This window comes from Corvus kubaryi, unplaced genomic scaffold (assembly GCF_017639235.1).
Source record: "Corvus kubaryi isolate FWS band 111438036 unplaced genomic scaffold, C.kubaryi_AGA036_p1.0 37385, whole genome shotgun sequence".
NCBI lineage: Eukaryota > Metazoa > Chordata > Aves > Passeriformes > Corvidae > Corvus > Corvus kubaryi.
Window position 1 is genome coordinate 26,845,173 of NW_024581127.1, and position 72,089 is coordinate 26,917,261.

The 72,089-nt window shown below is 40.7% G+C and overlaps 1 long non-coding RNA gene across 2 annotated transcripts; it reads right to left on the reverse strand.

The window, feature by feature from the left end:
- Positions 1 to 3,954: 3,954 nt before the first annotated feature.
- LOC121668562 lies at positions 3,955 to 56,574 on the reverse strand. 2 transcript variants are annotated; one of them, XR_006017451.1, is made up of 5 exons: positions 55,504 to 56,574; positions 36,329 to 36,530; positions 35,215 to 35,343; positions 17,974 to 18,042; positions 3,955 to 4,155 (listed from the first exon to the last, which is right to left on the reverse strand). It is a non-coding gene; the product is annotated as an uncharacterized LOC121668562 (long non-coding RNA). The 2 variants fall into 2 exon arrangements; XR_006017452.1 differs by having other exon boundaries at positions 35,215 to 35,346.
- Between the last annotated feature and the right edge of the window lie 15,515 nt (positions 56,575 to 72,089).

A 72,089-nucleotide genomic window follows, 5' to 3' on the forward strand; every position in this document is an offset into this window, starting at 1 on the left:
CTGTTTTCTAGTTTTCCCAAGTTATTGCCAATGCCAAGAGAGGAAAAGGAAAGAAAATTTACTATGGAAATTTACACTGGGGTTTGTGGCTGAAGATAGCTCTTTACCTACCTCCTTTTCATCCCTGGCTTAGTGATATCGCAAGTATGAAACAAAAAGTGCTGTGCCATTAAGGTTTAAAGAAAACACCACCATGGAACTGACTGCTACCATAGATGTGGACAAAGCTTATTCTAATTTACAGGGTTTTCTCCGGGCAGTTATTGTACAGCAGGTGACCACTTCATAAAGTGCACAAGTCTGATAAATACGAATGTCAAGGAACTGTTTCATTAGGTGTCAAAAACGTTTGTCCTGTCATTGCCATATCAGGCTGTTTTGGCTCAGAGTAGGATGGAGAAACAAAGAGACACGGGCACTGTTCACAAAGCTACCCCCGTGGTGAGGGATCCTGTTTTGGCATCTCCACAGTAGGGTAGCCCACTGCACTGCAGAATGGACATGTTCCCTCTGCTCAGAGTTTACCTGAGTCAAAGGCTTCTTCTTTCTCAGAAGAGGTGCTGACTGAGGAGCTCACCACTTTTTCTGAAGTGGTGCTCTTTTGTGGTTAAAAAGTCACAAGAGCTGCTGGAACCTACTGGTGCTCTTTTCCAGGCAAGAGTCCTTACGGCAGGCTGGGAGTCTGTCTTGAATGTAAGTGTAAATGCATGTAACTGTAAATGGATACTTAAATACTGAAATAAAATTGGAAACCCTTCAATGCGGGTGGAAGATAAAGCATTAGCCCAAAAGACCCACGGACCACCATTGTTCACCCACAAAATGAGATATCAGATTTAAAATTTCCACCTTATTTGAGGTTAAAAATATCTAAACCCCTTCAAAATATCTTAAGTGAGGGCTTTAAAGAAAAAAAGTAGAGATACTTTGCGTGAGTCTTTTATTAGCTTCCTTCACAGAATAATTCTTCCAGAAATAGCAAAATATTTCTTCAGTCTGTGGTTGTTTTACCAAGCACTTGGTAAAACAGGTGTGGTGATGTGATGTTTTTATTGTGTTTTTATATGTTCTCTGTATATTCTTTGTACCCCAATGGTTCATCCCTACCTTCCTTACTTCTATTCCCAGTTGGTTTGCCCCAGACCCACGCTGCTCCCCCGGTGCTCCCAATAAGGTTATCCCCTCCCCTTGTTCTGGCTCTTTCCCTATCAATCACCCAAACCCCTCCTGTTGTTCCCGAAAGTTCGGTGTCCATCACCTGAGCCCTCCCTAATTACCCTTATATGGTCTCCGTCGATCCCCCCAAGATCCTGCCCCCTCAGATACCTCCCCTCTTGGAAATCCCCTAAATCTCAATGCCCCATTGGGGCATGTGACCCCTTTCCCTCCACCCCTCGAGGCTATTGGTTTATGTGAATGTCTATCCCTGTCCATATCCCTCCCCTAAAGATCTCTATTGGTCCCCTGTTAAGCCATCCCCATGGTAATGCCTCCCCTTATAAGGTGTTGCCCAGAACTGCTTTGGACTTGTCCTCTGTGAATACTCTCCAATAAAGTTGTGGGAAGTCGCCTCCCTACTTTTTATTTCTCCCTTCGTCGAGGGCTGCTGGCTGCTACAGTGTCTGGGGCCGGTGCTCCCCTGGGTAGAGCAGAGGCTTCAGAGGAGCAGCGTTAAAGCTCCGTGCCTCCAGCTGCTCCCCACTCCTGCCGCACACCGCAGGGGCTAGCCTGGGCAGCGGACAGCAGTGGTCACTGTGACACCCAGGTTTAGGTAAACCTAGAATTTTGGCATATTCCTGGTGTGAAGTTTTTTGGGAGAGTGTGGTGTTGTATTCCCCACTGATTCATTTATTAAATGCCTTTCACATTGTTGCCCCCACTTCCCCCTGCCCTTAGCCCTGGCCACTCCCTCAGGCTCTCCCTATTGGTTCCTGTACCCCAACTCTGCGCAGGGACTGCCCCTGAGCTCCTGACAAAACCCTCCTGCGCCCAGATCACGAGGTCTTTCTGCGTCTGGGGATCGTTGGGGTGAGATGTAAGATTAAAGATCCTCTAAAACCCTTACGAAGAGACCCTTCTTGCCTCCTTTGCCATCACTGTGTTGTAGAGCTGATAGCTGCCGGAGCAAAACTGTGGATGCGTCCAAAATGGACTACGGGAGGGTGAAATGGTGGCACTGCCCTAAGCAGCTCCGCTGAGCTCTCAGGGAAAGCTGAAGCTTGCTAAATTAAACCTAGCACTACAGTAGGAGAGGACTATGCCATGAAAGACTATGAGGAGTAAAATTTTCACCTTCTCTCTGTTTTCTGTCCCAGCAGTCCAACATGCACAGGGGATTCCTATGTAGTCCAAACTGGTGCTGAAGCAGAAAACGTGCAGATCAAGCACTTGAACTCCGGAGTTGAAAGATACCTCAAGATGAACAAGTAATGGCTGTATTTTATCTCAAGGAGACTTTCAGCCCAAAGAAAGAAAACTTGTGCTTAATTGTACATGAAATCTGCACTTTCTTAGCTTAGTACATGAGATTTCTAGATGTGGAAGAAAGGCAGCTAAGAAATTTCAGTTCCACAGACCAGTACCTCCTCATCAGTGAGATAGAATGCTTTTTCTTTTGTCTTGAAAATGTTTTTTTCCAGACTATCTCCCTCCTTTCTCTAAAAATTCAAATAATTTCTCACATGCTGGAAGCAGCAATGCTCCCCTGTTCCTTTTGCCTTATCAAGTTTCCAATTCCTAATTAAATATATATAAATTCTGAAAGTACATTTAACCATTGTCTTACCATCAGAACAAAAAAGCCTGCCTCTAAAGCAAGTTACGTGAAATCACTTGACTCAACAAGTTAACTAACTTTCTTTTGCCTAACTTAACATTTTAGTGTTTGGCAATGATCCGGGGCTTCTGGTTAAGGAAAAAGGTGCTGAGGGGACAGATTTTTGAAGGTGCTGAGCACCCACAGCACATGCTGATTTAAGCTGATGTTGCATATTCTGGGCTCCTGGATCATCCTCCCCTGTGACATCTTCAATTCACTTTATCTTGGTGTAACAGAATATTACTTTCACTTGTTTCTGTTTTCTTTCCTTGAACAATTTAATTCCACAGAACAGTGATGTTTATCTCTTGCTGAGCTGAGCTGAGCTGCAGAACAGAATTTTCATTTGAAAAATCAAGTACTTCTACACCTACTTCTCCAAACAGAGCCACTACAGGGTGTTGAGATTGCACCTGTGCTTTCCATTGCTGCTTTGATTTATTCCAGCTAAAAGAAAAAACTGAAACTGGAGGTTTTTATTTCAAGTGCTGGACTAGTCCTCCAAATGGGTGATTCAGACCTTGCCATTCATTCCTTGTGCATCTCTCACATATGAGCAATGTATCTCTAAAAGGGAGATGATGTGTTTCCCTTTCTTCTGTTCTTTCACACTTCCTCTTAACTAGTTGGGCAATAAAGTCTGTAGGAATCCTCAGCTGAGGTTTCCAGGCTCAAATGCTATAAGCTTACAGCTGGTTTTTTTCAAAATCATGTTTAAGGAGCTTAATGTTGAAAATGTTGTGTTTAACATCTGTGGGGACTAGTTAAAGAAACACCAACCCAAAGGCCCTGGCAGTGCAAAGGTGTCACAGGGCACTCAGTCTCATACTTCTCAGGCAGACCATCTCTACCAGGAGAACAAAAAGCATGTACAAAAGAAGGGTTAGACAGAAAGATTCTGATTAGCCAAAGAGACTAATTGTCCTTGAATGACTTGCTGCTCACTGCTGGCTAAATCATTGCCCCCTTGTTTGGAGAAGTGAAAGCTCTCAGGAAGAAAACAGTAAGAAGCTTTATCATAATCTACTCTTCTCCTATAAGTTTTATAGAAAGTCCATGACAGGACTTAGTTTTCATGTTACAAATGGGATGGAAAAATAAAAAAATCAATGAGAAGCTAAAAAAGCAAAAGATAATACCTTAGAAGTCATTGGGAGTGCCTCACTGAAAGCCACGGGTTAGAAGGAAACGCTGAATGTTCATGTCTTCCTGTGCTTCAAAGTAATTTTCTTTCCATTTGGCTTTAAAGAATGGCATTTTGGCTGGCTTTATGGCTCTAACATCAGGAGAAATGGGGTGCCTTTCACAATGATTCTGTGCTGAGATGCACCTGAAAGCTAGAGGGGAGCAAAGGGAGATGAAGTAAAGCCTTACCTGAGAAGAAAATCAAAATAGGAATTTTTTATGATGCTCTTTTTTTTCCTTTTATTGTTGATGACAGGGTATGGGGGGAAAAAAGTAGTTGGAGTAACTGATTTTTGAAGGAAAAAACAAATGACCAGATGAGCTTAGCACTACTAGCCATGGGAACACAAACACCTGGGAGAAAAATTATTCAACTTCATTGTTGCATCCTCCTGCAACATAGTCTCTTCCTATGGCATAACAAGAAGTCACAGACAGTAATTTTCAGATGATGGTTAACAAATAGGAACAATGTCAATATTGCTGCAGCATTTGACAACTCTCAGTACCATAAAATCTGTGTAAGAAGTGCTTGTCACTTAGATGTGACAATTTTAAATATCTATAATTTATAGTTTAATTAAAATTAATGTCTTAAGTGCAGGATCATAAGAGTCTGGAGATACACACTCAAAATCCCACTGGAATCCACAGAGACACATCCATGGCTTTATCAGACTAACTACACATTTCTCTTGTCCTGGGTAAATATATGTTTTTCACATAAGAGAAATTTGGCAGAGGTTTTCTATATGTAACTCAAACCTCTGTCTCTCTGGCTTACAATTTGCAAGTTCTTGAAATGCTTCTTAGTCATACATTGCTGAGAGATGTCCATTTGTCTGCCTACACTCTAAGAGTAAATGGGATCTTCAAACAAATAACAAAATTTAAAAACATGCCAAAACAACACAAACTAGTTGGTAATCAGATGCAAACTATTTTGGAATTATAAAAAAAGGCAAGTTTAAGGGGGTTGGTGCTGCTCAGAAAATTGTGGTGTGGGTCTGTCAGACACTCATCCTCAGGTTGCCTATGCCCCTCCTGGTCAGAGCATTTGCAGCCGAAGTTGCTGCATTTGTTTCATTGCTGAAACCAAAGAAAACAAACTTCACTGCTAACTAGCAAGTGTGGGAAGATGGATGCACTTCCTCATGGTCTGGGACTCTGCTCCAGGGGTGACTTCTTGGAGGCAAGGGTAAAAGAACACGTCAGGTTGCTACCTGAGAAAACTGAGAAACATTTGAAGTGTTTAGATTGACAGAGAGCAAAAGGCTAAAATTGGACATTGCCACTTTTTTTAATGTGCTTTTGTGTGTGCAATATCATCTTTCAGGAGTTCCTTGAGGTTGGGCTGCTCTGCATGCAACCTTGCAAAAGAAACACAGGAAGAGGGAGATCAGGCCACATCCCATCTCTCTCTACCTGATTTATGAGATTACAGAGGTGGCTCTAAGTCTCAAACCAACGTCTCATCTCCCTTGATGGCATTTTTTAAGACTGTAGGGAGAATTTAGGTGGTTGATACCTAATTCTGTATCACCACAGAGGTCTGGATGGGGGGGCTTGTCATTCATCTCTCTTCAGAAAGACCCTCCTGGGCACGTGTAAGGGTTCCAAGTGGGAGTTTGGGAACTCTGGTTAACCAAACAGATCCCTACAAGGTTAGGCAGTCCCATTGCAGTTTACAACTTGGTTTCATGTAGCCAATTTGGGCTGGGTTTAAACTGACGCAGTGGTCATTAGGGACTGAGGGAAATTAGAAGATACTGGACTCCTCAGCGTATAGAGAGTGCTAGGGATAGGCATGACAGATGCATGCACAGACTCTCAGACACTCATGAACATGACTGCATTCACAAAATACAGGCCAACTCACACCAGTTTACACCTTCATTTGCATATGACTGAGATGTGTGGCTGAGATTCTGGGATTGTTCGAACTTCAGACTCAAAGTGAAACCTGGGAGTGAACCAGCCTGGTTCATAACTAACTGAAGAGAAAGTTCATGCAGAAACCTGGGAAGGAGAACTGACAGGTTTCACACTTTCCTGTCTCTAGCACCAAAAACAAAACACAGTGAAAGGGAAATTATCAGATTATGGGACAGAAAAATATTCTTCAAACCCTAGTTCATGAACCTTTTGATGAACATGCTCAAAGGCATAAGTCTGAAGCACAAGCACAAATTCGTACATTTTTTCATTATTCCTGTCATCATCTTGCCAAATTTCCTGACAGCTTGGAAGAGCCCTCCACTTTTGTCTGGCCCAAGGATTCTCACCCTGGGGATTATAAGCAGTTTGCAAACGATTCTCATCACCCTGCCCTACTCTCAGGATTCATCTCTATGGATAAATCCTGTAGTAACAGGTGGGATCCATTTTGTTAGCTCATTCACCAGAGAAGTCACATGCTTAGACCCTGAAGGTCTGTCTCATAAATAGAGGGCTCAGTGCAGCCAGCAACAGGATACAGGCAGGCAGTACCAAACTGACTGATGCCAGTCGTGGAGTGAAGGCATCCTTACCCATTCCTTTCCACCCTGGTTCCCTGTAGGAATGTGACCCTTCTCCAACTCTCCATCTCTTACAGAATAACCTGAGAGATCTGCCATGCCCAGGTACTTCCTCAAAGGGTGACTGTCTCTGGAGCAGAAGCATATTAACCTGAGCTGGGATGTGTGCCCCAGAGTTGTCCATTTCAGTGGTGGGAGTGTACGTGTCCAGCAGAGGAGCAAGGGAGTAGTCAGATACTACAACCATTTACTTGTCCCCATGTAAATATGCTGCTCTTGGGAGTCAAAGCCTTTAACTAGCTAAACCTAATTTTCAAGCCCATCAGGGTGCCTTTAAGGTTGTCTGCATCTCATAAGTATTTTAACATTTTTATGAATCTCTGTTCCCTGTTTCTGATAGAGGATAATAACATTCCTCTCATTTACTGGGATGCTGGGGGAATAAATATTTATGAAAAAAAATTGTAGTGGTGAGATTCCATAGGATGCAGCATCCTTGTAAGTACGATAAATAGACTTCAAATATATCATGCAAAACAAAGGAGGTTTTAGCTTCTACACTCTCCAGCCTAGCACAAGGAACCAAAGTTTGTTTATCTCTCAGTGCTCTACAGCATTCTGTGAGATCAGGCAATTTTTAATTTTGTGTGCGTGCATGAGGTTTCTACAAATACCACAGAGCCAAATCTTATAATGATCTTTCATTCTGTCCTACTTCCAGTCCCAGCCAAAAGCAGGAAGTTTAGAGGAGCGGAAAAGCATACAAATCAAATGCAACTGAGCATTCGTGTGTTATTAAAAGACTTTTTTAGGCACCAGCATGGAGGATATGGTTGGGACAAGGATTTGATTTCACCCTTGCTGGCTCCCACGCCCCTAATTAGAACTGAACTCTTTATAGGTAAATAACATTTAAGTGGAACTATTTCTGACCACTGGGGTCCTGCACTCTGCTGTGCAGTGCCCTTTCATTAGGAATTAGCCGACATGATGCTGAATAAACACATTGTATGTTTTGCAAGAGCTCTGATGTGGTCTCTGTTAATTACTCTCTTTAACCTATTACAATCATGTGCTGCTTAGCCACACACACCACAGGACTGCTTGGGAAGGGGAAGATTATGGGGGATGCACACAGAAATTCTTAAAGGGACAGACAGCATAAAGACATGCCACAATGTCTGTTTGAACTGGTGTCAGATACAATAATGAGTGGGTAGGAATAAAAATAAATACACAGCACTTCAGGAACACTTCACATTCTCTAGGTGCTATTAGATCAAGTAATATGACCAGGACTTTCTCACCAACACCCTCTTGGCTCTGCTGAAGGGACCAGCCTGGCTTGCTTATTTGAGGGTTTTTCCGCAATGCCTTTGGCTGTGGTTTGTACTTGGAACCTCACTCTCTCCCCCTCACCCTCAAATTACACTTCCATTCATGACTGCCTATTCAAAGGATGCTTAGATGCATGCTTAATGCTTTGTTGCTAAGCTTTCCTCACAGGTGCCTAAGGGCTTTTATCCTTGGAACAATAAACTGAAAGTCCACCATTCCCCTCTTCCTCAGGTCCCTGTGCTGGAACTCCTAGCAGATTTGCAGGGAGGCAGACAGAAGTCACCACTGCAGGGGATCCTCACTGATCCAAAGATAATTGTGTGTCAGTAATCGGTGCTTTACTATCATTAGCAGCCACTTAAATACAGTCCTGCTTAGCCCTAAGTTAGGTTTATGACTGTGGAATTTGCTCTGTCTTATCAGCTTCACTGGAGCATGTGAATGATCTCAACCTCTGACTATTTAGGCACATAGTCAGAAGGGAAGAGTAGGCAGAAACCTGTGGTTTTTTGACATTCGTTGTAGTAGTCCAGTAAAACAACTCCTTTGTTTAGTCCTGGAGCTGTCTGTCTTCACTGGGTGTCTCCAGCAATGCAATTATGCAGTAATTACAGCAACACTGATTCCCTTCATCTAAACAGTCCCCAACTTTAGATATCCTTGCTTAAAAACTCAGTAGCCTTTCTGAATCTCAATTCCCACATTGATAAAGGAAGAGGCATTACTATTAACACAATTAATTATTAATATAACTATTAATATGTGCAAAGCCCTAAGGCTTCCAGATGAAAGGTGCTGGATAATTGTAAGGTGTTCTCCACACAGCCATGGGCCGTTAGCAACCAACTCAAATCAAAAAAGATTATCAAATACACGCACTTAAAGAGATTGGTCTGATCAAGTAAAGCATTGCCATGGGATATTCGTCTCCCACTTCTACAGACGTTCTGAAGCATTAATCTCCAATAAGTATCACAAGGGATCTGAGGCGTTTCTCTTAAAAGTGGGAGGTATTACCTTGTCACAATGTCTGAGGGCTGTGAGTGACACTGTTATGCCAAATCTCTTGCTGAAATTGTAAAGTTTCATGCAATGAATGTCTGCAATACAGAGTTGATATTGTAGAACTCCTTCCCATCAGCCAGCCAGAAACTCTGTGGAAATGCTGACACTTTCAAATCCTTTTTTTTCTTGAATATTTCATGTGGGGGCTGGTGGGCCTGCTAGACAAGGAACAAAGGGAGTCCTATGGTGGGACAAGTCCTAGGTTTCTTTCCAGCTTAGGGTGACTGAAAAAGCTTCCCCCAGAATGCTCTGTTCTGTTATGTTAATATACTCCACTTCTGCTTCCCTGGTTGGTTCCATTGGCCACTACACCCCTTGTTACCTTATACACCCTCAGAGTTTCCCTAGTGGTTCCCTTACCCTGGCCCCACCTTTATATTGCCCCTTGCCCTCAGATCATTGGTCTCTGATGCTTTCTCCACTCCGCTGTGTAACCCTGGGCCCCCCATTGTTCATAGGCTAGTTTCTCTGGAACCTTGCACGAGTGTGGTTGCATTAAATCTCTCCCGTAGAACCCCATGCGAAGACCCTTCCTGCTCCTTCATTGTCGGACTGTTTTGCCAGCTGTCTGGTGTGTGTGTGTGTGTGTGTGTGTGTGTGTGCAGGTGTGGTGGCTGCACCGAGCAGCTTCCTCCTGGAGACGCCTTTTGGGAAGGTTGCGGCACTTTACCATCCACCTCTGCTGCGGCAATTTCAGTCTTCGTACAGTCCTGTATCTGCTGGGGCTAAGTTGCTATGAATCAGTCAAGGCTATAAAGAGATGTACATAGAGTGCCCTTTGTTGGAAGTATGTCCCAAATGGCTTTCCATTCCTGTTCTCAAGAGGTAGCCCAGATTCAAGCCTACTTAGACTATAGGTCCTCTTATAATCAGTGGAGACAGATAGGCATTTCCAAAGGGCAAGATAGCTCACACCTATGATGACTTGCCCTCCGTAGGTACTTAAATTCCCTGAACTGTCTTCTCCTACTGTACGCTGGGATCGCCAAGCTCCAAATCAAGTCAGTCGAGGTGCTTAAAGGAAGCGTTTCAGTAATGTGATCATGATGGGTTGGGATAAATTTAGCACCCACTCCCCAAGCTGTCATATGTTCAGACAGACTGCAGCAAAGAAAACTTGGAAGAGATTCCACCAGGGTTTCCTTGTCAGCAAGAGCAGTGCCAGGACCCAGTATGACACTGCCTTGCAGCTGACTCAGCCTGTTGTGACATAAAGACTAAAATTGGTATTAGATATAAACCTGCTCTCCAGAATTTCCACCACTTTCCTTCTGCAGTGGATTAACCTTGGCTAAGGGTCTCACTGCCCTGGCATGGGCCCTTCCCCAGGCTGCAGCCCTTCAGGGCTTTGGGAAAACAGAGACAGTGTACAGATTATTGAGAAATTTATTACAGATTATTGAGAAACAACTCAATGCAATTTATTACAGATTATCGAGAAACAACCCTCAGACTCCTAGAAGGAAGTATGGTTTTGGAAAGAGATCAGAATGGTCTTGTTGGGAGTTGTATTCTATAACAAGTGGCTTGCACTACCCTTGTAAGTAGGGTTGGAAGGCTGCATGCATGCATTTCTGCTTTTCGGACTGGTGGAGCTAATTGACTGCCCACAGCTCTAGCCTAGACAGCCAGACAGCTGGAACCACTAAGGACTCTTCTGCCTAAATGAGTTAAGTAAATGAATTAAGCAATCAGACACAAAGGAGTGGGTGTGCAACAATTGCCTATCATTTGAAATGCAAGGCACGAGTAATTGATTGTGCAGTTATTGTGCCACACAACATACATACACATTCCTTGCTCTTGTTTGCAGTGTGGAAAAAAATAACTGCAAGACACAGATAACAATTTATCTTCTCCTGTGTGGTAACAACATCAATAGTCATTATTCTAAACTCTTCCTTCAGAATATGCTGGGCACTTCAACAAAAAAAGCAATTCCTTGCCTGAAGGACTGACAGCCTGTGCTGGATTCTGCTTCAGTTAAATTACACCTAGCTTCTAGTACTGGCTGGATAGACAATGGGTCAAGAGCAGCCCTGAGCAGAGGGAATTGGGGGTGCTGATTGCCAAGAAGTTCAATGTCATCTGACAATGTGAAGTTGCAGCCCTGAAAGACAACAATGTCCTGGGCTGCATCAAAAGAAGTGTGGCTAGCAGGTCGAGAGAGGTCTCATGAGAACTCATCTGAAGTACTACCTCCATCTCTGGAATCGCCAGCATAAGAAGGATGTTGGACCTGCTGGAGCGAGTCAAGAGGAGGGTCACAAAGATGGTCACAGGGCAGGAGCACCTCTCCTATACAGACAGGAGAGTGTTGAGAGGGTTGGGGCTTTTCAGCCTGGAGAGGAGAATGCTCCAGGGACACCTGAGAGCAGCCTTCCAGTACCTAAAGGGGTCTTATAAGAGACCTGGAGAGGGACTTGTTATAGAAAGGTATGTAATGATAGAACAAGGGGTAATGGCTTTAAACTTAGAGAGGGTAGGGTTAGATACAAGGAAGAAATTCTTCACTGTTGGGGTTGTGGGACATCAGCACAGTTTCCCCAGAGAAGTTATGGATGCACAATCTCCAGAAGTGTTCGAGGCCAGATTGGATGGGGCTTTGAGCAACCTGATCTAATGAAAACTATCCCTTTGAAGTGAGGGGGGTTGGAATGAGACAATCTTTGAGTCTCCTTCCAATCCAAACTATTCTATAATTCATCACTGGGATTTAATGTAACAAAGAAGTCAGATAAAAAAGAGAGAACGGAAGTGAAAACAAGAGAAGCAGAAGGAGTACTTGGTTATTCTCTGCATGCTACCTGGTTGTTTTTATAGGCTATGTCTTAAATATATTGATGCTGGCAGGTGAGGAAGCACAGCAAAGGAAAAAGGAGGTGACAATTATGGTTGTGGCAATTTGGCCATTGGGATTTGATGACTGGCATTATTGACAGAGGAGATTGCAAGGGTCCCTGTGGAAAGAGACAATGGAATTCACTGAATAAATAAGACATGCTGAGAAAAAGTTATGAGGCCATATATCTTGGTTTACACACAAGAACATCCAACTCAGCTCTCCTTAGAAGCTTTCCACCAGCTTTATTGAAGCTAGATGGAGACAAGGATATTTGTGCAGAGGTCAAGTTCTTTCTCATATATCATTTTTGTTTAAAAGTGGTTTCTTTCTGGAAAACAGTACCTTAGGCTTCCAGTAAACAGCATTCTCTTAATACACAGAAACACTAATTCAATACCTAGTTTGAGAGAAAAACAGATAAGTGGGCACTGAAATTATGTCAATTTGCGCATAAAGCCATCATTTTTTAAGGACAGCAGACCCTTATTCAAATGCCAGAAAATTGCATCCTCTTATTCTTGCATTGCCTCAGAAGAAAATAATTAAGAAGGATTGAGCAAACACCCAAACAGCTCTGACAGGTCACGTTTCTGTCACTGAAATACTTAGATTTTGGGTTCTCCCATCCAAATGCCATTTCATCAAAGCAGTCTTCAACCCTCAAAACTTAAAACATGAACAGAAATGTTGGACAAGGAATAAGTAGATTATTTTTATTCCTTATTTGTTGGACTCTAAGACCCAGACAATGATACTTAGTCATGACCAGCAGATCAGTTTATGATAAAGGTGGAGACTGGATCCCGCTGAGGGGAACTCCATTTCAGTCGCACTGTTTTCTTTCTTCTACCCACCTGCATCATGAGTGCCTCCATGTATTGACACACAGACATTGGAAATAGCAAGGGGAAATGACCTGGCTGTTACGGCAGAGAATTTAGGTGCAAATTGGTGTGTGTATGGAAAAGAACAGGACAGTAATTTTATGTGGGATGAGAATGCATTTCTGCTCTGTGGGACTTGTCTAGACAGGTGGGATGGGAGGGATTTGATGGTAGCAATTTGATTTTAGATAGGAAACATCCAAGTCCTTATGTGAAGGTTGAGAACTTCAGCTCAAAGATTTAAGGAGCCTGGGGCTTAGGTTTGGTTATGGATTTCCTTCATTCGCATTTTCTTAAACTCTTTGATACTGGGCCAAACTTAAACATGAACTCAAACATCCTTTGCTTTGCTAAGATTTCTTACGTATATATGTGTTTTTCTTATGTTCTTATGTATGTTCACATATAGCTGTGGGACTTGTAACCTCATAGATGTAAATGCCTGTGGGATGGGGAGGCCTCTGCCACAGCTGACGATCCAGCATGATTTGTCATCCACCACTGGGAGACAGTCTGAGATGGGACTGGAGCTGTGCTTGTTTTCTGTAGTGCGGGAAGAAACTGCCCTGACCTCAAGTAAACAGAAAGGAAAATCACCTATTTCTTATGACAAGGAGAGAAACTGAGTTTTCAAGCCCAAATTTGGAGTAAAAATATGCCCACTTTGCCAGAAATCAGAGGTAAATCATTGCAATGTCCTGTCTCCCAGAAATACACACATACTGATAACTCAGGGTGTCCTCTGGCCAGTTCAGCCTGCACAGTTGGAACCTTTGTTTTTAGTTTTCGGCCAAAAGTGGAGTAAATATTTGCAAGAGAATATTTTCCTAACAGGGACACTCTCATTTGCTGGAAAAGAGCTCTGGCATCATCCTCTTTTATTGTACAGTCCTGTAAGCCCAGGGCAGGCAGGGACAGAGAAATAAATCAAGTGCTCTGAACCTGCATGTTCAGCCTTTACAGTAAACCCTGTAAGAGTGGTTCAAACAGGAGAGTGCTGATAAGGTGACCTGACTTCACAGAATTTTGGAGAGCAGTTCTTTGAACTTTGGAAGCTTCATTTGTAAAAGATAAGATTGAGGGTCCTAAAAAAGGCAGGAAAGAGTTGACAAACTGTTGTCACCTGGGGTGACACCCGATAATTTTCCTTTCCGGTTCTAAGAACAGGGCATTTTAGAAACACAAGTGGACAATAACCTTTTGGCTGAGTCTATTTGACTTTGATTCCAGTCAAATTCACATTTTAGGCTTTACTTAAGTAACTTTGATGTACTTTAAAGATTAGGTCCCGATAGTAAAAGAACCTGTACTGTTGTCTTTGTTCAGGTGCTATTAAAAAAGGGAAAAACATCTAACAGCTTTGGTCACCAGCTTTGTCATTTGCTGGATACAAGCATTATTACTTTTTTGTCAGTATTCATATCTTACTTGCAGCCCCTGTATCAGGATCCTCTGTGATAAGTAGTGTTTATTAATGAAAGACAGTGCAGCCTGGATTCAGCAGACCTAACTTGAGACATTTACCTGAGAAATCTAATTTAGGACCACAATCAATTGATGCTTCTCCTATAAACAATGGGACACTATGTAGGATGCTTCAGACATTTGTCAGCCACTTGCCCTCTGGAAGTGATTCTCTGCCTTGGCTATACATAAATAGTGCAGGCACCTGAATTGCTGAAAGATAGGTAAGATAAATCTGAGCTTTCCTTCTCATAGAAGGGAGTAGAGTAAAAAAACAAAAGAGAAAAAGAGTAGAAGACAAAATTTTTTAACCCACTGTCTATACAAAGACACAAAGAGTGTGAGCTACACAGCTTAGGTTATCTGCCCAAGGCCAGACAGCAGGAGACAGGCCCAGGTGTTGATCATGATACTATGAAAACAGCATTTTACCTATAAAAAAAAGCTTACACCTCTGGCAGTGACTTGAAGATTTTCCCTGATATAAACAAAGACACTTGAACTGGAAAATGCTTTAAAAAAGTAAGTATTCATTCAATTTATTTATTTCCACTTTCAGAAAAAGATTGAAAATTACTAAATCTTATTACTTTTCACTTTTTCCATGAAAGTTCTCAGGAATATTTTTTTATGTCCATAGGATATCAAGGATATCACATAAAAGCTAATGCTGAAGTTTGTTTCTCATCTATTGCATGTGATAGTTTTGGCCATACAAACAAAGCAACAAGACTCCAAAAACCAGTCATGTCTCTGGAATGGAGCTGGAGTTGTGTGGTCTATGCCTGCCCTAAAATATGACAAAACCCAAAAATCTTCAAAATTTCCATAATTATTTATTTCCTTTAAAAAATAATTTTCATTTACTTAAGCTTTGAAGTGAAAAACTGTTGCAAAGAACAGAAAGAAACGTTCCATTTGGACATTGAAAATTTGGGGTGTATCAACATTTTTTCTTTAACTGTTCTAGATTCCTTAGAACAACCCAATATCACAAGTTTTACTTCTGAATTTTTTTTCCTTTTTCTGGGGTATAAGTATGCACAAATAAAAACTGATTAGAGCAGATCAGAGCAAAAGTCTTGTCTGATTCAGTACACAGTCCCACGACAAGGTCTATTTTTCATTTAAAAATGCCAAGTAGATTGAACAAGAGAACTGAACAGCCAGAGACACAGTTGGCACAAGTAGCCTGTGCACAGCAAATGGATTGAAATATTCATGAATAATATATGCAACAAACAGTTCCAAAGCTGTAAACAAAGGCACAACAAATAGAGATAGAATGAAACTAATGTAATTAATTATTTGCTATAAATACTTTGGCTGGTTCTTACGGATAAAATTTCTGCTGCTATGAAGAGAACGAAAATTTCTGAACTATAGACAACAGAATCCAATTCAGTATTTGACAGGAAGAGTTTGAAATTGTATCATAATAAGAAAGAGGAGTTCACAGATTAGCAAAAAAATAAGAAAATTTATTGCATGAGCAATGGAGTATGAAAAGGATTTTGCCGGAGTACCCTATCTATCTTTGATGTCCACTTTAAAAAACATACTTAAAAAAAGCTTATTGAGAGTAAAGAGAAGAGACAGCAAAATCATGTGAAAATTACATAAAATGTACTGCTGTGAGGCACTGAAAGAGCTGCACTTGCTTAGCTGCTTCCTCAAACAGAAAACAGTGAAGCCTGAAAGTGGAAAGCTTAACCAACAGGAGACACTCTTAAGAGAAAAGGCAGGTCATTTATTTCTTGATTTTTTTATATTCAGTGTGTGCACTAGTGAAACACAAATTGGTTAACAGTGCAGAGTTGTGTGAGAAACCATGCCAGATGTTGCAGATATTTGTGAGGAAGATAGTGTTTGTTTGCTTAATAAAGTCTAAATAGTCTTCTCCTTGGGGATCCAGCAGTCAGGGTGCCTAGGAGCCTGGCAGAAAGAGAATTTTATGTGGACAAACTCATTGTTTCTGCCTGGGAGAAGGCTTGTTATAGATTTTTGCTCCAGAGAGTTCACTGTCCTGCTGTACTGGAGTTTCTTCTACTTCTAAATAGGCTTCAGCCATAGGTGAGTTTGCAGTAAACAGGCAGCTGTTCACAGGAAACTTTGTTCTATGTTGACATCAAAAATACTCTTTGGGCCAGTGACCTAGAGAGCAAAGAGCCCTCAAAGTGGCAAAACTGCCAGATCACTCCACCACAGTCCATTAGAAAAGGCCATGTGCACACAGACTATTCACCATCTCCAATGGTGTGTTTGTCCTTGGAAGGCCAAACATATCTATTACCCAAATAAACACAGTCCTTTAAAAACAAAAACAGTCAAGGCCAGGCTACTCAGTACTCCATTAAACTACTCAGGAAAAGCACTCAGTTCCTAGAAGCTTTGAAGCTTCTTACCCATCCCACCTTCCCACCATTGCACCTCTCTGATAGGACTTGCCTTTGCCTTTCCCACATCACATAAGATGCCCTCAGGACGAGGCTGACAGGGGCACTTTGGAAAGGAAAGTAATTAAAGTCATTTGTTCATTGGAAGGAGGAGAGAAGACAGAGGAGATAAAACAGATGAGAAGAGGGATGGCTCTCTGGGTCACAGTTTAGTTTGTCAGTGAATTAGGGAAGGGGAAATGAGAATTCACTTTCCAGATCCAATCCACATTCAGGTATTTCCTACAAAGAAGAACTTGAGCAGCTAAAGCCGCTCTAAGGTCACATTAGCTGAGGCTTAACCATGTGCTGAGAATGATCACCAGATTATGACCATCAAGGGAGACCTGCAGGAAACACTTTGTGAGTTTTCTGGGGATCAAGAAATCCCTGGCTTATGAGGTTCTGAGGATGCCCTTCTCAAATCTCTGTTCAAATAGCTCCTTGGGTTTTCACAGCAAAACCTCAGACTAGGAACCTGTAGGCTCTAGACGCTTCCACGTTTGGTTGGTAACAGTGCAGCTGCCTTGAGGATTTGAATTTTAGACTTGGGTATTAAAAGTGGGAGGTAGGAGGCAGTTGATTTTTGTAGAGCTCCAACATTATCTATTGCAATGCCTCATTAAAGTATTGCATTAAAGAGTTTCAGCTTTTCATTCTTATCATCTTATTGAATTGTCTTTCCATTCCATCACTTCATGGTTGGAGCTAACAGTCTGTTCTCTTATATTCCCTAATCCCACTAATTGTCTATTTTGCTCAACTGCAATTGTTCACAATGCTTCACCTTGAATACAAAACCACCTGGATATATTTCTTCTTCTTCTTTGCTTTCAGTATCGTTTTATTGCCCCCTTTTTCACTCTTTTCTGTAAAATCTCCTTCTACATTGACCTTCTAGGTGACAAAAGCAATTTAAAAGGCAACTACAGCTGAAGCTAGTATGTTCAAAGTGTTTTGCTTGCAGTAGGAGTACACCAATAACATTCTCTTCCTACACATGTTCATCTACACTAGTAAGGAGTTATTCCTTAGCTGTGACGTATCTGAAATCATAATGAAGTCACCTTGCACAAGACAAGTGGAGCTGAACAGAAGGTTTTCCATTTTTTGTGAAACCTCAAAGTTCTGATACTTGTGGCTATACAAAATAAAGATTAAAAAAATTAAAATTTTCAATATATGTTGCAAAACAAAAGTTACATTTAAAATTTAATGCTGAAGTGTCGTACTTCCTTTTGGATGTGTCCAATCACCTCTGTTCGCACTATTACAACACTGCACAACTTTATCCTCTGTCTGGGTTTCACCTCTGTTTGCTTTCCAGAGCAGCAGGACTCCATGTTGCTCAGCAAAAAGTCAGACAGGCAGAAGAAAGGACCCCAGCATATAATGGAATATTTAAATTTTCCTGTCCTACCTCTTTGTTTCTTTCTTCCATCTTCTCTGAATGCTCAACCCAAAGGTTCTTCTCTGATATCTCCAGAACCTATCATGTAGAGGAGAAATAGCCATCTTATTCGTCTGCCCAGTAGGCAGGGAAAAGAGCAGATCTGGTTTCTTCTGAAAAGAAAAGTTACTTCTCTCAACTAAAGTGAGCCATCTATCATGTGGATGTCTACATCTGAGTGATTTCCCTAAGATACTTTTATAAATACTGGGAAGAAACTGGCAATTACAGAGTGTGAGGTTCATCTTTTTTAGACATTTATCTGAATCACCTACTAATATCTGTATTTCCCTGCTGGCTGTGAAGGGGATTAATAATGGTAGTTCAGATGGACTCTTATATTGCAAATATTTACAGTGAGACAACATGGAATTGTTCAGTACAGTAAGTCTTTCCTACTTGAACAAGAAAATATTAAGTCATAAATAGCAAAAGTTAAATTCTGAATCTGTGTTAGATACAGAATCTGTGTAGTTGCTTTTTACTTCTAGGACTGTAGATTTCAGTTATGCCCTCTCTGAGTTATAGATCTACAAAATTTGAGACAAGTTTTAGATCCCCTTACTGTATGCAATAGCTATTGACCATTTTCACTGGTTTGGCCACTCTGAAGAGATTGAAGTTGACTGCAGAAGCCAAACCCTAGCACGGTTTGCTGAGAATTCACTCATAGGTTTAAAAAAAAATAAAATAAAAAGTACACTACAGGTGAAGATGAACTTCTCTGGGTGATTTGGATAAATTTTAAATACTTGGACCTCTCAGTCTCCTTAGTGATTTGCAAATGAAACCACTCTGATTATGGCTCTGAAAATACATCAAATTTGAATTTTACATTTTGAAAAATGGCACATTAAAATTATTCTAAAAAATTTCATTCTCTCAAGCATTATTTAAGAGAAATAAGTTGAATATTAGGGGGCATAATATAGGATGGCACAGCCTGAAGGATTACTGTGTTTCTATCTAGGGGAAATACATGTATACTAATATCTAGATCAAGATATTAATGAAACATGCTAAGTACTCAGTGAGTTGTTATTGTCATGATCTTCTTGAAAAATCTGTTGGGGACCTTCCTTGCCACTTCAAAAAGAAGCGAGGTGCAGGTGATAACTATTAACCTGATCACTCTCACAGTGAGAATATTGGTTAACCTCAGTCATTTGCTTCCAAGATGATAATTACATTGTCTCTTTTCATCTTAAAGTCACCTTGAACTCCCACTTTTTCAGGATGAGGCCTGCAAGTATCTCTTGAGGAACAAACCAAATGAGAATCAAGTTTAGTTAAGAAGCCTTGGGCTCCAGGTTGCAAAATTTCCTCTCCAAAATCCAGAATTGTTTAGAACTCAATGAACAATGTCATTAACATCATGTCTTAAGGAAATAATTATGTACATGCATTGCAGTTCCTTACCAGTAGCGTACCTGTGCAGCAGGCTTCAGGCTTTACAGTCAGCAGGTATAATTAAAGGCAGCACTGCATCACTAAGAGGCAGGATAGATTACCAAGGACCTGAGTTTTAGCCCAGACTGTCCCACTGATCTGCTGTCCTGACTGAGTCACCTCATCCCTCTTATCTTCCCCTTTTTGTGTCTTCAGACTGTGAATGCTAAGGCAGAAAAGGACTAGGGAACCTGCTGGGAGAATCTACCTACATTTTGGGTTGCTGATTGACTTGTACTTTTTTTGGGAATGGGCCAGAAGCAGTCTGTAGCATGAAACAATTTTTCTGGTAGCAGCAGTCTTCTCTCTGGCTGTTCCAGGATGCTGTAGCTTCTACCTGATGTGCCAGGGACACCTCTGAGCATGGGAGGGCTACAGGGCTATGGGGCATGGCTACAAAAGCCACTAAACTCATGTATAACTTGTGTAAGGCTAATATATGTATACATATGTATATGTACATAGATATATACTTTTAAAAAAATATATATATAAAAATAAATATATCTATCTGAAGTACAATATATGGTTCTATTCAGCTATTTGTTAACAAAAATGTGTAAACATAATTAAGTAACTTATAACCTCTTAAGTTTAGCATTCTGACATTGAAACAACTCAGGAACTATTTTGGAGGTACTGAAGTAAAATTAAAAAGTAGAAATTACTCTTTTCACTTGTGTAGCATTTTGCTTTCATCAAAATCAATGGATTCCCATGACTTTTTATTTTTTGAAGAGTTGAGAACATTTTGTTCAATTCTGGCCTTGAAACCTTTTATACTCTGGCAATTTTTTCCTAGAAGCATGAGATCCCTTTTGCCTGGCTTCTCTGTGCAGATAAGCCCCTAGACAAATATTAGCTAATTATTTTTGCCTAACTCTTGTTCCATCACAAGCGTTGGAAGGGCAAAGGACACTTTTTCCTCCAGCACAATGGATCTGGCAGGACATCATTATCCCGGATAGAAATATCAAGTGAACTTGTAGCATTACAAAGCAAATTCACTGTCAACACGTTCTGTTAAGCTGACAAGAGAAATTCTGTGCAGCTACACTGCTCTGACGGTATTAGTCTGTTTAATCTTTTTTGATGGTTGCCTGCAAACATCAGCAGAAAAGGAGAGAGGTCAGCTTGGATCTACAGGAGGAAAGAGAGCTCAAATGCAATCTGTGGCTGTTGAAATGGGTTGTTCTTTGGTTACTTGAAACAAACATTTAAATCTCTGGATAACAAGATTTACCCTATTTGATAAACACAGGCAGCAGCTTCACCACAGGTGTATTTTTCTCTCCTCTTATTTAACACTCAGTAAAAATGTTGTACACACACACGTGTATGGGCACATGCTCAATTTTGTGCATTTTGAAAGCATGTTTGGCTCACAGGCCACACAAGCTTCTGAGGGAGTTGATTCTTCTTAACTCTCTCTTTTTTTCCTCTTTCCTTCCCTTTTTGATCATGGTTACAGGAGCAGATAGTGACAAATGATACATAAAAGGACAAAGTTGGAGAATTTTTTTTTATTGTCCAGAGCAAGTTAACTTTCTTTCTAACCTCAGCTAACTTAATCTGAATTAAAAATGCTCCTCTTAAAAAGGTTTCCACATAAAAATTAGGCAGGATGCTTTTAAAATAGGGCAAGTTGGTCCAAGTGATGATCTATGGGATACCTTGTCTCCTGCCCATGACCTGGGGTAGTGCCCTGGTGCTCCCCAGCACAGACTGGCTCAGTGCATCACTTCTGTCTGCTTCCACAACCAACACGATGTGTCTGCAAAGTGCAAACACTGGGCAGCCCTGAGATGAACAGATGCAGTTTTGCAAGTTGTCAAAATGATGTGAAGGACCCTTGCAAGGAAGAAAGACACAACACTGCCTTTTGTGAGAACATGATCGAGCCTCAAAAAGATCCAGTGCACGAACCATAAACTACTGTTAAATATTATGGAAGAACTGGCATCTCCTTTACTGGAAAAGTTTAGAGTTAGGTCTGGTAATGGAACTATACTCTGATCATTACAGAGGCTTATAATGCTCTAACACTGTTCCTAACCCTGGTAAAGACCAATTGCTATGCTTTTCACACAGTCTTATTTCATTAATAAGTACAGATGCTGCAAACTTGGCTCAGGTAACGGCAGGCAGATTAACGAAAGTACTGCCACACCTCCTGCAGCTTTAAGACCAATGGGAATTGCATTTTGGAGCTGATCTGAACAGAATGTTTAGCCTTCTGTATCGCAAAGAGCATTAGAGAAAGCCAGATTTAACAGGCTAAATGGAGAGGGCAAAAAAAGCATTTTGCTATGTGCAATGGCTTTCCTCATTACAGCATAAAAAATAAATTTTGGAAGACAATTTACTGCCTAAATTAAAAGTCTTTATGCCTCCCTGGTAAGTAAATCTTAAAGGATGCAATACATTCTCCTCATCCAGTGTAGACTGAGAAAATGAGGCAAAGTTGTCACTTACTCAGTGGAGAATTTTTTATCCATTTTTTTATCATCTTGATGTATGGAGTCTTACTTGAAAGACAAAACAGTAGCATGAATAGTCACAAAGAATTTTGACACCCTTTAGAATTGAATTCCTTGAGAAAACAATGCTGGAATTTATGAATTAAGAATTGTGGGGACTGTATGGCTGTAAAACCTAAAGCACTGGGGAGTCTGTTTAGCCACGTGTGTTAACATCCTTCTTGGAAAAACAAGAGAGAAAGAATTTCAGGGCACAGAGTAGCTATGTAACTCCTGTAACACAGGAGTAGCTATGAAATCAAGACCAATATCTACTTAAATCTAATAATCCTGTATGACACACTGAGAGAGAGTCAGTTTGATTTTGTTGAGTTTGAAAGAAATGTACAGTCCTTACAATGTACGGTGTTAGTAGATCCTAATGGCAGAAGAAGACAGAGACCCTCCCTGTGTGTGGTTCGTGGCTTGCCCAGCTGGGAATCTAAGAGTGAGCACTGCTAAACCTCTCACCAGCCAGGACAGAGAGGAATTGCAACCAAAACAAGCTCCAAAGTTTGCCTGGTGGGTTTAGGCTGCAGAACCCCAAGTGGGAGCACACCTGGCAAGGACTTGTGAGGAATGTCAACTTCATTGCCCTCTGTGGGTGCAATTATGCAGGCACTGCAGTGTGGATTTGAGTCTAATCTCAAATTTTAACTCTTCTCCTGATCTGTTTGGGTATGTAAGCACACACTCCATGTGGATACAAGCCAAGGTCTAGAGTGCAGTAGAGCAAAAGCCAAGAGGAGAAACTTGGCAGGACTAAACATAGAGGGCAACAGTGCACCAGGAGACCTTGTCCTTGGCTCTCCTCAAGAGCCATAGTGAAGGCTCTGAGCCTAGGCTGGAGGGTCAGAATCGGTAGGTGGGAAGACTGGCCAGCAGTGAATTTCACCTATCTAGTGGACACACTGTTTTCTCTTATACTGCAAAAATGTGTGGTCTTGTTGATACAAGCCCTAAGTGCAACATTTAGTGTGGGTTTACCCAGGGCAGATCATGCCTGGCTGACCTGATTGCCTCCAGGGATGAAATGTCTTCTTGCTTTGAAGATGAGAGAGTATTGGATAAAGTATACTTGATTTCACTAAGACTTCTGACTCATCTCCACAGCCCTCTCATCTGGAACCTGAGGATTTATACTCCACCAGAGAGCTGCCTGGACTGTTGATCTCAAAGGCTACCAATCAAGACATTGATTGGTAGCCATCAACCAGCTGTTGGCCAGTAACAAACAGTATCAGTGACCTGAATAATAAAATAGAATAAATCCTCAGCAATTTTGAAGATGCTAGGAAATTAGGAGAGGTTGACACTCTGAAAGGCAGAGCCTCACTCAAGCTAGTCCTTGATAAACCTGAAGACAAGGATAACAAAAAATGGTGTGAATATCAATGAGGTGTGATGTTCTGCACTTGGCTGGGCCAACCCCAGGCATCCAAACACTGGCTGCTGGGGAGAAGCGTGGTGAAAAGGGCAAGTAGACACCAGCTGAATAGAAACGGATAGGAAGCTCTCCCTGTATATAAGACAAACCAGATCCTGAGCACCAATAGGAGGAGTGTGTCCAGCAGATCAAATTGCAATCCCCCTCTGCACATCTGGAATTCTATGTCCCACTGTGGATGCTCCCACTCCCAAGTTAGGAGAGATATGCAGAAACTGGAGCTGACCCAGCATAGAGCTACCAAAATGTCCAGAAGATAGATGACTTTGCATTCAAGAAGCTGGCAGGGAGACCATGAAGAGAATGATGAGCAATAGTCACAAGATGTGGCTGGGAAGGTTCAGTTTGGACATAAGGAAAAGCTTTACTTGGAGGGTGACAGTGGAGGAGGTACCCAGAGATGCTGCAAAATCACCATCCATGGGGATTTTCACAACTTGCCTAGACAAAGCCACAGCTGACAGCAGGTGTTGGCAGTAGTCCTGTATGAGGGAGGCTGGTCCCAATTAGTTCCAATCAGTGTCTCTGTAATTCTGTAAAACCTATCATAATTTCTCATTCATTTCATTCAGCAATAATTACTAATAAAGAAAACCCACTGATTGGTGAGTTTACTTTGCTATTTATAGAAAATATAATTACCATATTTGTTTAGCTTTCTATTGTCTAATGATTGTTTAAGCCATTTATTTTGCTGTTCTGCATACTTCCAGTTCAACTGATATGTGTATATGGCTATATTTAGCAAAGGCTGTGGCTGTATTACAGCCTCATCTACTTGACACGGTTATGTTTCACATGAGGCTCCCATCTTGGTCTTGATGACTCATTGTCATTGAAGATATTTCTGTTCAAATTACTTAAGCCATTTCACATGGTTACATTATGAGCTTTCATGTCTTCTCATAAACCATCATGCACAGCTTTTGTTTTCATATGTATTACAAGTCACACACAGAGTCCCCCTTTGAACAGAAATCTTGTTAGCAGGGAGCAAAACAGGCTACAGAAATATAAAACAGAAGAAATAGAAAGGCAAAGAAACAAACCCACACAATGTCAGTCTGCTGCTATTTCGTGGTGTTTGAGCTCTCTCTCCACAAGGCCTTGTGCCACTGACAATGCTGATGGGAGGTAACTGCTACGCTTCTCCCCTGTGCTCACTTTCCCTCATCATAGGATGAGGTTTCATGTAGAATCTGTTACAAGCATAAAACAGTTGGTGTTCTCTGGGAGGCAAAGAGTGAAAGTCTTTATAAAATGTGAGGCATTGACTTGAGTGCTGAAGCACTTATTAATGACCTGATTCAGATCTGAAGAATCTCTCCAACAAAGGAGGCTCTTCTGCCAGTGAAGCACAATTTGAGACTCATAGCTTGTATACACAGGGAAAATTACCAGCATAATTATGCCAGTATAATTATACTAGTTTAGCTACGCCAGTAAAATCTCCCTCTATGGACACTGCTGTCCCTCTAAAAAAAAGTACTTCTTTTCTATGAAGCTCATCTCAACATAATTTAAATCAGGACATTTATCTTTAGATAGAAGAGAATGGGAAGTTTGCCTGGCAGGATATAGTGGGACAGCTATACCAGTACAGTTACCCGTTTCTATATAGACAGCTTTCAGTTGTTCACAGGAGTGTGAGATTGTGTCTTCCTGATGAAAGCCGTGGGTTTAAGTGTTTTCACATTGCTTCATCTACTGAAGTCAGAATAAATAATTATAAAAGAGAATCAGCTCAGTAACAGGATCTGATAAGCATATATCTCTGCTCAGCAAATTGCTGTGCTTGCTTCATTAGGACTAACCACCCTGCAGACAAAGAAGCCAAGTCACAGCTTCTAAGGATACAGCGCCAGATGGAAGTTCTTATTCAAAAAATATCTCAGGAGATGTCTTGGCATCTGTTACTGAGGAATGTTACGGGTAAAACCTTAAGAACCAGCCCAAAAATGGGGCAAAGAGATGCTGGTGAATCTTTCATGAGGGACTCACAAAGAAATTCTAGAAGTTCATGGGTTTTAGCTGAGCTGTTGCATCTCAAAAATATGCATTATACAGACCCATAGCCTGATGAAAATCCTTTTACCTGGATCTTCATGAGAAAAGCCTTCAAAGTATTGCCATTAAAGCTTTGGCTCAACTCTTCCCCATAGTTAGTCACAGAGATTCACAGCTGTTTAAAATCAATCATGTTAAGAATTTTATTAGGATTTGGAGATCACTCCTGCAATGCATGAAAGAAATAAGCAGGAAGGACACGGTACCATTGGGCTTTCCCTTGCTGCTTTTGCAGAAACCACGCCAATACAAGACTGAAGGTCTCAGAACATCTACCATTCCCTGATTTCATCACTACCGTAAGTGGAACAACTTTGGGCAGGGACTTATGAAAAATGTCAACTCTATTTGCCATTTGTGTGCACCTGTGCAGGCACCATAGTGTAGATTCGAGGCTAATCTCAAGTTCTGTCTTCTCTGGATAGCACACACTCAGGTATGGACTTCAGCCAAGGTCTAGAGTGCAGTGGAGCAGGAGCCAAGAAGAAGAGCCTGGCAGGACTGAGCAGAGCAGGCAGCAGAGCATCAGGAGACACGTTTCCTCAGGTCTTCTCAAGGGCCCCAGTGAGGGCCCTAAGCCTGGGATGCAGCAGGGATAACATCCATCAAAGCAGCAGGGAAAGGAGTAGCCCATGGGATGGAGAATACTTAAAGTTGCTCTTAGATTAATCCTTTGCGTAAGACACAGCCTGTGAGAAATGAAACAATGAAATCCAAGGCACTGAAAGTGCTACCAAAAACTATCTCCAGCTTTTGTGAAGTAGTATGCTTGGTTTACAGATAAGAGGTTTGCTGGACCTTGCTCAAAGGTCTGGCTGACTAAGAAGGAAACTCTCAGATTAACTGGTCTGAATTTAATATCACACTTTCTTCAGCATTAACAATGTCCCCACGGCACTGACCCACAGCACTGACCATCTGTTTCCCAGAAGATGCCCATGGATGTCAACTCTCAGGACATGCTAAATTCCTTACGGGATGAGGCATCCCTACTCCCTTAGGGTAATTCATGATCCAAAACTGTGTTCAGGATTGCTCAGCCACTAGATGTCCCTGAGTCTACAGGGCAAAGAAGAGAGGATGAGCTCCGGGCCACATCCAAAGAAAAAGCTGGAGAAGAAGCAGCATGGAAGCCTCCGTATTTGTGTGCCAGTTCTCTGCCTGGGTGGAGGTAGCAATGCAATGATTTTCGCTTGCTGACAGACTGCGTAGTTGTGAGTATACCTCAAGGAACATGCTCCTTGCATGTCCTGGCTTGAATTACTGATCTCCAACTTGGGAATATTCACAGAAAAATGGGAAGAAAAATCCTTTTCTCTTAAATCTCTGAAGAGGCAAATCTGACTTCAGTTTCTCCAAAAGAAACTTTTCTAAACTAACCAGCCTCACCATCCTAGCAGACTAACCCAGAGTGGAAGGAAATTCTACAGCAAAAGCTCTTATCTACTCTTTCCGTTGGATAGGTCATAAAAGGACAGCAAATGTTCCCTCAAATTTTTTGCCTGTGTTATTTCTGCCTCACTTCTGTACTCACATGCACTCTTCTAACAATATTCTTGTGTTCAGGACATGTATTTAGCTCATCAGCACTTTGGAGCATGTAAGGTCAAGAGCCATAAAAATAGGTTGTGCAAATCTGATGGGGTCTGCAACAAATACCAGGCTCTGACCTGACTGCAGAGGTAGAAATCAATAGATGAGGAATGTGTTTGAGTGGCTGCAGGAATCTTTTATCTTTTGCCTGGCAAACAACCACTTTGGCTTGTGAATACAGGACGTGTACCATCACACAAGTCCTGGGGACATACAAACACACAAACCTAGAGGGAAAAAATAAAAAGTCTTCTTTTTATTCCTGTGAAACACAAACACTGTGTGATGGACCCAACTCCGCAGAGCTAGGCTGGCAAACTGTGCTAGTGCAGAGACTGAACAGCTACAGCACCCAGGCACAACTATGGATGTCAGCTTGGAAATGCCCTTTCGAAGAGCTTAATTTTTAGAAGACAAAAGACAGATGTGTCAAACTGGGCAACTATGGAAGGAAAGCTACATAAATCACACTTTTGACAAGCTTACCCATGAGATCTCTACCTCAATCCCATTTTACTTTCCTAATCCCAGCTCACTTATAAGCAAGTAAGGCAGAAGCCAGTGGGTCTGATCTGAAAACAATGATGCACTGCATCTGCAAACAGGAGTTCTCTGGTGGCATTAGGACCAACACAATATTTCATAGAAAGCTTTACATCTTTGTAAGAAAAGCTGGTATATAAAGAGCTGGTACATTAAAGGATACTTCTAATAGTATATCTTATTACTCATCACTGACTCAGTTTGATAATGTAAAGTCAGTGAGAGAAGTTGCCAGCATTCCTTTGTGTTATAATCATTAAAGAGCAACCGCCAGCGTTCCCACACTTTCAACTTCTGCAAAATTATTGCTCTTTGCCCTTTACCACAGCTGTGTTTGCATAACCAAGTGGTGTACAGCTTGTCAACACCTCTTTATGTTTTACCTTCCTCCCTTCAGGGCTTTGTTTATGTGTCATCAGAGCAAATCCACTTCTGAGGAATAGAACCTCCTTTCCATAGTATACAAAAGGGATCGATAATTGCCATATTAATTCTCAAGCATGAGCTCTGAAGGAATGAAAAAGACCTGTACAATGAAATCCAATTTTAGGAGAAATGGTTTGGCTAATTGCCTCACACCCTGCAGTGCGGGGGTTCCTTTTTGGTTATGTTCAATGTCAAGTGAAACCACCCAGTATGCAGGCAAGCAGAAAGAAGGTACCAGTGCTTAACCTCTGGCCAGGGTCATTGCGAGTCCAACACCAGTTACATCACCTCTGGTAGCACGTGTTGCAGTGCCCATGGGCTCAGGTCACAGCATGTAGGAATGTGCCAGAAGATCTGCTTGTCCGAAGATTTGGGCCGTGTCTGTCTTTGGTAGAATTTGGGTGCTTAGAGCCATGTTCATCACCTCCTTTGCACCCAAGTCCTTGTACTCTTCTTTCCTGTTGACATCTGTCAAAAACTCCCTGCTCTCTGCCTTGCTTACATCCTCTGAATCACTTCACTTCTCCCCAAGTAGGTGCAGAGGTTACAATGAATTTAGGGCATCTATGAAAACAGCCTCTAGGTCCAAAAGGATGGCCTGTTCCAGTATTCAGGACCGTGTGATATTGAAGGTGGTGAAAAATCTATTCAGCCTCTTGTGCTCAGAGTTGTGCTCAACATTTTCTCTTACGAGGAGCAGTCAGGTTTGCTTTACTAAGCATCTAAATTGTTGCAGCTCCGAGGCAGACAATGAGGCTCTGACATGCTACCTCAGAGAGGCTGGGTTTATTAGATGTGCTCAGACTATGCCTAATACTGACAGCATCAAAACAACATTTGCTATTATGACTCCTGCATACATCAGGACGTTAAAGACCAGACTCCAGAGCCTGTCCAGGCATATACCTTTGCCTGCTGTCTCCCAGAACCTAGCCAGATGTCCACTCAGTGTCTTTCAGAAATGAATCACACCTATAAATGTTCAGTAAACTCTCTGTATTGGCAATGAAGAGCAATATGCTCCTCTGTTGAGTACCTAAATTGCCTACTGTCCATTTGGGGAATCCTAGGTGCCCAGCTTAGGTGGCATGAGTCGCCCTGATGGATCAGGTAACTGCTGCCATTATCATACTTAATTTAATGTCCATGCTAAAGTGGTTTGAACATGGATTTTTGTCCCTTATTCAAATTGTAGCAGCTTGTCCAAGCACTGAAGCTTCTGCATTCAGTTCTTGGTAAGTAAATATGTGAAAGCTGGGATGGTTTCCTTGAACCTCAAACTCTGAAATCCCTTTCAGGGAAAACTTCCCTCAACAGCTAAACTACAGCTGCTGTAGTTTACCTGCTTCAACAGCAGGCAGACATTTTCTGGTCTTGATTTCTAAATGCTATTCCACCTCCTCTCTAAATTTCCTTTTTTGATGTTACATAGGATATTTGCATAAAACTGAGGAACTCAGCCAAATACTTCTCCTACCACTTCAAAGCTACTGACCTCCAAGAAGCTGGACTGGTGTAAATGAGGGAAGAATCTGACGCAATAGGGTAGTTCAGTGTAATTATATATCCACTGTCCAATACCACCAGGTAGCTGCAGTTGTGTCTGGCCAAGCCCAAGGTAAGTTTGGAGTCAGCACCACTGTCAGACATCTTCTGGATCACAGCTGATTCATGCCCTTCTAGTTAGAAACACAGCCAGGACTTGCTTTCATCTGTCTACAGCGGACTCCAGTAGGTATTTCCTAAAGATGGAGTTTAGACAATATTTTAATACAAAGGAAGTCACACTATGTTTCTTACACTTTTGCATCCAAGCTGTGGGGAATCCTACTTACTGTTTGATTTATGATATTACCAAAGGTTGTAGTCAAGCTGGGAGGTAAAGTAAATGCAGAAAACACGGGATTTACAGAACAAAACTGCCCAAAAGCGGCGGTTATGTTCTGTAAATTAGGAAAACCCCTCTGTTCAGTAATCAGGAGAATAGGCAAGTGAGTGAAGCATTTGTGTTTCTCCACATTCCTTAAAACTGGTCATCCTGGTTGATGTCTCGACGTTGTCACATGAGCAGCATTTTGAGTTTTTGAAACAGGAGAGGCTAGTTGGACTAACCCTCATTTTAGTAAATGCCCAGATCACTGCACCATAGGTAGCCCTGACATGTGGGCTGAGTCTGAAATGCTGAGTACTTCAGGTATTTTGTGGAAGAAACCAAATTGAATGCAAAATTCCTTTAGCTGGGCAACAATGACAGCATTTCACAGGACTGTACCGTTTGGGTGTACAGCATTCCTTGGGCGCCATTGCTGTGCCCCCAACAATCGGTTGTTAATTCTGATCTGTGAGCATAATCAGATTGATCTTAACTTATCTGACTCATACTATATTAGTGCTCAATTCATCAGTGCATTTCAATATGCATAATAATACTAATAATAGATCCAGACTTAAATTTGAAATAGATCTTAGTTTATGATACAGACTGCATGGCAGAAGACCAAATGTGAAAACAGGGACTGAATAAGCCAGCCTTGACAAAAATTAAAATCCAAATTTTGAAATCACGTATTCAGGAATAGCAGGTTTGGGGATAGGGATATTACTGACTCACATTCTGATACAGAACATACATTCTGATCTGCATTTATTTTAAATTAAATTGAAATAAAATTCTATGCATGAGGAAGTGGACCAAGCCTGTAAGTTTGGTGCTGTGGACTAATCCATAAGGCTTGGTTCTCTGTGATTTTTTTAAGCTACAATAAACATTGTAGACTCCAAAATCTTCTCATGGACTGTGAGCCTGGAAACTCAGAATTGTGGCCAATTTTTCACTGTGCCTGAGATTGCTTGGATTGATCTCTGAAGCTTTGGGTCAGAGACATTTTTGGCCAATAGCTCTTTACCACGGTTGCAGATCTGACCACACCGTATATCGGTGCTTGAATGTGTTCAAATTTCATAAATAAACTGCAGTTAGGACGAACTCATATTCTTTGGCAGTTAATAGATGTTAAATTACTGCAACCTGCTGTTTTGCTGTTAATGGTTGATTCCAATAAATAGATGAACCTATTAATTAACTTCAAATAAATTATTTCACTTTTCCATAGCTTCTTTGTATTTTACCAGGCTCCCTACATCCTGTTATTTCAGGATGTGGCCTTGATGTGCTACAGCATATATAATTCATAGAGGCACCATCAGGTGTACTACAGCAAAATAAGAATCTGGGGAAAGCAGAGCTTCCACTTTGATGACATGTAATTATTTCAGATAGCAAACTGCTGCAGGCAAAGTCTGATATACTTCCATTAACCATGGGCAGGCATACCCCTTCTTGAGGGAAGTCTAGTGGCTGGAGGAGTGGACTAACTTTGGCTTTGAGCTCTCTCCTGACAGTGAACTCATACAACCCTTTTGAATTTACTCTGATAATTGTAAATGAATGGCAGAGAATTACTAAGTCATCTTTCAGGGACCATTAGCAGGCTTGACTCATTGACATCAGTATTGCCTGTAAGGTTTTAGAATATCACAAGCTGTTTAAGGAACATATAACAGCAATAGGGATGTGAGGGAGCAGAAGGAGTAGCACTGCTCCACAAGGATGAGCTGGGAGCTGACATTGGCACAGGTTGTGCTCTCATCCACAGCTCTTGCTGCTCATAGTAACAGACTATCCTGAAGTCTCAAAATTAGATACGTTCTTTGTCAATCTGAATTTCTACCTGTTGGCAGCCGATGGCCATTTTTTCTCATGACAAAAATTGCCTCTTCTTGAAGTTTCTTTTTGAACTTTTTGTTGTTCTCATCCCTGGTTTGTTTTGTGTTTTGCTGTTGCTTTTGTTTTGGGGTAGGGTTTTTGTGCGTTTGTGGTTTTTTAAATTAAGAACAATGGTATCAGTTCCTTCTTATCACTACTCAAAATGCCTTATCTGCTCTGTGGCATTTGCTCATTTTACAGCCACATCACAGCAGTTACACCTAATTAGCCCATGATTGACTAGCGCACACTATTTTGTTCTCTGTCCTTTTCAATAGATGCAAACACAGTGTATAATGGAAATTGTTGTGATTATTCACTAAGCACATGACCTTGAAGCTCATGTAGTTACATACATCCATTTCTATTAGCTCACTCCTCAAAATTCTTCCTTGCCTTCCATATTCTGATCCTCTGCTGTATTGATGATGCCTCTCAGCTTTGTGTCAACAGCTAATTTAATTTACGTGTTCTTCCTGTTTATGTAAAGGTCACTAATGAAAAATTTGGCAATGTGTGTCAAGAGGAATCCCTGATGTTTTGTATTAGTACCCTCTTCTCACAGGGTCAGTTGATAAATTCGTAGAAAAATTGAGGTTAGGAGAGACTTCTAGAGGTCCATTAGTCCCTTGTTCAAAGCAGCACTGATATCAAAGCTAGATCAGGTTGCTCAACCCATTAAATCCCTTTTCGAGATGTCAACAGTTGTTCAATTTCTGTCTAATTTCTTGGGAAATCCTGAATCTTTAAAGTTCCCTTTTTTTTTTTTGGTCATCTTTTCTATATTAAAACCAGTTCTCATTTGGCAGTATATTTAGATGTTTACCAAAATACAACAATCATAGGTCCGTGCTGCTTAATTTCTCTGGAAGTGAAATATTTTTATTGACTTCCCTTTTGCTACTAATTCTGAATATCTAAAATGGGGCTTTGGCCTGTCCAGTGATATGGAGGTTTCTTTCATATCTTCATTTTCTCTAGGCATTATAAAAATTCAAGAAATGGAAAGATGGGTCTTTGAGATCTCAAACTACTCTAATTGCTTCCCTCAATCCAGTCATGTGACACAAAACTGCAATTTCCATTTCTATATTATTAATTATTCTCTCTCCTTCCTACAAATGCTACAGTCATACAACCTGTCCTTAAATGAAATTTCCTGTTGCCACACAGAAGACGAGGTTTCCCATTCTTGAGATTCTTTGTAAGTCAGCTGGAACCTACTAGGAACCTAACACCCATGTACAAGTGTTATCCAAATACATAATTTCTCAAACTTCCCTGAAGTTCAATGTTTTGGCAGAATATCAAGTACCTATTTCAGGATTACAGGATCATTTCGGAGAAAATATCCACACTGGAAAAAAGAACAAAAAAGAGCCTTTCTGACCACTATCCAACAGAGTCAATGGATAATAAAGTTTGTAGTTTGGACTGTGCTTCCTGCTGACCACTGAAGCATTTGCCAGTGCATCAGGCCAGTTCTTCCACTAGTGTAAACCTCCACAGCAGATGAAATTCATGCCTATCAGCAGCCAAGCAAAAGTGCCACTAAATGCAGGCCAAACTGTAATTGCTGTGTACTGCTAGTGAGAATTCAGACAGCTTGAAAGAACAGAAATGAGACCAGAAGACTTTCATCTTTATGTCACTGATGCAACTAAATGTAGAATAGATCAGTGATGATCAAAGTCTTTTGAAGATGCTTCATAAGAAACTGGTGGTGCAAGTTGCACTGTTTTGCTTGAAGATACGAGGGCAAAGTTACAGTGGCAGAACCTGGTCAGATTTAATCCTACTTGGTGACATCAGGAGTAGGGTTTTTTTAAGATAAAGATCATAAACTACGTGCAAAGTAGGAGTAATAATGTGTATTAAATGGAATGAGAACATGACTTTCTCCTCTTAGATGTGTAGCCCAAATTTTTAAGAAATGTAGTTTGAACTTGACATCAAACGTAGATTTTATGGGTCATTCATGAAACTCACGTTTACTAGTATTATCCTTATTGATGTTAGAATTCTGCTTTTGGTGGTCCAATGCCAGCCTTTTGGATGTCCATTTTTCTAAGAGCTGCAGAGTGGATCACAATCCCTTGGAGCCACCGGAGCCACCAGAGCCAGCAGAGGTGGTTAAAGCCCAAATTCCACTGCAATACCAATTTAGAAGGAGCTGAGAACTGAGAGAAACAGGAATTTTGACTCTGCCATAGGGCTGGGGCAGAGCAGAAATATCTCCCAGCACAGAAGTAGGAGGTAAGCTCGTTCCTACTTGCTGAATCATCTGCTTGCTTAATGCCAAAACCAGGCAGGCAGACAAAGCACTACAAAAATGGTAGAAAGTAATATGGAAAAAAACTACTACAAATGTGATGAAAATTACTGGAAACTGGGTGCAATCACAGACATGGAGGCAATGGAGCATTTGATCAGACAGTATTTTTGCCCAAATAGCAATCACCCAGGAAACAGAATTAGCTTACTGTTTTCTACGCAGCTAGAGGTGCCTATGCACCAGCACGCACAAAACGGGATCCATGAATGCCTTTAGCCATCAGGCAGGAGTGAAAGAGCATTCGAACACTGGGTCTTGGGGTAAGAAAACAGGTACAACGTCAAACTATGTCAAACATTTCTTCAATAGATATTTTGTTCTAAATCAAAGCATACTGCCAACTAATAAGGTAAACACAATATAGTTCAGTTAGGAAGTAGGTTAAAGCAGCTGTTCATTTACTTTCTCAGTGTCAGGAACAGGAACTCGGCAAGTTCCTTGAACTCGGCATTCTCTTTTCTTTCAGCTTTATATACATGCCTTCACAATCTCCTGCTACTTTTTTTTTCCCTACATACTGCAGGCAATAACTATGAAACTCTTTAATTTAACAGTATGTTCTTTGTCCTGCAATTGTTCCTGTTTTGCAACCGCATAGATTATATGTACGGGCCTGTAGGAATAGTCAAACAGTTAATAAGGGTAGGGTTTGGCATGCTTCACTATGTACAAATTCTACAATCAAGTCCTGACAGGAAAGCTCTGTATCTTCTGTGGTTCCCAGTCCTGACTAAAATATGCAAAATATCACTACTGGGAATGATACCTATTTCCCAGAAGGCTGCAATACCAGTTTTTTCTTATCAATGCATCATTGAAGCGTATTTTGTTTACAGTTTACACCATTTATTTTCCCAGGCATATTAGGTTTTCAGGAGTAATCCATGGCTCATTGTGCCTGTCAAACGTACAGAGGTGCTATTTCAAATTTCATTACACCCTTAATGCAGTATAAATGAAAGAACTAAAGAGAGACCTGTACCAGATAACTGCATTAACCCCTGAGGTTAAATGTCCATCCACATGATTCCTTGGATCTTAATGGTTTTCTCATAGGTCCCTTTACCTGGGGGTAGTGTACATCCTTCAAGCAGGCAGAAATGCACTGTGCAACAGGTGCCACAGCACAGGGGTACCACAGTCAGGATGAGAAGGTGTGCTCTGCAGAGCAACTGTACAAACTCAATTGCTGATCCTGCTGATGAGACGAGAACAAGAGTGAAATCCAGCATGTTCCTCTAGAGGTATGTCAAGAGCAGCAGGAATACAAGAAGAGGAACACAGTAAACAAAAACCACTTTATTTGTATCTAGTAAAGTAAACAGTCATCAGTGTGAACACATATAGAGCCCAGATCTGGAAGGTAATAAAGTAATATCTTTGCATAATTCCTTTTTAGCCAAGAAAGGTATTTAAAACCCTTAATGTGGGCCTCAGCCTTGAACTTGGAGACTTACTGAAGCAGAATCTGAAGACAAAATTCAAATATGAATTTTCTTCTCTTTAAAAATTGCCTTTTAGAGGTAGAACCTCAAAAGACTTGGAATTCTTACTCTGACCTCAAAAGACTTTAAAAAAATAGTTGCTTACTTAAACCACTGGAATGCACAGGAGCAAGTTTTCTCATGAGGTTCATGGTCAGCATAAAACCAGAAAGGAAGAAAAACCAGTCAAACATTTTAGACTGCTACAAGGCAGAGATTTAAGTTTTAAAGAAATATGAAAAAATGATTGTTTGGCTATGCTGTTGCTCATATTTCAGATGAGAACCCAGTTCCAAATTCAGCAAGACTAGGTCCCATCTCATTGTCTGCCAAGGTCTATCCAACCTGCTAACCAGGGTGAACGTGGCCTTTCAAAGGAGAAAAGTGCTTTCCTATGATTCAGTGGCCTCTAATTCTGGCCGAGCTTGGAGAAACACCCTCACTGATTTTCTCTACTAGCATTTAGTTAGCTTTGGAGCTCATTATGTTTCCTGGCCAGTTTTCCATGTATATAGGGCCATCTGCCCTGAAAATCATAAGCACCAAGGAGCACTCTTCATTCTGCTCTCAGTAAAAGCTCTCTAAAATAAACACTCTAAGGAGAAGCAGTGAGAAAAGAGGAGCAGCCTAGAGAAAACAGAAAAAGAGACTAACATAAAAGTTAAAATAGGTGGGAACAAGAGAGAGACACCTCACCACAGAGTTCATGAACCATCAGAAGTGATTGTGCAATGCTGTTCTGAAGTCCAGCCAAGGAGAAGGATCAAAGTTCTCTTCTTTATAGCAGCAATTGGAGACCCAAGCTCTCCCAGTTTCCTTTTGCTTTAGGGACAAGTCCTGCCCACCATGGAAGTCTTCTCCAGGAGCTAACCAAGTCAGCACACTCTTGGCAGTTTTTCTGTACGAGGGATGAAGAGGACAATTCAGGGTGTTCTGTATGTATATGTTGTATTCAGCAGGTCCTCTGCCTGTGAAATACAAGAGGGTGGACAGGAGTAACCAGCTCACCTCTCTCCCTGTGATTTGAGTGTGTGTGTCTGATACGGGACTTGCACAGATGCCATGTGCTCCTGAATCTTTGCCACCTGTTGGGAGACCAAGTCTCCACCCCTGTGCTAAGCCTTCTCCCCTTTGGGCTTGGCAAAGGACATGTATTTCTCTTGTAACGAGTCTCCAAGAACGCAGAAAAGCAGCATCTATGTGCAGGGCCATATCTCCCAACTTCCCTAGACCTGCTCCCTAATTAAGCCTGCTTCACTCCTATGCCCCAGGTAGTCTAGGGTCATTAAGCCAGAGCTAGCTACTGTTCTTGCCAAAAATGCGTTCCTTTGCTCCAGGGGCCATAGACAGTAGCAGAAAGTTACGCCTCCTGGCTAACAGTGTTTTATTCAGTATGGACTATTGTTCTAGCTAGTGGTGTTTAAAGACTTAGCTTTCCTCTCACCAAAACTTGTTTTCCTCTGGATAGATCTGTTACATAAATGAGCATATTTGGCCATAGCACCACAAGAGACAGATATTTTTACTTTTCATTCACATCATTACTAGAGATGAGCACTTTTCCCATTGTGCACAAGGATTGTAATGATACTCAGAATCAGGCTAACAAAATCATCCATGATTCCTTTAAAAACAATGTCTCTATGGTATATCTATATCTATACCTGTATCTATATGCATTTACTGGCCCCTCAAAGGTCCTAAGAATAGGAAGTAAGCAAGTACTGCCCTTAGTGTTTTCCATCTAGAAGGCGAATCAAAAGGAACTCACCAAATTACAGATATAAACAGTAGACCTTATCTACTTATATTGTTTGGCTACCTTCCAAATTCTTAAACATAACAATCCCAACAGTTAGAAATACTGTTATCTGTAAAGTGCCATGAACATTTATGGTGCTATATAAATGCATATTATTAATTAGTAACTACAATACTTAATGCCAACATTTTAAACATTTACATGAGCGGCCTCATGAATGACTGCACTGATCATTTTCCCCCAGCTCACAGTAAAATCAGCAAAACCAGTGAACCACAGCCAAAGACCTTTCTGGACATGACACAGTCTAGGGGACAGCTTTCCCTCTCCCCACATCCCTCCCTATTCTGTACTCCTTCAACCATCTGTCTTTGAGTCCTTGATGCTCCTGTTGCTCAAAATCTGGCCCCAGTCACAGGCCACAAGAGCCTGGTTACCAGGTGTGCTGAGCCCTGAGATGTGACTCAGTTCCAGCGCCCACAGTTTCTCCCTGAAGGAAGTTGTGATCAGTGGTGTAGGCAGTGATCAGAAACCTATTTATGCAAATTATTGTTTATTTAGTACTAAGAACAAAGTGTCAGAGACAAAAGGATTTCAGAACAAGTGGGCTTAAAAATCTTTCTGTCCCCCAAAGCTACTGTGCAAAGTAGAACTCTTAATTTCTTGAAACTTGCTCTTTCTCCAGCTAGTACTTCTCACAGCAGTCAGTCTCCTAAGAGAGTGTTTACTTTGAGCCATATACTTAGACCCTCATCCTTAGCATTCAGAGTAAAGCACTCCCATCTGAAGCTGTATCAGTGATAATCAACAATCTGTTGTATTCACGTGTTAATGCATTAGTGGAATTTGATCTTGCCTGGCGGAGTCAATAGTGAAATGCTGAATTCATGAGAATACTTTGTTGACTGACAAATTTACAGTGTGAAAAATGTTGCACAAGGCTACAGAGCACAAATTCATCTGCTAGATCGTGGACTATTTTCTTTTCTACCATTTGCCTTCACTTGAGCTGTATTGTCCCACAGCCTCTATATCTTCATCTATTTTATAAACTGACCAGCAGCAAATCATCCACCAAATTCTCACCCAAGACCAAATTCTAGGTAGGAGATCCTACACTAAGCAGGACAAAGAGGAAGACCATGCTAAGACATCTTCCTTGCAAACTGAGGTTCAAAATGGTCTCTGTTACCCAAGTGATTCTGTTTTGCCTAGAGGCATAGAGCACGGGTTTGCCCTGAGTACTGACTCTCCATTTTTCCAGGCTCTTCATCCTGTTCACACCACAGCTTTCCTTATTACACACAAATCCAGCCCCTCACTGAACAGAGCTTTTTCACAAAGAGCCCTTTCAAACTCTGCAGCAGCCCACTAGGGAGGTCTTCATGGTAAGACAGGTAGTCTAGCAAAGCCCCAGAGAAAAATGTTAACTACTATCAAGGAATTTGGCCACAGGATCAATAAATGGTGGAAGAGGGAAACTTGAAAAGATCAGAGGTGTGTAATGAAGAAAGAAAAGAGAGTCCTGAGAGGACCAGAGGGCTCCAACCTAGAGCCAGGCTCAAAGGTCTTTTCCAGCCTAGTTAATTTTGTGATTCTGTGATTCTATGGTTCTGTGATCCTGTGTGATTTTGGCATAGCCTTTGCCTGCTGACTGTACCAACCCTACAGCCTGTCTGTGCAGCATAAGGAGGCTATGAAGACCCTTTCCTTCTGTTCCCACCAAGCTTTGTGTCCTTGGTTCCTCTCCACCACCTCCTCCTTGACATCATTCCTCTTGGGCTGTTTGTTTCCCCCTCATGCCTGAGGCCCCAAATTTTCCACATCATTCAAGGGCCGTTTGTATCAGGCCCTTGACAGGCACTGCCTGTTTAAGTGGAGAAGAAACGGGAGGGAAAGTAAAAGATGCATAATAAATCACAATGAACTCACAGGATTTTGATTGTGCAAGTAAGAGGAGTGTTCAGTCAACAGAGCCTGTAAAGTTATGATATCATGGCAAATTGAAGAGAGTGGATACATCTTTCCCTATTCCCAGTGTAACCCGGATTTGTCCTGGAACAAAATGTCTCCCTAACATTGTCAGCTCAAGGTAATATTTGTACAGTCATGAAGTGTCATGCAGATTGCATGATGGAGTTGCGTAAGACAACTTTAATGGAGTCAGCTTTTTCTGAGATGTAATACATATATGTCAGGTTAATTTTAGCTAGATGAAAGGTAGATTTTTAAGAGCTCCTTCCTCCTGTGATGGTAAATGTTAACACTTAGCAGACTGATCATTAATAAGATATAATTATATATAATAATGGGGTTATATAAATACTGCAAGTAAAAAGCTGGGGAAACCCAGGGCAATGGCAAGTAGGAGTCCCAGAGATTTAGGCTGGTGTAGAGACAAGGATATAGTGACAAGCAAAGTGCAGTGCACTGAGAAGACCCTGGGGGAAAAGGACATTTGTCTAATTTCAAGATATTCTCTGCAGATATTATTGCCTCTTTTTTTTCTGCCTAAAAATATACTTTGTTCCATGTAACAGGATTTGTGAAAAGACAGTAGAAACAATAGGCAAAATTTTGACAGTAAACTTTGAGGAGAACCATGAGAAAGTAAAAAGGAGCTTCTTCCAGGAGGAAACAGATAAAAATAGGATGCTCAAATAGTCAGAAAAGGCACTGAGTTCTGGACAACTGTGACCTGCACAGTGTAACCACGAGACAGAATGGATAAGGAGTCATTTTGCCAGGATCTCTTATGGTGTGTTTAGATGGCATAATATGATTCCAACACATTTCTCAGATGCCTGAGCATATTTATCCTGGCCACTGTATGCTAATCACCTACATATTTACTATAGGCCCTCTGCCCAAACTATAGATACAGCAATTCCAGCCTACACTTCTCCTGAAAGCAGACAAGGTCCTTTTAAAATAATGTTGACACACATAGTGCCTAACTCCAACCATAGTCAGCAAAATGTTCTAGAGACTAGTCAGCAAATATTCTGGAGACAGTATTCAGAAAATAAAAAAAAAAAACCCTTGGGTTAGTATTCAAAATTCAGCCTAGGCTTTGGAAAGAAGGCAAAGAAAACAAAGGAAACAAAGGAATAAATTAAGAAACAAGGAAAGACTAGAAAGACAAAAAAAGGGGGAAAAAGGGAAAAAAAAAAGAAAAACAATAGAAAAGGAAAAAGAAATCTTCAGGTGGAGAAAAGGAAGTGTTCTAATCCTTTTCTGTCTCCAGGATTAATAATTTCAAAGTCAGTCTCAAATTTATGGAAGCTTTGAAAGCTCATTACTTTTTTTGTCAGCCAGTGGCCTCCAGTTTTGACTATACTGATCTGACAAGGGCGTGAAATTCTTGTTTGGAGGTCCCCCAAATTCTTGACTTTCAGGGTCATTATGGCAATAATGTAATTTATGGCAATAAAGTAACTCAGGGCTGTATCCTTTTTAATCCCCAGTGCAGTTTAATCTCTTATGCAGTTAACCATATACCTCAGAGATATTATACCTCAAAAATAAATCCTGGAGGATTTGCACCCAGAGATATCTGGCACAAAATTAGATGTGGAGCAGCACAGGAGGAGAGGCTAAGAGGAACAAGAACAAATTGAGTGGGAGAAGGGGGTCAGAGGCAAGACACCTACCCAGCATGGGGGTAGGAGGAGGGAGATTATCTGGTGCAGAGCCAGTTCTTGTTCTGTTACACACCTATTATGCATGGTGCTGCTGACCTAAAGAGGATCTTTTGGTTTGAATGTTTTTATTTATCTGTTACAGGTAGGCCAAAATTCTACATGTGGAAATTTCTCCTGTGGCCAGTGCCACATCAGACTGATGGTTTGAGGAGAGTAGGTGCATCTTTAGATAGGTGTAAAGCTCTGTACAGCCTTTCCACCCCTTCTTCACTGGGACAGCCCTGTTGGCAGTAGTCTGGTTGGCTGTAACCCTGTAACCTACCCCTCAATTTCTCCCAAGGAAGTGTTATTCCTACTGTGTAGTACTCTTTTTTTTTGTTAGCTTACTCAGCTCCAGAATTTCTTCCTTGCCTAGACCCTTTGTCTGTGAACTCTCACTCCTCTGCCCCTAATCAAAATGTCATCTCAATAAATGTTTACCTTCCATATACAGGGAAAATTATGTCTTGGTTACTGGTGAAATATTTCAGTATGTAAACAGTGTTCTCAAAACAAATTGTCTTCCAAAAGCATAAATATGTGCTCTTTTCTTCCAACTCTGTCTGCTAGAATATCCACCCAGCAAAATACCTTGTTACTGTGTAAAAAATTGTTATCATACAAATAAACACATTTCTTTGTGGGCAATAGCAAATGTTCCTGTCTTACGTGTCTGTACACAAGGAGAGGATTTTAGCTTTCATTTCTACCATTTATGTTCTTTTACTCTTTCTACTGTTTAACAGATTGATCTATCATCTATCTATCAATCATCTATCTATCTATCTATCTATGTGTCCTCTTTTAGCTTTAAAAGAAACCAGGTTTATGGTAAATTCCCTGACACCTGTACCATCTAGGGAGCTTCTCCATCCCCTGAAATATGTCTTTAGGCATGTCCTAAAGGATTTTAGTCCCTGCTTCTTTCAACAACACACCTTCTTTGGAAAACTAAGTGCTTGACATACTTCTAACCCAGTACTTGTTTTCACACCATGGTTAAAAGTGTTGCAATTTGGAGCTTATTATTTTTCCTACACATGATATGCAAATATATACTGCAACGAAGATAAACACTTACTTTTCACCGCAACACCCCCTGTTTTAATGCCAGTCTTTTCAGCAACGCCACTGCTCATGTACCAGTGCCAAGTGTAAATTTAGTTAATGAATGGACTGCCTTAGGCAGACACCCCTGGAGTGCTCTGCTGCAGTGAAGTCTATGAGGAATGCCTGGGGATAGTCTGCCCTGAGCCCAATTCACACATTTTCCTGCCTCTGAACTTTTTAGAGATATATTGCATTCTCCATCAGGTTCAGGCTACCAAATCACCATCTGCTCACTATAAAAGTCATAGTGGACTCAGATTTCATTTGGTTGGCAAATTCAAAACAGCCTTGTTGGGTTAATTCTGAGTCTTTCATTAGTCTCTGTCAAAGTTTTATTATGACTTCTGTGTATCTTGGTTTCTCACAAAGAGTTCCACTGAAGCTTCCTCCCAGACAGTTCTTCAGCATTAGATTAAAGTCACAATCTGTTCTACAATTAAATTTTCCTTTGTCAGTCAAATGCTAAAAACTCTTTTTTCTCTGAGTTCCAATTTTGGCATTTGAATTCTATACACTTAAAATTTTTATAGTGCAATTTCATACCTATAGTCCTCCACTTGAATTATCTGAAAGCATTTAAATGTAGCAAGGATACCCTAGTCTGTTTTCATTTACTTCATTTTCTTTGAGCCTTTGCTTGCAGATAGAAAGTTAAGTATTATCCAAACTTCTCTAATCATCTTCTGTCTTTCCAAAGAGTTTCCATTTCAGTTGAAAAATACTTGGTTATGCCATTAGGATTATTTCTCTCTCTATGCTTGTCCTCCTCGTAGTATTTGCTGTCCAGCCATCTTTGCTTCTTCATCTGACCCAATTCAAATTGCTTCCTCATCAGAGGTGATTTATTTCTACAGAGTTTCTCCCCATGACTCCCTGTGTATGGGATCACAAAGCACTTTAAAGATGAAATTCCCAATAAGGCAACAGTCACTTAAACCTGACACACATGGTTTTGAAGTTTGTTCATTAATGTTCACTAATCCCCCATTAGCTCATGTCAAGAGAATATCTAGAGAACAAGGGTCAACCTCTGCAATATCACATTGTGATTATTGCATTTGGGACTTAAATGGGATTTTTTTAATATCTGAATTGTGACATGGTAAAAGAGGCCGCCTTTGGGTAGCAGTTTTAGAAAGTAATTATGAGGCTGGCTGTCAATGAGATAAAAATAGTTGCAGACAGCTCTTTTATATGCAGGAAAAAGTCAATTTACGACGTGAACAAACAGATTAAACATCATAATCTTGCACAGGCCATGAGCAGGAGCACTGCTGTTTTATCACAACAAAAACAGGGAAGAAGAGGCCTTAGGAGTCAACTGCTCCAAAACTGCTTTGGGCGATGCATTTGAAGCCAAAGTTACATGATGTCCCATTCCTGAATGGTGGTATTTTTCTGTATTTGTTTATTTAAACAAATAATTGCCAAATTTGAGCCCTGCCAGAGAACAGCATGCAAAAGAACCCTCCCAAACCTGGCTCCACAGGGCAGGATAGATTTTGATCTATCACCATATCCCAACAGTCAGTGATGTTCCTGTAACACACTCCCTTCCTTCTCTCTGTTTGATGTTTTCCAAGGTGGTCATAGCATTTGGATCCTTTTTGGAATCACAGGGTGTTTAATGTACCAACCACGGGAATACATTTTGTTATGAATTTCCCTGCCCATTTATAGAATATATATACTGTCTGTTCTTGTAGTGTTAACAGGCTTCCTCAATAAATTAAAAAATAAATGTAGAAAAACAAAGCATTATCCTTCAATGACTTAATAAGATTTTGCATCATCATCACCATTATTATTATTATTAAAGTATCTCAGCAACAGAATAATAAAATTACACTGATGTGAGCAATTCACACAGCTTTGATTAAGGATGTGTCAGCACTTTCCTACATGAATCCTTCTTTTTGGTGGAATGAGAAGGAGTGGGAAAGAGATAAAAATCGCCTGCTGTAATTCTTTGTGGGCTGCTCTATAGCAGATGATGTTTTAACAGAGGAGCCGCTTTTTATTAATCTAGCTTTACAGAATAAATTAACCTGAAACATTTATGATCCTTATTTTTAGGACTGTCTTTACATTTAATTTGCAGGCCCCAGTGACTGCCTGACAGGTCAGTTAGTTTGGGGGCTGCAAGTCTGAGGGCATGTTTACTGATGGCCTGTATGAAGTCATGGAAACCAGCATGATTTAGAGGTGGGATCAGGGTTTGCCCACAGCCATGTTCACTCATATCCATCTAAATCCAGGACAGAGTAAATCCTTCAGGGCAAAGTCTGTCACTTTAAACCACTGGTGCTCTAATACAGGCATAACAAAAACCTGTATAGGTGGAAAGTAAAGTCTGAAGTGGGTTCTGAGTTACACCATCCGTCTTCAGCTGCCTGACTTATCTGCCCTGATGTCTAAGAAGTAGACATTGGCTCTAGTAAAATAGCTCAGACACCCAGACTTCCCAACACAAGCAAGAACGAGATCAGACACCTCCTGAGGGCAATTCAGGGCTCCTGAATGGAGCTAAGCCAAGAGTTTTCTTGAGATCCTGGGTAGGAAATGGTTCCAGTGAGGGGAGGAGGATGCCTTAATCCAGGCCAAAAAAAAAAGCAGCAAAAGTTCTAGAGCATTGATGCTTCTTCTGAGAGTAGTGAAGAAAAAAACCCAATTAAAAAAAACAAAACAAAAAAACAAACCCCAAAACAATAACAAAATGTCCTGAAGAAGAGACTCCATCCACTTTTCATATGGTAGTCTGATGGTTAAAGTACACTCCTAGGAATGGAGGGTCCAAGACCCGCTTCAACTTGGGGGGCTTCAGGCCTTCTTCTCCCACCTCTCCAAGGCATGGTCTGATCACCAGCCTCCAAAGCAAGCTGATGGCTTGCACATCTCCTGTCCACATGGTGCAGATGGCCCATCCAAAATGGCAACATGAAGCAAGCAAACAAGAAATAGTGTGATTTTGCAGCCATGTGGGTGAATTGTGGAATCCTTGGAAGTGTTCAAGGTGAGGCTGGATAGGGTTTTGAACGACCTGGTCTAGTGAAGATGTCCCTGCCCATGGCAGTGGGGTAGGAAGTAGATGATCGTTATGGTTCCTCCCAACCCAAACCATCCTAGGATTCTATGAAGTGTGCTATTGGGAGAAGAAAAACCTGATTTGGGCTTATTATGTTCTGACCCTACTTTCTACTGGGTAGTCTGTCAATAAAACCCATGTATAATCTGGGTTGTGAGTTAGTTAATCTTGCTGATTGGCAAACCTAGTTAAAGGTTCATGGAGTAAAATATATTGCAAGGCAAGTAAGGGTGCCAGTGGTTTGTCTGTTAGCATTTAGCATTTATATTAACTCCTAGTGGTAACAGATGAAGAGCCTGTGTCTATGCCAGTAAAATAAACAGTCCCACGGAGTGTTGCTGGACACCAGAAGTCCATCATCTCTACCATTTGATTATTGAACAGCTTGTGGCACATTTCTGGCCTGTGACAAATAAAACATTCCTAGATTTAGAACAGCCCACTGCCTACTTCCAACAGGCAGCCTGGATGCAACCACCCCCTCTCTCAGAACGGAAAAGAGTTTAATAACAGGGGATCCATGCCAGCATATTGTAGTAGGCAGGATTTTAGTGCTAGAGGTGTTTCCAGCAGGACTTTTTCAGTGTGCAAGACACTGTACAAACAATTAATAGGTTGTCTCTGAATAGGCAGAGACTCTGTTCTTAAACAGGCTCCAGTTCAGCTGTGTTCTAATAGTTCTCAATTTACAGATGGCTCTTCAAAATAAATTTCACGTGCTGGATTGCAGCAATTTTCTGTGCCTATGAAACAGTCATGCAGTAAAAAGAGCTCATGAAAAAACGGATCACTGTAATGTGTCCTTTTAAAAGGAAAAGGGTGGAAATTCAAGATGAACAGATATTGCCTTGGAAGAACACAATTGCAGCGGCTGCCCCACATGCAGTGCTGCCAGTAAGGATGGACAGCTTAAAACCACAGTCTGAATTACTCTTCTGTACTGAGTGGTGTGTTATTACATAGGCAACAGAGCTTGTGGGCAACACAGAGGAATCATGGAAGTATTCTAAGCAGTGGTTTTCACAATTTATGGCTGTGACAGATACAAAGCTAATGAACAACATAGGGAAAGTGACCTTAACTCTTTCATAGATACTGATCCAAGACTTTTTTGGCAGAGAAAGGAGTCTTTTCCCTAAGCCTCTATGAAGATTTGAGGTAAAAAATTTCTTAGGGGTAACAACAAAAAAGTACTTATTTTTACCTTGCATATAAGAAGGAAAATATTAACACATACTTAAAGTCCAGGAGTGGAGTCTCAGTAAGGAACAGAAGGCAGTTGTTTCGAAAATCCGTGTACCTACACTTTGACAGGTAAATACACATCCTGATTTTCAGGAGGGTTTTCGCTGGCCTGCAGGGCCAAAATCTGATTTACAGAGCAGATGATTTGGTCCATCACAGCTTCCCAGATGACTCTGGGGATCTAAAGGGATCCCATGGCTCAGAGTCTACAGGCAGAGTCACGCAGCTTATCAGTGAAAAATCATAGTACAGATCCTTCTAAAGAGGGCCATTGAAGACATAAATAATTGGATATACAAGTGGAAGGACAGACGAGAAGGAGCACAGTGCTTGGGAGCTGGCAAGGAAAGCTTTGTGAGATATGCAGGGACTGCCACAGTGTTGGGTTACCTGACCCAGAGATGTCTCATCTCTGACAAAAAAATCCAGTTTTTTATGAACCCAACCACATGTTGCATTTCAAGAGAGTAAAATACACAACTGCTGTATTCCTCCAAGCTGCATATAATGTGAAAAGAAAACACACAACAATACAGGTGTTTTTTCCATTGGCTGGTAATATTAGTCTCAGCTGAGTAACTAGCAGGTCAACTTCTCACTTTTAGCATCCATTAGTAGCTTCATTGTAGTATTTTCATCTGAAAAGCAATTGTTTTCAGCAACAGACATTGGTCTGGTCTCTTTAATATCAGTAGCAAGCATAGAAAGAGTTCATAGATTTAAAACTGCCTCTCTGAATGCGGCAAACCATACCTAGGATACCTCCCTAAATAAAAAAGATGAATGTCCTGAAGCATATGATAGACTCATTTCCCATGCTGAGAAGATGCAATCTTCACTCGAAGAGGAAGAGGATTTTGTTTTCTTTGTTTTTGTTCCAAGTGACATAGTAACATCTACCTGAAAGCAGGCAGTAATTGCGACTGATACATATCAGGGTAAGTAACATTATACAACAGGATTTGACGCAGCACAGAGGAAACTCAGTCATTTTGTTAAGAGCTGGGTGGTTACCAAAAATGCATACAATAATTTAGGGGCAGGATTCTTGTCTGGCCCTATGTCCTTCCAGATAACTGTGTTACAGAACAGTTAGTTGCACCCAGAATTGTGCAGACTGTGGACTTTTTAATTCTTTTTAATTCAAAGGCTGAACTTTAATGTTTTGCACAGTTGTCTCACATCAACCCCAAATGTATTTGCCTGTGTAATTGCTTAATAAAATCAAATAACTAAGTATCACTGGGAGGAGGGGTGTTGTAAGACTAAGACATCTTGTTCTACTTGAAACAAAACCTTTTACTTCGTTTTACTAATATTTTACTTACATTTTATTTCATGTTCTTAGTTTTACATTTTTTTCCAATTTTCTAATTTTCATTTGTTTTAAACTGAAAAATCCAAATGTTTCAATCACCTCTAAATCTCTTTGTTTTCTTGCTCAGCTGAAACTAATCCACAGATTTAATTTTAATTTTAAAATAAATTCTGTAACTCTACAGCAAGGTATGTTTTTGGGGGACAGATTCACAAGCCATCCTATGCAGTCCCATCCATGGTCCTGAGGGCTTTGGAGATGGCAAAGCCTTGCAGGGTGTGAGACAGCTGAGGGATGGGAAGGACTTGGAGCAGCTGGTGCCCAGTCCATGAAGCAGCAACCCCCAGGTCCCATCACAGTGTGCTGCAGCCCTCAGGATTGCTCTCCCTGCAGCGAGAGCAGCTTGCCAGACTCATCCCTGTTGTGGTGTTTGGGCAGATTCCTGTTTCTGAGGAAAGAGCTTGATGGTACAAGTCTCTTCCTTCTCCTGACCATTGCTTTTATAAATGCCTGCATTTCGCAATGAATTCTGAATTATCTTCTAAAATTATACATGGCATCTCTTACCTGGCACTGATGTCAGCATAGCACACGTTTACCACAGGAACCTGAAGAACACTCTGAACTCCGACAAGGGGAAAATCATCTTATTTCAGTGTTAATGTCAAACCTGCAGCAGTTATGTGGTTTCTACAGGTGCCTGCCAGATGAAACAGCTGCCTCCCTCTCTCCTGCAAGCTTGGATGCAACTCCCCAAGATTCACCAGGATCTAATCACCTGGGGCCATCCAAGGAGGATCCAAATATCCCAAGGCTTTCTTTGCAGTCCATCACTCAGCCCACCTACTGGCTGAAACTCCCTGGAGACAGAGGAGGCAAGCCCAGACCTTCCTGTGCTTCTTCCTCCTGTCACTCCTCCTGAACCAGCAAGAAAATATTCTTTAAAAACTCAAATATGTTTCAATGCTCAGCTACAACAAAATCACCCCTGTTGTCACAAGCCTGGGGCAGGCTTCAAAGAGGACTTCAGTAGTCCCCACACAGAAATGGCATCCTTTGAAATAAAAACATAAAAAACACCTTAGGTAGTAATTTTGATATTTTACAACCATTTCAGTCATCTGTTCTGCATCATTTTTTTATGTCAATTAGCTAGAAGTAGATAGTCCTGACAGACGGTGATGGTTCCTGAAACAAACTGGTCCCTCGAGTATTTCATGCATAGTTCTGTGGTTCTGTCTGACTTCTGGTACATTCAAAACACTTAAATGAATGAGGAAAATGCTGTTTCGACATTTGCTTTTAACATATTTCTTTGAAACAATAAATTTTTTTAAGGGTGGGGACAGACCCCTTTGTTCTCTGTTTACACAGCACCTCTTTCAGTGTTTCTACACACATGAGGTGGCTCCACTTACTACTGGTCTCATTTACTATTTGAGTTTGTGTTTGATGATGATCTTTTAGTGCATTTAACATGCCTTGATATGGACTACACTGTTCTATTATCATTTACTACTCCATCCATGCAGTAATAGCATATCATCTCATTTAAACAGGACTATCTCAACCAAAAGGTGCCAAAATTTTAATGCAGAAATAGGGGATTAACCACATAAGGGAGAAAACAAGGTTTAAAACACCAAAAGATCATTATAGATAATTTTAGGACTGCCAGAAGTGAAGAACTTTCTTCACTTGAACACTTTCATGTTGTGCAGTCACTCGTGTAGAAACAAAGAATATGTACCTAAATATAGTGAATAAACTTTGAGTAGGTTCCCAGTTGTGAAAGCTGACAAACACCTCCAGATCCTTACATTCACAAGTTACATGTTTTTATTCTTCACCAGAACCAACATGTTATGGTCAAAAACATGAAAAAAAAAGGAACAAAATAATAAAAAAATTCTAGGCTTCATGCTGTGACAAATTTGTAAATTCTAGTTTTTAAGGGCACAAGAGTCCATCTGCAATCACCTGAACAGATCCTTTACACACCACAGGATTTCTCTAGACTAATTTCTGATTGAGGTCCAGTTGTGAAAATAGAGCTGTTCACAACTGTTTTAAATCTGCTTTACCATTATTTGCAAATCACTTAAAAGTTCCCAGCAGTATTCCCTGAAATAGAAGAAATTCAGAGCTACTGCTAGATCAGCTTTTTTTGTAATGTTCTTGGAGCAGCCCATGTATCTGCAGCAGTCCTCCAAATACAGCAGGTAAAAATTAATAAGCTGTGTCAAAGGAGGTTTACAAAATTGAAGGGGGACTTTTCACAAGGGCTTGCAGTGATAGACAAGGGGCAGTGTCCTTAAGCTGAAGAAGGGCAGGTTTAGACTAGATATTAGGAAGAAATGTTTTACTGTGAGGATGGTGAGGGACTGGAACAGGCTGCCCGGAGAGATTGTGGGTTCCCCATTCCTGGAAGTGTTCAAGACCAGACTGGATGGGGCTCTGAATAACCTCGTCTAGTGGAAGATTCCCTGCCCACTACAGTGAGGTTAGAACTAGATGATCTTTAAGGTCTCTTCCAGCCCAAACCATCCAATTATTCTATGATTCTATATCTTCTATTTTAATTAAAAGATCCTAATGATGGACTATCCACAACAATCTTAGGAAGCTTTGTCTCTTCTTGAATTACTATCACTGTTAGAAATATGTCCATTATTTTCAGTTTTAAATTTGTCTAGTGTCAATATTCAGGCTTCAAATCCCATCAAACATTTGAATGCTGGATTGAAAAGCTCTTTGTTTTCAAATACTGCTCCCCATGTTCATCACCACTGCTGTGCATGTGATCAATCGATAATGTAACCTTCCATGTATAAACAGATGAAATGTGCAAGACATAAAAAGTGCTCAGTGTCTACTGATCACCCATTGTTAAAAGGGGTTTTCAAGAAAAAACCTGAACACAAATCCATCAATACCTTCACTGAGCCCTGTGCTCCATTGCTTGGTAGTTTGCCAAGAATGTGTTAACATACCTGTTTCCATATGAGCAATAACTCCTGTGATGGGAGTGTTTGAAATGTCCTGACAGGAAAGCTTGAACTGCAGCCAAAGGAAGCTTTCACTTCCAAAAGGCTGGGATTTGTGAGCTCCTGTGGTGAATTTAGTTACACACGGTGAGCCGTTCAGACTTGTCACCCATCAGATAATGAAAGCAAATGAGGAGTCCCAGTCAGCACTAGGGCCAACCTCCAACATTTGGAAAAACATCTAAACTCCCTCCAAATTTCTGATGGGATTGGAGGCAGGAGGTATGTCCACAGCAAGGGTGTCAATTGGAGGCCCATTTCTACATTAGACTTTTTGAAGTTACCAGGAAATGCAAATAGGCATGAAGCAGAGTACGTGATTCGTGTTACGGTCAACATTTGCATAACGCAGTTACGCACATCTGTGTGCATGGGTGTATAGCAAGCACAGCTAATAGTCTGTAATTATGCCTTGGAAAATACACACTCCAAGGAATTTCCAAAGAGTCTGACCTGGCAGAAAATGCAGTCCCAGGAGATCTGCAGCAGTTTGCTGAGAAAATCCCAACATACAGTGGAGCTGCATGGTAAGAACTGGGCCGGTCAGATAAATCTGATGGGACTCTGCTTTTTCCCTGATTGAACATGCATACAATAACCCCTTGGCGCATGTACAAATTTTTAATTTGGGTTCCTCAGATATGGCCATATGCAACACTGACTTTCAAAAATGTCTCTGCCAGTAAAAATCAGCTGCTAAAGTATTCCTGGAAAGTAAAGTGGCACAATCCTTAAACAAAAGGGAATTAATTAAAAAAAACCCCCTGTGCCTGGCAATGGCCACCTTTATAAAAAATGCTGAGATGCTCTCACAAAAAAAAATCTGAATTTTATTAGGTCTCTAGAAATTTCCTTAGCTTTACAATGTGAAAACAAAAGCTGATTCTCTGCTTATATGTGTCTACTTTTTACAAGGGTATGTGGTGATAGACAAGGGGTAATGGCTTCAAAGTGGAAGAGAGATGATCTATATTAGATATTAGGAAGATATTCTTTACCCAGAGGTGTTGAGGCACTGGGACAGGTTGCCCAGAGAAGTTGTGGATACCCCCTCCCTGGAAGAGTTCAAGGCCAGTTTGGATAGGGCTTTCAACATCCAGGTCCAGTGGAAGAAGTTGCTGCCATGGCAGGGTGGTTGGAACCAGATGGTCTTTAAGGTCCCCTCCATTACAAACCTTTCTATGGTTCTATACTATTTCTTAAAAGCATGATAATAAAGCTGTAGTAAAATATTCTGACTGATGTGGCTGCTCTGTAAATGCCTGTCACTACTGACTTTAATTTTACCTGAGCAAGTCTTTGGGTTATAAAAGAATCTAAAAATACACCGAATTTTTCCCTTTTTGCTTATAGTGAACTAGATTCTTTATTAGAATAAGAAAACAATATCACCCTTAAATCTATAGGGTTTTTTTATTTTTACTCCATTTTAGAGTTTTGATGTAGAATAATTCCCAGACCCTTTCTGTTCCCTAAGTTACCCCCACACTGATGTCTTTGTCTCATGCTTTCCAGACAGCCAGGTTTTACTTCCGTCAGGACTTATGATTTCTCAAGCCTTCTTCATTTTGACAGGATTTTGTTTAAATCTGTGGACCTTTTCCTGGATATTTCATCCCAGATACAAGTTAATTTCATGTAATGCAGTAGACACCTTAACAAGTCTTCTATATCTGAGAATAAGTGGCTATTTTTGTATTTTTCATCTTGGAAATTATAGGTACTAAGATATCATTAAGGCGGGTAAACCTAGTGACCAGGCAGAGCAAGGAAGGAGCTTGTTTTACTCTCGGATGTGTAGCGGTGTTGCAGCAAGTAAGCGAGAAGACACATAAACACACAAACCACCCCACAATCCATGATGTGCATGATGTAGGAGGGAGAGCTGAGCTCTCTGAAGGATGGAGTGTTAAGCAGGGGGCTGGAGACCAAGGATCTGATCCATGGATCAGAAGCAGCTGTCTTCATTATCTCTGTGCTCCTGCTTTACTGCAACTGGCTCCAAGGAAGTCACAACTTCTGCATGCCAAAGTGACTGATGGGTTGAAGCAATTTGCAGTGTGCCATCAGCTAATGAGGAGAGAATAACTGTCTTGGACCATTTAATGACAATATTATGGCTGACTTTATAAAATCTGAGTTTTGAGGAGAAAAAAGCCGAATACAATCATCATTGGTGTACTGCCCTTGTCTTGGAAATGTCACATTTCTCTTCAGCAGTAATTGTGTCTTTTTTTTTTTTTTTTTTCTTTTCCAGAACAGACAGACTAAAAAATATTTTTCTGGTGCTCTAGATGTTATTACAGACAGATATTTCCAGATTGTTCTCACAAGAACTGTTGAGACCCCCTTCTTTTGTTGTTTAATTTTGTCATCTGTACCATTTTTTTCTGCTTTTTGCTCTGCCCCAGATTTTTAATGTTGCCAAACTTGTGTATGTCTGCAAAATATTCCTGTCTGATGAAGACTGAGCTACTTACATTATTTTTATGTTAAAACTCATTCAATTTGCACAGAATAGTGACTGTGGAAATAAGCATCCTTTTGTTTAATGAGTCAACATTAGGCCTTTATATATTTAGTTGCTCTGTGTTTGAAGATAATGAAAGAAAAGTGTATCATGACAGACGATCTTGACTTCCTTAGGGATAGGGGGCTCTGAAAGATTAATTTGATACAGCATACAACATTCATTACAGAATGAACTGCACCTTTTTAGTCTCTGGCTTGGCAAAGTTGGAGGAATTAATTTATTTTTAATCCTTATTATATGTCTCAGACACCTAGTATACTGAATACCACTTCCTTCCCATGACAGCCGCACAGGAATAATTAAACATACCAGAAAATACACAGAAACGTACACAAATTCACTGAAAACAAATGGAGTAACAGCTGTTTTTACTGTTAATATAGTCTCTTACTTCATGATGTGATAAGGTGACATGATGCTTCCTCACTGTGTTTCTCTCTTTGTGGAGTTAATAATTTTTGATATGGGTCTTGTGTATCAACAATACTTTTAGCTGATTATCCTGTAACCAAATGGAATTTGTTGTTATTATTGAAAAGCCTACCTTTTTTTGTATTAGACACCTTTTCTGCAAGGTCAGGTGAGCTTCAGCATGACAAAGAGTTCCCAGAGTGGATTGCACAGCACCAGATGAAAATACGCAAAGAACTTTGGCATCTCTGGTACACTGGATACACAGAACGAGAAGAAGCCATTGCAAAGAAAGTAGCCCATTGCCTGGAAAGGTTTGTTAGCACATTTCAAGTCGGTGTGAAACTGTGATTCACCTTCATTAGCTTGTGCCCAGAGGGGGACTCAGCACTTCTGAACCACAGTGGTTATCCATTTAGGGATATGCGTCTGCATTGCGCAAAGGTGTGACTTGCTAGACTAGAAACCACAGGCTATGACAGGCCAAACTCTCAGGTTATATCTCATTCTAATCAAAAGTATGATGGAAGTGCATGCCGACATAACCAACTGAGCTTTCAACACTTTCATTTGCCTTCAGAAAAAGATCCAGCACAAATTTTGTGAGATTTGGACAGACCTTCCCTCCAAAGTCTCAAGAGCAAGACTTTTCCTGCAAAATTTACAATGGAAGGTGCAATGCCTCTTTCCTGGAAAATCTCCAGCCAAAATGTGCAGACTCTAAAGATCACAGATAGGCTCATGGATGCAAATATGAACCTCTCAAAAATGTGATTCTGCTCCTAATAAGTTCAGACTCACCTCTAATTCAGATGAAAGCTTCACCTTAGGGTGTTTATCCAAATTACATTGCAGTGACAGTTATTCAGTGTCATAAGAGTTTTGCATTTACCTTTTATATTAAAAAAGGAGCAAATATCTCTTTTGCATATACCTTTTATGTTGGAAAGGATCTTCAAGATAACATTGCTAACTATTGCAGCACCAGTTCAAAGCCCAGCTGACAGCCTACTACAAACACAGAAAAGCTGTAGCCTTTTGAAAATAAATGACAATGTAAACAGACAAGACAAACACAGTTGTGGGAGTAGAGCATTAGCAAAGATGTGACCTGCAGGGCCATATTGGACAGGAACAGAGAGGATGAGACTCTAGGAACAAAGTCCATTGAAGTCAAAGTGTTTTCACACAGTGTTCCATGACATCAGGATTTTAGCCCAGATGGATCTAGAAAAAACGGAGTGTCCAATATTTACTCCACTCTTTCAAGGCTGAGGAGCATAATGGCTTTAGAATTTCTGTGTTCTTCATTTGTTCTGATTAGGCAAACCAGAAGCTATGTAAAGTAAAAGAGACAGCAAGCCAGTTAGTGTACACCAGTGGATGCATGCCAATGTATTTCTGTTGATTTCTACTTTGTTGCCCAAAATTGTATGTCCCAAGATTCTCAGTCAGCAAGTCCATAATGCCAGTGAATCAGGTGTTATGAACTTTGAGGTTTCAGTATTACCAGCTAAAAATGATAACTCCTTCAACTCCAAGAGCATTTAAGGACCTTTTACCTTGCTACTTATATTTGAAGTTTTCGGATTGATTTAAGCTATATTGTCAAGCTCTTCTCCATAAAAAACCCCAAGCCAACAACCTGAACCATATTTAGAAATGTGAGATTCTTACCTCCTGCGGAATTTCAGTATCCTGGCCTTGAAGAGAAAATTGAAATGTCACAAAGTGGAGAAATGGCAGCTGCCCTGATGAGGCAGGGGAGTTCAGTAAAGCAGTAACAGCAGTGGAAGATTCTACATTGAGTAGAAATAGAGCAGGAAGATCACAGGTTTGGTTTTGGCACCAGGAGCGGTTTAGGAGTTCTCTGATGTCCTAAGGCTGAATCAGCTGCCCATGTGAGCAACCAAGTCCTTCTTCCCAAACACCTTCCTTAATCCTCTTCCTTTGCTGAAACATTTGATTTGGTGCAAGTTTGTCAAGAAAACTGAAGAAACTTCACATACAATTTAGAGATTTTTGCTTTTCCTGTTTTTTTTGCTGGGAAACAAGGCTTATGCTAACTTTTTGAAAGCATTTTGATGACAATTCTATGATTCTATGATTTTGTCCAGCTTCATCCAAATCTGATACTAGGGTAGAGTTCTTAATGGAAATTACTTTTTACAAGAGGCCTGTACAAAACATATATTGAGGTTGCATGTAGCCTAGAAAACCACTTTTTCAGTCCACCACATTCAGAGGAACATGGCATTTATTTCAGGTTGTTTTTTAAAGTGTTGGCTGTTCAGTCACCCATGCAGATCTTGATGATTTGTAACATCTGTTGTCTTTTCCGGAAAAAAATGGAATGGAGAAAAAAGTAGTGTGGCTCAATCAAAGGCCACTTCATTGGTCTGCTACTTGTGGAACTTTGAACTACCATCTTCCATGTGTTACAGTCAGCAGAATGCTAAAATATCCAACTATGACACACACAACTTTTCTCCTAACTGCTTGAGTCCACTTGCAGAATGAAAGGGCAAATTAGCATCTCCATGAGCCTTATGAGACCTAAGATACATAGACAATAAAAAAGATCATTGCGTGGTAACAAAAATTAAGCATTTGTCTATTCAGAGATCACTGTATTCTACAGTGCAGCAATTTCACTCGGGATCAGGTGCCTCAGGCTATGTGGTTGCTGGGTAAAAAGCAACTCCACACCTTATGAAAGCATGTAACCTTGTATGACAAATGGGAAATTATTACACAATAATTATATGCTCTTGCAAGACCTGGTTGCTGGTACCTATCATTCCAAAGTATATCTTCTAAGATTGCTATCAGGTGGCTCACACTATAACAGTCCCTCCACTTGTGCCCTCCCTTTGAAACCTGCAGTGTGAGGATTTTCACTAGCCTTTCTCCACAGACTCTCTTCAAAGGATCTCAAAGCACCTGCACAAGACTCTAGTGCCTGCCAGCTGGCTGAACTGGGTGTAAAGGACACAACTGAGGTTTCAAAGATCTGTCTCCATATCTTCTCTTTCCTCTCTAACATTGAAAAAAATATTTCTGTTTGAGCTTTCTCATCTAGGTCTGTCCACCAGGACAGAGAAATATCTTTTATTACACGACATTTCTAGTACCTAGAACAACACTGTCCTAAACTCAATCATACACAAAATTCTTATTGTGCTATGGAAAAGGAATAGTAACAAACTCATTGCTATTTGCAGCTGCACGTATTTGTGTCAGAGGGGCTCATCATCACTATCCGATTAAATTGGGTTGCTGCTAATCAGAGGCAATGAAGTTGTTGAGGGAGTAGTGCTGACGTGGGGAAAGAATGTGATTAAATATCATTAGCCATTCTGTTATGATATCAGAACAGGTTCTCTGCCTAAGCCAGGTTAACTCCCACTTTCCCATTGATGCACTGGAGGATATTTTCTGACAGATTCAGCCATATGGCTTTCATTCACTACAACTCTTCCTCCTTGTGTGAGCACTTTTCTTACCAGTCTGACATATCTAGTCAAGACATGCAGAAGCAACTGGCACATTTTTCACATACACAGTCTATTTCAAAATACTTCAAAGTCTTTTGAATTCTTATTAATTTCGTGAGGGGGGTTTTGATGATTTTTGTTTTTCATTTAATGAGCTGGGCTTAGTCTGATCTTCCAAAGGTCGAGGAAGGAGTGACATTTGTGGCATTTGCCCTTTTTACATCCTGGCACTTTATTAGATAGATCCTCTAAGAAACATGGATTTCAGCTCAAAGGATACAGCTAGGGTCAGGGCCCTGTAGTGCTAGACACCATATACACAGAGTAATTACAGTTCCCATCCTTCATAAATTGCAATGGAGCACCAAAAAAAAAAAGGTCATGGAAGGGAAGAGGTTCAACACAATAAGGAATATTGGAGTATTTGTCGTTACACAGCACCTCAGGGGCCTAATCCAAAACAAGTCAATGTTTTGAATGAAAGAGGACTCACTCAGTTCTCCCCACGTGCCACAATGGGGTGGCTTTTCTCAAATCTAAACCAGCTCTGTGCCACTTGTTGGTGGCAGAGCAGGGAAAACTGGGTGCCAGCCAAGTGCACTGTTGGTACTGTGTTTGCAGGAGGGCTTGAGGGCAAACCACTCTCTTCTTCAGATTGTTGTTTTGATAAAGAACATCACTTATCTATTACATCTGTGCTTCTTGTTCATGGTAGCTAACAACACATAATCCAATTATTTTATACATAAGCATCTGAGTATGTACATTTGCTATGTATTTAATGGAATAGGTGTTACAGTTGACAGAGTCACATGTGATCTTTAAGTTCCTATTTGCTCAGTTCCTACGTTATTCCTTTCCTTGCAATCTGTATTGGATCTTATGTTAAAAGAGCATGATGGTTGGGAGCAATAAAATTCACCAAGGAATCAAGCTGGCAATAAATAAGAAGCCAAGACAGGAGCTGAAGACAGTGATTAATTTTGGCAATGTAATGAAATGCCATTGAATTGAAGGAGCCTGTAAACACATTCTGAGAGTTTTCCAGCCTCCATACTTTGTGATTTCTTTTCTAATTTGTCAGAATATTTTCTAAATGCTGAGGTGTATCCTACCAGTGTTTGTGTCCTCTCATCTTTTGTTGCCTGAGGTCCAACAGGGTTTTTTTACTGTTATTCATCAGATATTGGCATCTAATTAATACTGTGAACACAAATGGACAAATCTTCACTGAAATCAAGTTAACTTTATAGCACATCCAGAGAAGTTCTTCTGATTCATCAGCTGATAATCAGAGACTTTGAGTTCCCATGTGTTTCATATTGTCAAGAAACTGTGGAAGCCCCTTCCAGATACTTGCCTGCTCCAGATACCTTCACATCACAGTGTGGTGTGATGTTATTTTCCTCACACACAGCTTTACAGTGTGGCATTTACAGAACACTAATGAATTTTCCATATTCACCCTTCAAGAACTGGACAGCATGAGAGATCAAAACATACTAAGATTTAAACCCCCCCATACTTCTCTCTTGTAGGGTAAGAATCCACTCTTACATAAGAATGGGGTGTGTAAGGATACCAAAATTAAATCCAGAACAGCATAATTAATCATTCACTGCACCCCATTCTGTACCAGGCAACACCATTTTATTTTTAACATTTTTAGGCAAGAGAGAAATCTAATAATAGATGTCACAAGAAGTGCTGGAATGTGGACTCCCTGTGCAACTTCTACCTTTGTGCTCTGTCTCAGCCATGATGCCTTTAAAACCCTCTGTCCCACTAGGCAGAGATTGACTTACTACTCCTACAAATTGTACACATATGTTAGCATATGTGAAAACATGCCCTTGCCACTATTAATTCATCTGCCCTCCACGTTCCACTCCTGCGTTACCCACTCACTTTTCAGATGAAAAGTGCTTTGGGGGAAGGGAAAACATTATCTCTCAGGGGCAGATTGATGGGGGAAGGAGCCAAAGGATGCTGCAGCCTCACCCCAAACTGCCTGGGGGAAGGACCATGTCTATTCTAGCCTTGCGGCTGAAAACTACTCCCACCTTCCCTATCTAACCCTTCTGTCTTACATGTCTGTATGGCCTCCTCTAATGATGGAGATCTGGCATCAGAATGTTAACACTTATAATTACTCCTTTTTTAAAAACATTTTCTCTTTCTTTAGGAGGAAGAGTATTTAGTAGCCAGAAATAATTACAGTGCTGGTTCTGAAAATATTTATAGTTCTAGCTACGGCCTATGCTGTCACAGTGGATTTTTTATGACACTTCCTTGGCTAAGCCAAAGGTTTGTGAGGCAGTTATGGCTCTTGACCAAGCAGAAAACATCCTGGATTTGTGTTTTTGTTTGTTCCATACTGTTGAGAGTCATCACTTACAATAGTAAGGGGATACAAAGGTTAGAGCAGTGATGATGATCTTTTTAGGTAAAACAGTAGTCACTTCAAAGGTGTCAGTGTTGGAAGAAAAACACATAATCTCCAAAAAAAATTTAATATATTTTCAGCAGCTGGAATTCTTTTAGATCCAGCATGGGCATTTGGGTCTGAATCTTCCATCAGTGGAGCTGTGCCATCAGACATGAGACCCTTCTCACATGGATCAGGAGGATCATGACCTGCCATCCAGCCAGGGAAAATGCTTGTGGAGGATATTAAAACAGACTGACCAGATCAGACCAGAGACATTCTGCCAGCAGTAACCAGCACCAAAGATGCTTTAGAGATTCTTCCATGCCCTGGTCCCCCCACAAGCATTTTGGTGCACCAAGAAAATAATTGAAATTTTCTTTGGTAGACAGAGTCAGGATGGCACAGAACTGCTGTGAAATTTATGCCACAAAAACAAAATTCCAATGAAATTTCTTATCTCCTAATTCTATACAAGTTTGACATTCAGACATGGTTTCCCAACAGTTACACTAAAACCTTCACACCTTTTAAAAGCATTCCTACCTACTGCCCAGCACTATCAATTCTGTTTGTGCTGAAATTTCCATAGATTTGGAGTTTTCTTCTCGAGTGAAATTTGGAGCTTTTGGTTTAGTTTGGCACCACAAAAATGAGTATTTGAGTTAAATAAACCCCCCGAGATGCAAATTCAAAATCAAGTCAACACGGCATAATAAGTTCCCAAGTGTCAGCTGAACCACAGTGGGTGCTCACATATTCAGTCACAGCCTTGGGCAAAGGTGCAGCAACTTGTTAAAACAGAAATTTAACGGCATAGTCTGAGCCCACAAAAAACCTTCAGAGGAAAACAACAGTGTGAGACAGGAGTACCAGCACAAACCCCTGAATGATTTGTCAGTGGAGGTAACATGATTTTAACAGAGAAATCACATCCGCTCCAGATTTTTCATTATTTTTCTCAGAAGAGGATTATTTTAGGATGGATTGAAAAATGGGACATAGAATCATATATATGTTATTTTTACCATCAGCTTTATATATCACCTTAGAGTTGTCTATACCTATACATACTCCTGTGTGTACTGTACATAAACAAGCAAAAAAAAAACCACCACAGTCCTTCCTCTGAACCATGCACAGCTTAATGTGGAGAACAGCAACAAACCCCAAAATTCATCTTTTCTGGCAAGCAGTGGGGAAAGAAGTTACAAAAAAAGGAACAGGAAAACAGAAATCATGAACAGAGCTGCCAAATTCCAGTGCCAGACTCCTTTCTGTATTTGATACCCTCCTGGTCAAGGCAGACCAGCTGCAGGTACAGCAGAGACAGCTCTCTGGAAGGTTTGGAGGGGGATATTTACCTCTAGGCTGATGTAGAGGTGAGGATAGGAAGTCTGTGTTACCACATCCTGTTTACTCAAAACAGCTGCTGACACTGGAGGATATTGTGTCCTGTGGGATGCAGAGCAGAGAGAAAGATGAAGGGCTGCCTGGGACTACTGCCACTGGAGTTTGGGAAGTAATTTAGAACTAAAGGGTTTTTCTTAGTCATGGATACTTTGTCAATTTTTATCATGTCTCCTCCCCTCCTCTGACTTTCAATGAATTAGAGTGACAACTGGCAGCAACTCCTGGGCACCAAACCTGGAAGAACTGGTCCCTGAGCAAATGAAGCACCTTAAAATAGGATTTGTGACCAAAAGTGAGGTTTTACTGATGTTCATGTTGAAACAGAATAATTGGCATGCCTTCAGTGACTTGTTTGATAGAAGCTCAGGACCAATCCAGGTCCAGACTCAGTCTGGCAAGAGTTTCCTCAATGCTGTTCTCCACAGATGCTGTGTAGTGTTCAAGGCATTTCAATGTCCACATGCCCTCTTGCCTCAACAGTTACTCAGTTACTCATATCTACTTTTCCCTACTGTCTGAAATAGATGGATAAATCTATCTAAGATATCTGTTGTATTTTTAATGTACCGGAGGATTTATTCCAGATGATATGGCTTGGCTGTCCATAATAATCTGATCTAACATCTGGAGGCAAAACTTTTATCAGTCTGAATGCAGCCAAGACTGAACACAGTTTGGTTTCACCCAACTCACTCTTTTCTTCTGGGATATATTCATGGTGGCATTTCCCTTCTGATTGCCATCTTCAAGGAAACCCCTATTGTTCAAACAACAGCTGTAAAAAAGTATTGGAGTATAATAATTGAATGTCACCCCAGGGCTACATGCAGGTGGAAAAAAGATTGTGGCTTTTGAGAACCAAGCTTCCAATATTGACCATCAGCACCCAGTCCCTTCCTCCTTAAACACAGAGAAAGAAAACTTGCCTCAATTTGATTTCTGATTTTGACTTCTGATTTGTGCAAGCTGCTGAGATTTCAGAGGGATCTAAATGTCACTCCATGCCCTTGTAAAACAAGTCCCTCTCTGGCTCTCTTGTAGGTCCCCTTTAGGTACTTCAAGGTGCCATAAGATCTCCTCAGGGCCTTCTATTCTCCAGGCTGAACAGCCCCAACTCTCAGTCTGTCTCCATAGGAGAGGTGCTTCAGCCCCCTGATCATCTTTGTGGCCCTCTTTCTCATCAACCAACACTCCAAAGTCCTTCTCCTCGTGGCTGCTCTCCGTTCTCCACCCAGCCTGTATTTGTGCTTGGGATTGCCCTTACCAAGGGGCAAAACCTTGTACTTGGCCTTACTGAACTTCATGAGCTTCACAGGTCTCACCTCTCAGGCCTATCCAGGTCCCTCTGGATGGCATCCCTTTCATCCAGTGAGTCCACTGCCCCACACAGCTTGGTGTCATCAGCAAACTTGTTGAGGGTGCACTTGATTCCACTGTCCATGTCACCAACAGAGATGTTAAACAGCACCAGTCCCAGTGTTGACTCCAGAAGAACACCACTCATCCCTGGTCTCCATTTGGGCATCGAGCCATTGACCACAACACTCTGACTGCAACCATCCAGACCATTCCTTATCCACCGAGTGGTCCATCCGTCAAATCCATGTCTGTCCAGTTTAGAGACAAGGATGTTGTGCAGGACAGTGTCAAATGCTTTGCACAAGTCCAGGTAGATGATGTCTGTTCCCTCATCCACCACTGCTGTAAATCTCTCATAGAAGGCCACCAAATTTGTCAGGCATGACTTGGCTGTCACCAATCACCTCTTTATTTTCCATGTGCCTTACCATAGTTTCCAGGAGGATCTGCTCCATGATCTTTTATAAGCATTTAGGTGAGACTGACTGGCCTGTAATTCCCCGGCTCTTACTTATTTCCTTTTCTAAAATTGGGGTTATAACTTATATACCTATATAACTTCCATAGCTACAAGCAGTCATTCACAAAACTTTCCAGTGTTGGCCTTGTACCAACTCGGGTTGTCGAACATCTTTATTGTTCTGAAATCTGTAAACCAAGGCTGCCTTCTCCTTATTAAACACATAAGCCACTGCCATTGCCTGCTTTTGAGACCTACAGCAAAACCAAAAGAATTCATCTAGAGATAGCAAATGGGATGGTATGTGAAGGGTTCACCAAAGAGGGTTCAGGTATGGAAACAGAGGCCAAAGTCACCATTATTTACACAGATGATTCTTTGAGGTTGTCCAGTATATTGCCACTTGGGGACATCTGTGTTCAGCTCTCTAATGTCTAAGTGACAACTGGGACATGTTTGCACAAAATTGCAGTATTAACCAAATAAACTCTCTGCCTTCTCTTCTTACTACTTCTGCAAGAAGACAAGCCTATGCTGGCAAAAATTCCTCCTGGAATTCATAGCAAAAACAAAGCAGTTCTGTGGTTGAAATTTCTAGTATTTGTGTGACTCTTTTATTGGAAATCATTAGGCAAATCATGACAGGACATCAGGGATCACGCTTAGCCTAGCAGGGATTTCTTCTTACATATTCGGTTTCTTTTTCAGGACTTGAAATACTTCCATCAATCCAACCATTATATTGGAACAGTCTTAAAACTTATTACACACCAATCTTAGATTTTTGTTTTGAGTGACTGTCAGTTTATCCAAGAGGGAGGTGCAAGGCACTTGTACCTTAAACCACTTATCATGGTACCCTACAAAACCAAGGTGTATCATGGTATCCTACAAAACCAAGGTGTTCTCACCCCCAGATTCTGAGAACCTATTGCTTAGTCTTTTAGCACTGAGTCTAAGTTTCATCTGCTTTTTTGTTCAATTCAAAATCATGGGAGGGAGGTCTCAATGTGGTTATGTTCCATGGAGTTAAAAAATTTTGCCGAGTTCACATCAGAGTCTTTGGCAAAGAGCAGATTGCACAATCAGATTAAATGATGTAAAGGTCCCTTCTGGCTTAAGATCTGCATTTGCCAGAAGTTGCCAACTGTAAATTAAATATAATGACAGAACTGTTCAGGTGAAGGCTAGAAGTGAGTCTCTAGGTCATCAAGGTAGACAAGTCAGGGGGTTATAGAAATTAACACCAAAAGATGACCAACTGCATGACCTGTGAGACAACACCTCAGGTGATGTGCTGGCCCATTGTTCTTTCTGTCTAGGAGGGAATTGAACCCAAAAACTACTCCTCCAGTGTGAATATTGTGTAAAATAAGCAAGCAGTAGAGTGGTATTTATGGTTAACTGAAATATGCAAACACACAAGATAGCAGTTCCAGGCTAAAGAATGAAAGGAAACACAGAAAAGTTTCTGCCCTGTTACTTTGAGTTGAGCTAAATTTAAAACAACTGGTGACACCATTCATCACCAGGAAGAATCAGGAGATGGGCTAATGGAGGAAATTAATGTCCAGAAGGCAAAGGCCAGTGGTTTCCTTTTGCTTAAGCACAGCTGAGAAAATATCATGGTAATGTTATCTTTCATACAAGCAAACAGCTCTGGAAGTGTACAGTTCTTTCTTCAGAAACCAGCTGCCTGTGGAAGCTATCTGTCTGTCTGCACATTTTCTATGCACGCTTTCACCACAGCACTTAACCACTTCCCGGTGTAAATTAAGGATGCTTGAATCAAGAATAATACTGATATTATCACAAACAGTGACAAAACTATGTTTTCCAACTAAATAAATTAAGCCTGCATTGAAACAGCTATGCTATTTTATTTGTAGGAATTAGAACAAACCGCAGCTCTGTGTTGTGCTTTTGCTAAGTCTCATGAGAGGTATGTTTACCCAACTGAGAAAAAGGCAGATTTCCCTGAGTTAGTCTCACACTCAAAGGATAAAGATGCCAAAATAAGCCCTGCCAGAAGCAGCCACAACTGTCACAGGAGTAAAGGAGACATACAACAGTTGCTACAAAGGCTCTGTTTTGACGAAAGATTTTAGGCACAGGAGGACAATCGTGGAAGAAAATATCTTTCTTGGAAATAAACAATCAAAACAAAGATAGCCGTGAGAATAAAAATACCTTTGACTGGGATAATTTGCAAATGCTGGTAAAGACAAATCTATTTTCAGGAAAGGGAGGTGGCAAAAGAAGGGCATGGAAAACCTTTCATGTGAAAAGAGATTGAAATGAACACGTGGATGAGAAAGGAAAAGAACAAAGGGCACTCAACTAAATTAAAAGGTAGGATATTCAAAACCACCCAGGGAACTACCTCTTTTCATACCATGGGCAATCAAACCGTGGGATCCAAGTTTGCAAGTCTTCTTTGAGACCTAAAATGCAAAAGCCCCACTTGCTTGAACATTTATGACTAGCAATAATAATTGGAATTACATAAGGTTGAGGAGTGGCAAATTTTGGAAAGACTATTAAATGCCCAGGTTTTGGGATGAAACTAATCTCTTCTTTAAAAACAGAGAAGTTCTTTGTGTCTTCATTTTTGTAACACGGTCTGAGAGTGCAGATTATTTCACATTGGCCTATTGGAAGGGTTTTCCACAGCTTCCTTGAGAAAAAAGCATTTTGGTCTGATTGCTACCGCTGTGCTTATTTTTTAGTTCACTAGCATTTCTGAAGTCATAACAGAAGTCATTTTTTTTTCTCAGCCATCTTCCAACCCAAATTCATTCTGGTAGAAAGCAGCTTTTCTAATAAAATTTAAGAACATTTCTTAATGAAAATCATTGCAATTCAACAGAAATATGAGCATTTGGAAAATGTCACCCAAAAGATGTTATTTAAAAAATCACATTTTCTTAGTTTGTTATATTCTGCAAGTCAGAAAAGTTGAAGGAAGTTGGGGAATAGTTTGGCACTTCCCTTTTCCTTCCTCAGCTTCTTGATAGCTGGAGAAAAAGAAAATCTTGCATGTGATCCCAGATGTGAACAACTGCATCTCAATCCATGAGTAGAGAATCTTTGAAGAGCCACATGAGCTCAAAAATATGGAAAAAAATGCACAAATGAGGAATAACACAGATCTCTGTCCTGTGCCTATACCAAAAAAATCTGCTGACCAGCAAATTGGGTAATTCATCATCTACTCTGCTAATCGAACTTATCCACTGAAGAACTTTCCTGTGCCATATACAGCCTTTCCAGACTGCCTTGGAGATGACATCTGGGCTGTCAAAGCTTAGCTTATTGGGATCCCGTAATGTCAGGGGAAGTCATTGGTTGGTTGGTTGTTTTTTTATTCATTGCATGGTTCTGGGATCATTGCATGGTACTGGGAAAAGCAATAAAGCAGGGATTTGGACTGTGCAAGGTTAGGGCACATTTTTAGAACTAGCATCTTCTGTGCCCAATGATATTCACCATGCATTGTTAAGTCCGTTAAACTCTAAGGAAGAAAACAGAAGAGTATATCTACAAATATAGCATATAGTCCTACAACCTTCTTTCTGATTGTATGAACTTTATTAGTGCAGAAGAATAGTCTCTCCATATCTAAAATGTTAACCAGAACCCAAAAGCCTTGAGCCTAGGGAACAAAACTCTCTTCATAATTCATTTGCTTAAAGGCCCAGTGATCATTTGCAGAAACATTTTTAACCAGTTCACTTCATATCAAAGACATACAACAAAACTAACAGGCCTGTTAGTGCTGCTTGATTTCATCAGTTTTTTGTATCTTTATCATCTAAACTGAATATATGTGAGTAGAATTCCACTGTAGCTTTTTCTGCTTCATTTTTCACCTTGACTTGGTATTGAGGTTTGGCATCCTGTAGAATACCATCTAACAATATCCACAAAAAATAACATCTATGAATTGCACTAGTTAAAAAAACCAAAAAGTTATTATTTCCTTTAATGAGATGTTTTTTCCCCTAGATTTACTTTCTTTTTTAAAAATAGATTTTTAAGACTAGTCCTAGGTATAGTGTCCCTATATTATTCAAGAGAACATACTTCTGGTGATTGGTCCTAGGTAATCATTATAATTCTCTGAACATTAAATGCCTCGGTTCAACCCAGCAATAAAATTAAATTTAACATGTGTCACCAGAATATACCTTCGAAAATAAACAACAGGGTTGAAGATTTAATGTACTCTTAACAGCAGTGAATACTAGTGCTTTAGAGATTTAACTATTAGTTTGAACATGTTAAAAACAGAAGTGGCATCCTTGGAGTAAGCAGGTAAAAAAACAGCTATTATCTTTTTGGAATCACACCTGAAAATCTGTGAAGTTTTGGCTTTCAAGTGTCAAAGATGCTTTTGGAAGTGTCTGATCTCATAGAAGAAATCTCAGCTTTGGAAGAGGCTAAAACTCTTCAAGGTGTGAAAGTCCTGTCTGCTCATGACCCCATGTAGTGAGAGGTGTTACCCCACAGCAGAGCCAGCAGAAGCTGTGGGATGAATGTCACCCTCAGCCCGCAGAATCCTTGAGTCCCCTGGCAACAGTTCCCACTGAACCAACCAAGTGCTCATCAGAGTAGGGAGTGCTTATGAACTGGGCATGGATGCTGAAAGCTGCAGTCACCTCCAACCACATCAAATAAGGGCCTGCTGGGATGTTTTACTGTGCTCCCCATCAGTCACCTCTTTATGAAAAGGATGTCCTAATGGCTCCTAGAAAATGGTTTAAGGTCCTTCTTGATAGTATCACTTCTCCCATTTCAGCTCTGGCCTGGAGGCATGAGCTACAGTTAATCATGTGTGCAATTTTTTTGCTCTATTACCAAAAGCAGTTGTACAACCAAACTTCTGCTTTGTTTTTTGGCTGCTGTCATTAGGTTACAGCCAAGTTGTGCATGGTGAGGGCAGTAAAAGTGTGATACAGAAGAGGTTTACAAAGGAATTAATGTGGTGGAAAGGTGTGATGCACAAAGGAATCTATTTCTTTTGCAGCCTTGTACAGGTGCTAACATCGTCTGATTTTAAGTATGGCACACATGCTTTACCCCCTTCTGTATTTGCTTTAGTTTCATTAAATACATGTCACAATTGTTCTTGGTGATGCCAGTTAAAGCATTGGTGTGTCATTGTTTCTAATCTGTCTTTTATTAATTAGGTATCAGATGTACTGGGCCAATTTGAGGCCTTCTTCTAGAGCCCTGCCTGTCCTCCTCACAGATCAGAAGCTGGGTATGTACTGCCAGATGGACCCAATATCACTTTCAGTACCAAAATCAAATGTAGTATTAAGAGCAATGCACAAAAGGAGCTGCTTTATCAGGAGATGTGCACATCATGATTCCCAGATAACACTCTTATTGGCAGCTATTCCTACAAGGCTTAAGCTGAAAGACAGCAGAGCAAGTTTTGTAGGTACAAGAGAGGAAGAGAAAAAATCAAACTAAACCAACATTAGAGATGCTGTTTGCCAGGCTTGGGAAGACCCTTTGAGAAGTCTGGATACCTCGAACCAAAGGAATCTGTATCTGCTTTGTGGGACTCACAGCCCTGTTTGACCTGGAGTTACCTCTGGTGTCAGCTAAAACATAAAACAGCTCACCTTGTGTAGCTGGTGGAGGGTCATACTCCCCTCCCATGGATCAGGCACACACACAGGCTGGGAAAGACTCTGATGAGCAGCTGGATGGCTGCCCTACTCTCACCAGGAACAGCTGTTTTTCCAGGGGACATTTGACAATCCTGCTTGATAATGTCTCTGTACCCCACTACCTCTGTAATGAGTGTCAGGCACAGCAGTCACGAATGGTCATTCCTTACCTATCATTCTTAAAATGCATATTTTCCTTTAAAAACTGATTTAAGCTATTTAGGAAGCACTAGGCAAATTTATTTTATATAGCTTGTTTGAGGATAGGTCATATGCTAATTTGAATCTACTTCCTGTAAGAATTTGTGTTATATTTTTACTTGTTTTCTCCATCAATTAGACTTCAGGTGAGGAAAAAATACAAACTGTTACTAAATTTCTCTGTTACACAGCTAAGTTCAATGCTCAGCTCAGCTATGTCTGAACTGCGTGATCAACAAAGGCAGCATTAAGGTCCTCTGGTATTTAGAGGGTATTTTATCTGTCAATGAAGGAAGAAAGGGAAAAAGAAATAGTATCTTAATTTTTAAAAAGCTGTCTTTTCCTCGCTCCACCTGATTCATCACCTAGGTATATTGTGCTTAATAATGAGACTATTTTCTTTAGAAAGCAGAAGCAGCATTGCTATATTTTTGTCAAAACACAATGACTTTTTTATTTCTATTACACAGGCTTCAGCTGCCCATTTGGAACATCACTGCAGAGAGCAGATATATTCTGAGTAGGGATTACCTGGTGTTATGGTGAATTATAGAAGATGTGATTTATAGCTAAAAGACCTGACAGCCTGTTGGACTAGGAAGAAGCCAAACCAAACTCAGCAGAGTTTGTGCAAATTGTTAACTTATGGCACTGTGTAAGTCCCAGGGATCATTTCCTCCTCTACGATGCCGTTTTTAGTTATTGCTTTGTTGTTGTTGTTGCTGTGACTTTCCATCTTTCTTATTGTAAGCTCCTTAAATCTGGGATCAAGATTTCCTAGCAGTTAACACAGTGCCTGACCCATCAACACCCAGGCTCCCCATGAGTCTATTCAGTGCTACCAAAATCATGGAGCTGTAATACCATCCCCTGCCATGCCAGTAGTGTATGTTATTAAAAGCTTTCAAAATGCTTTAAGAAGGAACAAACAATGTTGCTGGGGGGAGGAATGGGCCACAGAAACCTGCCAAGACTGCCCAGTAATAGAGTTGGGTTTAGAATATGCTGCTGCTCTAGTGTGCAACAGCCATTGAGCTCTGTTTTCCTCTTGTAAGAAGATAAAGGCAGTGATTCATCCTGAAGACAGAGTGCAAGAATCACTCCCCAGCAAGTCCACAAGCACAAAAGTGATTTGTTTTAGCTGCCTCCATTGACTGCTTTTGCTAGAACAAGGGCGTGTTCTCTGCTTCTACAAGTACCTCTGACTCATCACAGGCATCAAAACACACTGAGTAATATTTAAAAAAAAAAAGGCCTACCTTTACATATATTGCACTCACTGAACTGTGTTCACTTATTTGTGCACTGACCAATCTCTTTTTCCTGCAGTAGTCACAGGGCCACAGGGACCAGATAGGAGAGAAGGGCAGATCAGATCTCAGTCCAGCAGGGCAGTGCTCCAGCACATGCTTTGAGTGCAGTGAAAATGAAAACTTTACAAAACTAATTTACCAGAACATTCTGTTAGTAGACTACTAAATAATCCATTCCAAAGACTGTCCTTTTTAAAAAAACTTGTATCATGTGGGAAGTTTTTCTCTGTTCTGTTCTGATGCTTTCAATCAGATTCATAATGCCTCATTTGGGGGGTAACAAAGCCACACTGAAAGTATTTTAATGGGCATAAAAGGAAACTTTTGCAAAATTGCACTGAGAAAATTTCAAAATACTCAGTTTTACTCCTATTTGGGATGAAAGAAATCCTGTAGATCACTCCTGAAAAAACTCCTGTTTCTCAGCTGTACTGCCAGGCACAGTGTACATCGCTCCAGTTAACCAGGAGTCACTTCGTTCAGGACATGAATTCTCACTTTGGCTTTCTGCATCTCTTTCAGCCATCAGCAGAATTACAGCCATATGCCCACACATAGCCTGGCAGTTGTTCAGAAGAGGGAAAAAAATACTGGTGCTTAACAGAAGAAGTAAAATTGATGGACTATCAGAAGCCAGCTACACTGACTTTGGATGAATATCTCTGCTTTCTCTCTAATTGCCATTAGCAATGGCAGTTGGTCCCAACCCCAGTCCGTCATCTCTTTGTAAGGTGGCACTTCCAGCAAGATGTCAGATTTTCCTCTTCTATAATGCTGGAAAACTGGGATGCAGGCAGTCCTCAAGCTCTCCAATTGAGCAGAAACAAAGCTTGCATCTTTGACTGGATTGTAACAGCCAGACAGTGACTTTTCTTTTCTTGTATGTTATTTTTTGATCCTGGCAAATTAGCTACATGCAATAGATAATAATATTATCAGGAGATCATTTGATTTTGGCTACTATAAGGTGTGGAAGTCACACAGTATGTTAAAAGCTGAACAGTGAAAATGATCATTAGAATTATTTTAAACAGATTAAGCTATTGCTGATCACTTGTTCTCTCTGAATTGAGCAAAGCTTTAGTAACTGTTTGAAAGAGCAAAGGACTTCAAAATACCCCATCTTTTCCTTGAGTAACTTAAATGAAATCTGAGCTGGAAGATAAGGATGTTGCAAAAAAGACACCTCTTCGTATAAGCAGAAAAGACTTGAATGGGTTAAGCCATATCTGGCTGAGTCCCAACAGACATAAAAATCACCTGTGCCTGCTCTGAAATAAATCAGTGTCCTTTTCTGCTGCTGCCGTTGTCTGGAAATAATGCAAATGCAATGGGCCTGCAGTGACATTGTGCCGCACTCGAAGGATACACATAATAAATTGTCCCCTAATACTGTTAAAGAGACATTTTCGTCTTACTCAGTAGCTTTTGAGGTTGAACTGTGCTACTTACTCGTTGAGGATTGTGATATGGTGTCATGTCGTTCTGCTTTATTATTTGCTCAGCCTCTTATTTCTTATATGCACATTTGCTTCTTGAGTTTAAAAATGCATTTTGCTGCTTATGCTCAATGATAACATGTTTGCCGGCTTGGAGGGAAAAAAGCAGAGACTTTTCTTTCCAGTTTGTTTCTGTTGTTTTAATCATTTCTCTCCAACAGCAGCTGGAACAGATCGCAGATTCATATGATTTGGTTCTACTGCATTCATCACTTGGAAAAATGCACAGCTGTGTTAAAGGAAGACAGAAAGAATTTGTCTGCCCAGTAGGAAGCTATTGCTGTTCCATAATTGTTTGCTAAAAGGAAGCTGGAATAAAAATGGAGGTAAATGGATATCAGTGTCAATCCAATCCATCAAAATGAGTTTAACTGACTGGGGAGTCACAGTTAAGTAGCTGGATGTGAAA